This window comes from Microcebus murinus, chromosome 15, assembly GCF_040939455.1.
Source record: "Microcebus murinus isolate Inina chromosome 15, M.murinus_Inina_mat1.0, whole genome shotgun sequence".
Taxonomy (NCBI): Eukaryota; Metazoa; Chordata; class Mammalia; order Primates; family Cheirogaleidae; genus Microcebus; species Microcebus murinus.
The window spans coordinates 33987768-34048715 of NC_134118.1; the positions used below are offsets into that span (position 1 = coordinate 33987768).

The 60948-nt window shown below is 36.7% G+C and overlaps 2 protein-coding genes across 2 annotated transcripts; one reads left to right on the forward strand and one right to left on the reverse strand.

Moving 5' to 3' along the window:
* The first annotated feature begins 13773 nt into the window (after positions 1 to 13773).
* On the forward strand, positions 13774 to 40175 carry CTSO (cathepsin O). The gene is made up of 8 exons (XM_012783619.3): positions 13774 to 14190; positions 27899 to 28007; positions 28598 to 28737; positions 31438 to 31605; positions 33330 to 33451; positions 37098 to 37261; positions 37842 to 37934; positions 40083 to 40175. The coding sequence occupies exons 1-8, from the start codon at positions 13783 to 13785 to the stop codon at positions 40115 to 40117; spliced, it is 1239 nt and encodes a 412-aa protein (XP_012639073.1). The 5' UTR covers positions 13774 to 13782; the 3' UTR covers positions 40118 to 40175.
* Positions 40176 to 44316: 4141 nt separating this feature from the next.
* On the reverse strand, positions 44317 to 59962 carry TDO2 (tryptophan 2,3-dioxygenase). The gene is made up of 12 exons (XM_012783621.3): positions 59855 to 59962; positions 59525 to 59630; positions 58491 to 58581; positions 56542 to 56612; positions 55325 to 55452; positions 53821 to 54007; positions 52568 to 52675; positions 49799 to 49910; positions 48548 to 48605; positions 47285 to 47364; positions 46512 to 46602; positions 44317 to 44905 (listed from the first exon to the last, which is right to left on the reverse strand). Exons 1-12 carry the CDS (start codon positions 59887 to 59889, stop codon positions 44752 to 44754), a joined length of 1221 nt encoding a protein of 406 aa, XP_012639075.1. The 5' UTR covers positions 59890 to 59962; the 3' UTR covers positions 44317 to 44751.
* Positions 59963 to 60948: the final 986 nt, after the last annotated feature.

Sequence of the window (60948 nt, forward strand, 5' to 3'; positions counted from 1 at the left end):
AAACTAGTGCCATTATCCTCCCCACCCCTCTAGTTGATATTGCAGTAGAAACTCTGTAGCATATAACTTTGAAAAGCCTCATAAACCAATACTTCAGAGTTGCAGCTGGAGTAGATTTAGAAAGTATTTATGTCCCAAAGTATCTTTGAAAATATGCTTATGTTTATTTAACTGGTTTATTTTTAATGTTCCTAAAATTTTCCAGGTTTGATTAGCAGGTATGCTACTTAAAAAAAAAAAAAAATGAAGCCATCCATTCCTGATGTGTTAAATGATCATATATGGCAAGCCAATCACATAAAAATGTCTTAGAAACTCTGGATTCTCTGCATTTTCAGAGCAGTAAAATAATTTGTTCTAATTAATTTGGATTTTTAAATGAATATTAATGAGAGCTTTCCTTGTATATGTGATACATATTTATTGCTTGTTTTAAATAGCCATGTTTACTTCTTCTGAAAAAAAAAGATTATTAGTGAAAACAAAGATGGGATTCATTCAAACAAAGAGTGTTTGGCCAGGTCTGTAATAGCAAAGTGAAGTGGAGAAAAGACGCAATTAGCAACAACTGCTGAATACCTACTTCCCACAGACCTTTCTAGCATGTCTCGTGGACAAATTTAAAGAGAGAAACAGTCAGGCTCTGCCTTCACAATGCTGAAGATTAAATAGTAAAATCTAAAGAAAAGCATCAATGCACATGAATGAAATGCTAGCAGTTCAAAAACACAGACAATTGCAGCAGACATAGCTTTTATTTATAGCAGCCATGCTTTTAGAGATGAGAATATTGCTCCAATTCTCAGTTGGAAGAGAGAGAATATAATAAAGAAGACTTGGCTGTACAATAATACAGGACCAGAGAAATAACAACAGGCTTCCCACATTAGAAAAATCAATAGTTTCCTGCATAACTTTGTACATCGGACACGTGGTTTAATCAGACTGGTAATTCAGAGCTCTTTTAAAGAGCTCACTGGGAAAACCCAATTCTGTGATCAAAATGTGCAGGAACTGGTCTCCTGGTACAAACAAACTTACTGATTTGCTCTTCCTAAAACAGAATCTTGCCCCCGGATTGCTTTCTGGCACCAAAAACAAACAAACAAACAAACGAGCTATAGTGGCTCAAAGGCCAGAGTTGCCCCTACTCAACCTGGCTTGCTTTTACACATTGCCATGAGTAAATCATTAGAGCCATCAAGTAGAACTCTAGCAGCTTGTTGAAAATAGTGAAAATATCATTTTTGTCAATTATATTAGAAATCATTTTCAAATTGCTGTAAGCATTTTTTCTATTGATCATTTTATCTTTTCCTCAATAAATTTACTATGTTGTTCATGGTACTTTATCAGCAGCTGAATTAGGAAGGTTTGCACTGGAGTCAGATTTTTCCATGGGTTCCATCAGAAAATTTCCATGGATTACAAAAGCAATCATTTTTTTCACACCCATGTTGGCGGGCGAGCTGCCTGCCATTTGGTGGATCTCAGCTGTGCCCGCCTGGGCTTCCCTGCTCTAGACTTCGGATGGGTGTGAGTGAGTCTTCATTGCACGATCTGGGGTGAGGAAGAAATAATCCCCAAAGCCTTGTTCCTCTCATGGCAAACGGCAGCTGTTCCAGGAGTAACTTGACATGTTCCTCAAGGCATCGGTTTGGATCGGGCGCATAATGATTTCTGCTCAATGTTTCATTAGCCAAAGGAGGTAACACTTGGCCAAGCCCAAAGTCAGCAGGGTGAGAAAATGTACTACACAAATAGGAAAGCTGTGGAGAGGAGAGAAGGCAGGGGAGAGAAGGAAGAATTATGGACTCATAATACAATCGCCCCCAGCAGTGTAAGTAAAGAGATGGATAATAAAACCTAGCATCTGGTGATAACTTGCAAACACCATGCTAAGAAAAGTATGATTGCAAAAGAGGTCAGCATGTCGCACTTTCAACTGCTTGGTAAGAATGACTCAAGCTTTTCCCCAACTGGGGTGGGGGCAGCTCCACCGCTGCCAGACACTTCCTTCAGTCACCAAAGTGGATGCCTCCCTGACTCGTCACAGAGCTCACCCTCTTCACCTGTGTTTGTTTTAGTATTTTTGGCAACGATTTACCAAACAGAAGCTTTTCTTCTGGGTTTAGCTCTGACTCTCACTCACATGTTCACTCTTATCAAATCCTTTATTTTTGCTCACTCTACCTGGCTTAGGTAGTTCCAATAGCCAAGCTCTTACCATCAACTTTTAGCACTTTGAACCTGACAACTGCCACTTCTATGTTTTCTGCCTTTAGATTATTCAGCTTCTTATGGATTATAACATGTATTCTCAAAATAGGATGGTCGTAAATCAATGGAAATATGTTATGAATTTAGACTATTTAATCAATATACTTAAAGGAAAAAATATGATTAAATTTTATTGTGCTATCCAACTGATATTAAATATTTGAGACAACATCACAAAATTATCTTTTTAAGTTAAATACATCCATATTTTTTGTTCGAAACTGATCCCAATATCATACAAACATAAACCCTCCAATTTGAAAGTTTAGAAATTCCATGCAAATTTAGCCAATAAATTTAAATAATAGCAATTTCTGATTTAAAAAACGTATAAACACTGGAAGTTTTACTTTATTATTTAGTCTTGAACCTTATTTTCATATTAACAACTGACATAGAAGTCTTATTCTCATGAACTGCATTTTCATATAATTTGCTCAATGAATCAGAGTCATTTCAGGGAACAATTATTGATCATCTACTATGTATTAGGCATTGGGCACTCTACAAACTGTAAAAGCCAACAGTATGTCATCTGCCAGGGATATAGACAAGAAGGAGCAAACAAAATATAAAAGAATATATACTTTTGGATAGTTTAATGTTTTATGAAGAAAATAAACAGAGAAATGGGATAGCAGATGACTCCCAGGATGTTGCGCTAGTTGGAATGGGGAGGTCAGGGAAGACATCCACGTTGAAAGCGAAAGGAAGAAAAAGGAGCCAGCAATGTGGAGGGCTAGAAGAAGAGATTCCTGGGCTTACTGGGCAATAAGAAACATATGAAAGAGCACGTGGTGTTCATGGGACACAGGAAAGAAAAGTCAGGACGCTGGTGCCCAGCAGCTTCGGGAGGGCTGCAGTCCCTGGGGGCTCAGTGAGGTGGTGTGTGCAGGCCAGCAAAGAAAAGCAGCAAGGACTGGGTTTCTAGAGGGCCCTGTCTCACTCACTAGCTATGCAGACGTGGCCAAACACTCTCTGCAATCCATTTTTATAACCTGGAAAATGTGGGAATCCCTATTGTCAATGTACTATTACAGATTTTAATAAATTAAATTTAAAAACAATCTCATGATCTAATATACTAAAAAGCAACACTTATACTGAGCCGCTTTGTTTTATGTTAATCATACTTGGAATCTGTTTTGTCCTTTGTCCTAAAACTATACTATGCATAGCTCTGTGGCTGGACAAAGTGGTATCCTAGCAACAAAATGAGAAGCACTTCCTTTGCAGTAGCTTATAACCTTAGCTCGTGCTCACATGGTTGGAAGGCAACATGCAGGCATTCCCATAGAAACAAGAATTCTTTACAAGATAACAGAGAATTTCGGTATCCACTCATTCAACATGTATTTGTTAAAAACCTACTAATTAACAAACACTGTGAAGCTCACCGAGTGCTTGAGGCTGGTGCCCAGCGTGAGATAGAGGTCCCATACTTAATACATTTAATACATTTACTTAATAGATTTAATGTATAATTCTAACTCAACTTATTGTGCAAATGGCACTCTGGTTTCAACTGAAAATATATTGAAAACAGTATAAATGTCTGTATCAGAGCACTTCAGAGAAACAGAACCAATATGTATGCAGAGAGAGAGAGAAAGAGAGTAAAAGGAACTGGCTCATGAGATCATGGATGCCGGCAGTCTCGGGATCTTCAGAGAGCTGAAGGTTTCGTTCCAGTCACAGTCTGAAGGCCTGAGAACCAGAAAAGCCAATGGTGTAGTTGTAGTCTGAAGGCCAGCAGCCTGGAGACCCAGGAAAAACTGACGTGTCAACTCAAATGTGAAGGCAGGAAAAGCAGCCAGTGCCCCAGTGTGACTGCAGTCAGGCAGGAAGAATTCCCTCTCCCTCAGGAAGGCCTTTTGTTGTACCCCAGCCTTCCACACACATGATGGAAGGCAGTCACTAATTCTCCACTCACTCTACCAATTCAATGTCTCATCCAAAAACACCCGTGCAGAAACACCTAGAATAACGTTGGGCCAACTCTCTGGACCTGGGCACATTGGCACATAAACTCATCTTCACAGTGTCCCATTTTCAAGGCCAATGGAGTAATGCAGATGAGTAATAATGATGGCAGTAGAGCAGGGAGGAACTGCACAGATTTAAAACACATTAAAGACAGAGGGAAATAGAGGAGTGGGGCTGAATAGTAAGCATATTTTATTTACCTGGATTATCTGATGAATGTTTATTTGAAGTGTGGAAAAGGGATATGTATGAGTATAAAGAAGACTGCAATTGTGAAGTTAAAGCAGCCCACCTGCGAGTAATCCCACAGAGGTGCTGAGACTGGCGGGTACGTATCTGTTTGTGTGATGCTGGCTGTTTATGTGCACATGTTTGTTTGTGGAACTGGAGTGAGGGGTGCTGAAGAAAAAAGTAGGTTAAAAAAAAAAAAACTGGGAAATTTCTAGACAAAACTAATATACACACTTCCCTGGCTCGCTGCTGCTGCTTGGAGACAGTGCTGCGGTTTCAAGGCAATTCACAAACACGTGGTTGTGAGCAAAATATTAATGACAACCTTGAGAAGTTGTACAGCTCACTCCTCTGCCTTCAAGTACACACTTAAGTCTTTCCAGAAATAAGATTCTTTTTATTTGTCTATTTCTTCAGAAAAGGAAAATTCCTGTGGCTAATTCATTATCAGAAATATTCAATTTCCTCCTAATTATTGTCACACAAAATATTAGTGCTTAATAAAAGATCTCTTAAAATAACTAGATGCTCTGATAATGCAATTATTATTGCTAATATTAATGCTGTTGAATGGTTCTTTGCTTCACCTTCAAAAAACATCAACTGTGAGACTGGACTTGCTAATTTGTCTCCTTGGACAGCAGTTCTTTCACTTGTAAAGTTAAAGAGGATAATTATGGAGACTTCTAGTTTTAATTTTGTGTCCATGATTTTTATGGCTTTATAATACTAGATTCCCACCCCCAACCCGGGCGACGGCCCTTGTCTTAAAAGGTACCATGTTGTCCTCATGTGGTCGTACTTGGAATAACACACAAAGGATTACTCAAAACTGTAACTACATTTGTTGTTTTGTTTTAACCAATGGTAAGTGAAATCCTATATTTGAAGTTAAAATTCCTAAATGGCCAATAGCCAAATCAGTTTTAATCACCTACTCATAAAAAGTGTCCAGGTTTTAGTCACTCATAGTGATGCAAATTTTTCATGTAGCAATAATAATACAAATATTAATATCAGTAAATATTAATGAGCACTATCTATATGCTAGGCACTATAAATATTGGCCTATAATTATTGCATTTAATTTTACTTGGTTTTTCTAAGAGAGGTTTTTTTAATCTATCATTTTTCAGATAAGGAAATTAAAATATAGTTGGGGAATGTGGGAAGGTGCCAGTACATCACAATAAATAAACGGTAAGGCCAGCATCAAATTCAAGTTGTCCGACTCCATAAGCCAAACTCTTTCGCCACTGTATTCTCGCTTAAGCATTTTATATTTATAAAAGCTCACTCTCTAACATTCCTTTGTTCGTAGGAGATATTCATAATGAAATGTACATAAAATGCTTGAAGATGTGGTAATATACATGAAAACTATATTGACTCAATGCCTGTTATGAAAATACATGGCCAGAGAATGTTAACTTGTTTTTAAGTTATGTATAAATAATGCTCTTTGCTTATTAATTAATATTCACTGTCAATCATGGTGTGAATCAATAAAGAGACAACATATCTTACAGCAAGAAATGAGTTACAGTTTTCTCAGCAATTCAAACTTTATCACTGGTAAATGTGAATAGGCCTATTTAAAATGTTGTAATTATGGGAAATTTTTTCAGGTTTATAGCTCCATGGGATAACTGCATGAGGCAGATGAGCAGTGGCTGTGTTTTAAGTTGCATAAAAGAAAGAGAAAAGGAATCAAGTTTAGTTTTAAGGCTGATGCACTCAGAAAGGCAGGATAAGACATTGATTGGAAGAAGGATAGTAAGAATGGGGACACCGTGTCAACCCCTGGTTCTCCAAGTGCCAACTGTGTGACTTTATGTGCTCTTCATCTAATTAGGAAATTTCTCATCTGCAAAGTAAAGAGATAGACTATAGGATTTGCATATGCTCTGCTAGCTTCACCCTTCCATTTTTCAGTGATTCTAAAAGTCAAGTCTTAGGTTGGGAGCCACTTGCTTTCCTTGGTCCACTTTGTTTACCAATACCATAGTCATTCGCTGGCTGTGTGGGTTAAGTTTCAGAAAGCCCCCATGGTAGGAGGATTTGTGTTTAGTTAGGCTTTGTTTAACTTACTTTGCTATTTCTCAGCCACCTCTGTAATGGTCTTATCTCTGCCCATTCTAGCTTAATGCCAGAGCACGTGTCATTAGATCCTCTTAAAGCACCATGCAGATACAGGAGCCAGCGATTCGATTCCACTTAACATTCTCTCTCCCCAGATTTCATGGCAGAAATCATGCTTCCTACTCTGCCGTCCACATTACCTCTCTTTTCTAACTCCAAAACCTTGTTTCTGCAAATATCTCTAACTGTAGAAATAGAATCTTAAACAATAATTCTAGGAGTTTGCTGGATCAATGAGAATATCTAAAAGGGAAATTATGGCTGTGGAGAAATTACTGAATTTATAAATTCTAAACAAGTTAAAGTCACTAGAAAATTACCTTATTTCCCCAGGATTAATGATAGCTAGCTTTTACAGCATATGATTCCTAATGCAGTGTTTGCATTTGTAAAGAAGAGCATTAAGAGGCAAAAAGGACACAAAAGGGATAACAAATCTTCAAATATGAAATTATTTTTGTCCAAGGCCTCAACAATGAGGAGAGTAAAGTCTAATAATGTTGGTTCTGAATCTCAGCCCGAAAGAAAACTTTACAGCCAAACAATTGTAGCTACCACTATGAACCAACTCCTGTGATCCTAGCACTTCTAATCCTCATAACAGCACCAGAACTAAAAATTATTATTTCCAATGTACATATAATGAAATTAAAGTTCATGAAACATAAATAACCTTCCTAAGGTCACAAAGCCAGTAAACAAACGAGTAGAAAAACCGATGTTTATCTAAACACAGTTCATTTAAACCACGTTGTCCTTCCAAGCAATGAAACAAATGTTTTTCTGCAGCCAACTGCCTCTGTGGTTTGGCTACAAGTGCCTCTCTTTTTCATACGCTGCCTGAGCTCCAGAGCTTTCCATAATCGTTAAGTGTAAGTAAGGCAGGATTACAATCAGGATGAGTTACCCTCATTTATAAAAACTGCACCTAAAGACTGGTTTTTCTGTTTTTGTCTTCTTCCCTGTGAGTCTTCCATCCTCTTACATCTCTCCTTTGGGATGATGAGATTTTTGCATAGGCAATAGAAGTCAAAAGGTGTGTAATTCATGCAGGCTCCATCTAACTTGAGGAGAATGGAGAGCCATTAAGCAGAATGTAGCATTAGTATTAATGGCATGCATTAGCGTTAACGACACATTAAAGATACCAGAATTATTTTCTGAGACCATGAAAATGACAAATGTTTGCTATTTAACATTATTACATGAGTGAGAAAGGGAGTTTTAGGCTCCTATAAAATATTAAGGTAATGGAAAAAGTGTTGTTTTTGCCTACTGATCCCAGATTTTTAGGAAGTACTTAAGACTGTGGAGTAGTCTAAGTCTATCAGGAGAGAATTGATGCTATTTTGCTGCTAGTAGTTAATAATGGTTCTAAGATAAATCCATTAGCGCTGTCTCCACAGAGTATGTAACGCATCAGAGCTAAAGCATTCGTCTGTTCACATTTATTCAAATGTCAGCAGAATAGAAATGGATTGAGGTTTCCATAGAAACCACTCGTGATTTTAGATGTTTCCCAGGGCATTTGGTTACATTAACTGTTGGGAGAAAGAAGTATATATATATCATGACTTTCATTAATGCTATTTTCCTTCCCTGTTATTAATAGAAGTTGATTGGTGGAGTTACCACATCCGCCTTTGTTTTCTGGAATTTTTGGCAGTCCCTCTTTCAGCCTTTCCCCTCCAGCTGAGAAAATGGAATGAGCCACTTCTAAACCTGACAAATCTTGCCCATTCGTGGTAGCTGTTCAGATAGCATTTCTTCTCTTTTGACCAGAAAGGAAGTTTGAACATTTCTTACCTAGAAATTTATGTAAGTCATTGCTTATTCAGGATTTATATTATCTCTATGAAATGCCACCAATATAAGAAGTTAAGGACAATTGCAAAGACTCTATGAACCCAATTAACAATAACAAAAGGATTTCATGGCATTAGTAAAATTTTCAGGTTGTAGGCCAGGCACAGTGGCTCACACCTATAATCCTAGCACTCTGGGAGGCTGAGGCAGGAGGATTGCTCAAGGTCAGGAGTTCGACACCAGCCTGAGCAAGAGCGACACCCCCATCTCTATTAAAAATACAAAAAAATTAATTGGCCAACTAAAAATATATAGAAAAAATTAGCTGGGCATGGTGGCACATGCCTGTAGTCCCAGCTACTCAGGAGGCTGAGGCAGAAGGATCGCTTGAACCCAGGAGTTTGAGGTTGCTGTGACTGAGGCTCACGCCAGGGCACTCTAGCCTGGGCAACAGAGTGAGACTTGAGGTCAAGAGTTTAAGATCATACTGAGCAACAGCAAGACCTTGTCTCCACAAAAAAAAAATAGAAAAATTAGCCAAACATAGTGGCATGTGCCAGTAGTCCCAGCTACTCAGGAGGCTGAGGCAGAATAATTACTTGAGTCCAGGAGTTTGAGGTTGCAGTGAGCTATGATGATGCCACTGTACTCTACCCAGGGCAACATGAGCAAGACTGTCTCAAAAAAAAAAAAAAAAAAAAAATTCAGGTATAGATCCCAAGATTAATGACAATCAAATATTACAATAGCACACTTACAATCAGACACTAGCTAATTAACTGCATGGAGGAATAATGTCTTTTCCCATACTATAAAAAGAAAAATTAAAGAGAAAAAACAAACAATTCCACTCAGAGAGAATACAATGACTCAGGTGCATGACTAAATGCCATGCTTTTCTGTAAGTTAAATGAGAACATGAAAAGCTTCTAGTGTTCTTCAAAAGGTATGATCAATAAAGAAAAGTCAACATAAAATAAAAATAGTAATAACAAACAACAAAAGATAGGCCTTGGAGTACCTGAGGGCAGCCTGGTGTAGCTGAAAAAACAGGCATGAACTCTGAAGTCTGACAGCTCAATTGACATCTCCCCATGGCCACTTAGGATCTGGGATAAATCCCTTAATCATTATACACATCAGTTTTCTCATGTATAAGGTGAGAACAATAATTCCTACCTTGTGATGTTGTTATAAAGATTAGAGATACAGACACGGTTCCTTCTTATCAGTGTACTCTATATCTGAAAACCTACAGTCATGAGGTTGAGCAGGAATGCAAAATTCTTCATATCATGGAACCTCTCACTAAAGAACTAGTCTCTTATAAAATTAGTATCCATTCAAACATTTTCCCAAGAAAACGGACCCTAGCATAATCCATTTTCCCATTTTCCCAAGATGGACCCTAGCATAATCCTCAGATTATGTTTCAAAATACTTGACAATCTTTAGCTGATTATATGAAGTTTAGAATATTTCATGTAATTATAGTGCTCATTGATAACCAAGTAATAATATTATTACATATGTTGAGAAGGTACAGGATTTTGTGAAGTAAATAAAAGTGATAATGAGAATTATAGAGACAGCATAGCATAGACTAGTGCCAGACTACACAGATTCGAATAGGAGATCTACCAGTTACCAGATGCATAACGTTGAGCAAGTATCTTTCCTGTGCCTCAGTTTCCCCATTTATACAATAAAAATGATAATTCTGTCTGCTGCAAGGATTTGTTACAAGAATTAAAGTTAACATTTTGTAAAATGCTTAGCACAATGCTTGATCAATCATAATAAACACATGAATGTGTATTAAGTAAAAATAGAAACAAACAAAATAACTCCACAGTGAAGCCATTTAAAAATGAAGTAACATGATTAAAAACTGAAGAAAACCTAGAAGGTCCTTGACAAGATAAAAAAAAAAAAACCAGTCATGATTTGAATATCAAAAAGGTTAGGAGACATTTGTAAAAATAGCTCTGGAATATTTCACACACACAAAAATGACCAGGGTTGTTATTGGGCTGCAAACATCCAGTGTGAGGTTGTGGTAGCTGGCCCCCAAGATGGCCCTGCGTGAGTCCCACCTTGGTGTAATTCCCGCCTCCCAGGCTGGGTCTGCAACTAATTGCAGAAGACATGGTATGTTTCAAGGTTCAGTTACAAAAGACACTACTGTGTCCATCTTAGCCATTCCCTGGCCCACTCCCTCAATCTCAGGAGTTAGCTGTCATAAGTGGTGCTTTGGAGAAGTCCAGCCCTCTGCTGAGGTTCTGAGCCTTTGTCCCAAAGCCTGAGAAGAACTGAAGGCTCTTGCCAACAGCCACGTGAACTTGAGATCAAATCCTCCAACCCCAGTTAGCCCTCAGATGACTGCAGCCACGTCCACAGCTTGTCTGCAGCCTCATCAGAGACTCTGAGCCAGAACCACCCAGCTGAGCTGTCCTCAGACACATGCCCCACAGAAAACGGTGTGAGATAATAAAAATTAGATTATTTTTGAGATGCTCAGTTTGAGGGTTATCTTTTATGCAGTGATATATATCTAACATAGAGTTGAAGGAAACTACATGTGTTATTTAGCATATTTGATGAAAAAAATTGCATTCTCACATATAGATGCAATTCATAGTGTTTATTCTAAGAATTAGAAGATCCTTGTCACCTTCACTTTTCAAGTCAATTTTTAAAAACTTCTTTTTTTTTACTGTTTAATAGATAATTCTGATCTCTCTTTTAACTGACCTAAAAACCTTTACAACCTATGTGTTCCTTACTTAGCGCATATTCTACTCTTCCCCCTTTTCTTCCTCACTCCGTCCACACTCACTTCCTTTATGTTTCTGGAACATGCCACACACATTTCCACCTCAAAGCCTTTGCATTGAATATTCCTTCTCTCTTAGCTTCTCTTCCCCCAGATATCTGAATATCCACATGGTCACTTTCTCCTCCAAGTCTTCCCTCAAACGTCTCCTCATTGGCAAGGCCTGTCCCCACCAGCCTACTCTTAATTGCAGCACCGGCCCTCACACGAGTCTCCTTATCCTGTTTTATTGTCCTTTAACACTTGTACAGGTTCAGCATCTCTAACCTGAACATCCAAAAGGCTCCCAAATCTGAAACTTCCTGAGCTCACAGTGGAATCACATCACAAGTGGAATATTTCACAACTGACCTCATGTGACCAGTCGCAGTCAAAACTTTGTTTCATGTACATTAAAAATATGGAATAAAGTCACCTCAGACTATGGGTACAACTTGTATATGAAAGATAAAGGCATTCTATATTTAGACTCGGATTTCATCTGTGAGTTATCTCATTATGTATATGCAAATATTCTAAAATTAAAAAAAAATCAAAATCCAAACACTTCCTGTTTCAAGCATTTTGGATGAAGAATACTCAACCTGTAGTGATTTTATTGCACATCTCTCCTCACTAAACTACCAGCTCCGTGAGAGTAGGGATTTTCATCTCCTTAGTTACGTACACATCAATGTATCCTTATTGCTAGAACAATGCTGACATTGAGTAGGTGCTCAATAAATATTTGTTGATGTGAGCTTATGAAGTGAGTTTAGTTCAAATGGCTTTTTCCCAATACCAATTATCCTGGGGTAAAGATGATTTCTTACATTTAAATTTTTTTACTAACCGGGCCGTTGATAAACAGGACCTATGGTCTGAAAGCAAACCTCAGTTACAAAGGAAATGTATATGCTTGAGTGAGTTACAAGAAATAGTTAGATGCAAAAGAACTGCTGAGGTTAACATGAACAATGATCTGTGAACTTATTATCTAAATTTTTATCACCCTACTTTCCAAGAGCAATATATTTTGTTATGGATGCACAAAAAAAAACTCCTGTGTCTTTCCTCAATACCTAGAAGACAATTCTTACGTTAATATTATTATTTTTACTACCCATTTTGCATCAGAGCATATTATAACTCACTGTAGTTAGGTAAAAACTAATGACATAAATCAGATGTTGGTTCTAAAAATCTAAGAGGGCTGTGACATGAATTTCAAAGACATCTGGAATCCTCGTTTAGAATAGATTAAAATAGAAAGGCCCATTAGAGCCAGCTTCATGGATGTACGATCTGTATAGGAGCCAGTGCTTAGAAGGCTCCATTGCTTGTGTTAATGCTCTACTGCTGCCATCTTAAATTCTTAATGATTTATGAAGAAGGACCCTTCATTTCCACTTTACACTGGGCCCTGCAAATTATGTACCCGGCTCTGAGGCCAAGAGAAGACAATAGTCCTCAGCTTCTACTCACTGTCCAAGGATATAAGCAGAAGATGGAATGCCCAGAAAGGCAGACAGAATTTCCTCCAAGGTAGATACCCCAACCCTTTTTCCATTTTCGCCTTGCGTGGAGACAAGCGAAGAAACAGCAGCAGTGGGCTACTGTTCACTACTCCAAGTGTGGCCTGGCTCACCGGAAGTGGCAGGGCCAGCTGGAAGCTGGACAGAAAAGCAGAGTCAGGACCCTCTCTACAACTCTTGGATCTGATTTTGCATCCCCCACGCACATTCAATTCTGAGAAACAAGAGCTGTGCTGTTCCCAGAGTCATCCGTGACGCCTGTGACAACGGACATTGGAAGTTGCCCTTTCTCCTTAAAGGAGAGTTTTTTCCTACGGCACACTAGAAAAATCTTTAACCTGAGATGTTGCCAGACTGAGATGTTAACTGATGTGAGCATTACTTTTGTTCCTTCTGCAGTCCATTCTCGAGGACTGAGTTAATAAGAAGTGAAATGGTTTGAAAAAACAAAAATAAAAGCAAGGTGAAAAAATGTGCAAAGCATGGGTTATTATGAACTAAGCTAAACAGGTGGAAAGCCATGTAATAATAATAAAATGGAAAAAAAAAAAAACCAGCTACCTTAGAAATAAAATAAATTGCTAACATTGAGCACTGAAAACGTGCCAGACTTCTTATACACCATTTTACATGAATTATTTAAATTTCATCACAAACGTAAGAAGTAAGTGCTATCTCTATCTTCCTTTGCAAATGGAGAAACAGGCCTCAAGAGTTTGGAAATGGCCATAAACAAATCAAGAAAGTGTGCATTAATTTCACAACCATACAATTTCGTTACACGCTTATACACATCTGCAGAGCGAATGCTTCCGTGTGAATTGGCACCCTGTCTCAGAACTAGGGCTTGGACGGTAGGGAGCAAGGCAGAAAGAAAAAAAAAACGAGATGAAGGACTGAATCTTTCCATTCGAGATAAAAGGCAGAGAAAAATAAAGGACTTAAGTCTGAAGGCCGAGACCGTCGTTTGCACGTTCACACTGCTGCATGAAGAGTGGCTCTCAGCCTCCTCTGGCGTGGCCGGGAGCTGAGTCCCGACAGCACGAGGTCCAGTGCCCGACGGTTCCAAAAGGAGGAGGGGAAACACACAGCACAAAACCCTTAAACCCTCAGCAGCTGCCCGTCCGCCGCCTTCGCAGGGACAGAGCGAGGCGACCCAGGGCAAGGCCAGTGTGCCCGGGACGACACGGCCCACGGGGCTCCTTCCGCCCCTCCAAGCCGGGGCGGGGGAGGAGCCGAGGAATCGAAAGAGAAAACGGCGGGGCCGGCGCGAGGATGGAGCTGCGGTGGCTGCTGTGGCTGCTGTGCTGCGGCGGCGGCGGTGGCGCGGGACCCGGCGCCGCCTTCACCCCGAGCCGGCCGCGGAGCCGCGAACGAGAGGCGGCCGCCTTCCGGGTACCGAGCGCGCCGCCCTGGGCCTGTGCCCTCCTCCCTGCGTCCGGTCCCGGGTCTCGGCTGGGGAGGCGGGTGGCGCGGGCGCTCCGAGCGGCCCCTGGCCCGCCGCTCTGCGCGGCGCTGCGCCCGGGGTTCCCGAGCTGCGCGCACCGGGAGGACGCAGCGCACTGTGTCCTCCACGCGTGCCGCAGGCCGCCCTGCCCAGCGCCCCTGCTGACCAGAAGGTTTGACTTCCCAGAGAGTTGTCGCTGTGCATGTATATGGTGCGTCCAAAGCAGACGTGTCCAGAGTATTCTTTTTTTTAAAAAAATTTCAGACTCTTACAGGGCCGCAAACGTTTCGCTTACGTGAGTTGCTCTTGTACCCTCTGAGTCAAAGGTGTAAGGGTGCCCATCGCCCAGACAGCAGGCACGGCACCCGTGAGGTGTAAATTTACCCTTCCCCTCCTCCCGCCTCCCACCTGCTTGCTTGGGAAGTAGTCTGGATGCGAAGGAGCACCCCGTTTTTGCAGTCCCCTTGGCCCTTCCTATTGGTTTCCAAAGCTGTTCTAGTTCACGTTGATAATAACCAGAAACAGGGTGCCGCCTGCCGGCCGGGGAAACCTACCATGTTTTTCTTCCCTAGGGGGCGCCAGTAACCTCCTTCCGTGATCAGAACTTTATACCAAGAGCCTGCACTTAGCAAGCTCAGAGGCTCCTAATAGTGAATGATTTTTCTGAAATGGGCCTCCTTAAATTAACGCACCCAGTTAAAAGTTCTTTCTGACTTGGTGGAGACTGATTTAGAGAAAAGGGAAGCATTTAATTTCCTTTTCAGATTATTCGGGAAAGTCTTCACCACAATGCTTAGATTTTACTCTAGCATTAAAATTCTGAAAAAGACCAGTTAGCTGAATATGCATAGATTTTTTCCTGACACCACAGAAACTACAAGGGATACGGATTTAGAGTGTGCCTCACTATGTTCTATATATCTGATACTCTTTAAGAAATTTTTAAAAAGTCATAAAAGATGTTATTAGCATGGTTTAATTTATTATAAAAAATTCATTTATTCTGATTAAAGAGTAAGTCTGAATTTTAGTAGTATTGTTCATTGGAAGTGTATTTTTCTTCCTATTATGTTGAAATTCTCATGGGATTCTTTATTTGTACATCCTTTTCTGATTCTGTAAGCTTTTACTTTTTTTCCCAAACCAAGATGTGTATTTTTTAAATCTCCACTTTGTTCCAGTTGAGTTCAATTCTCACTTTGAAAACCAGAGACACTGGTCTACTCACTTGAGAACAAAGTTTCTGGTCACTGTTCTACCCCTGTCCTGAACTTGGTTGCATTTCCTGGTGAACCATACCCCTTAGGGGAAAATACTTTCACCTCTACTAGTAACTAATTCATTGGCCAAATAAACAAATGCGCTGCCGTGCTCCTCTTTAAGGATTGGAAGCTCAGGGAGATAAGAGTTAGAAATATATTTTTAACATATATTAGCTATAGAATTTATAAATGTATATGTATATATATATATAAAATTTCTATAGTGACTCATAATTAGTCCTGTGAAGAGGCCAGACCCAGGAGATGAATATCTAGAAAATACAAATCTTCTCAGGAGACATAGAAGGATCCCAGTTGGAAGACGAGAAGTTGTAAGTGGAGGAGGATAGAATTATGAAGAATGTTAGTACGTTTAAAAAACATTGGGCTAAGAAAGACTGAAAATGTTTGCAGAAGAATTGCTGCTAGTAGGAGTTTGCTTCATGAAGTGGATGCGCAGAAAGGAGAGCAGTTAGGCTTCGAAGTTGCTGGAAACTGTGAGTGACTCAGTGCGTGGCTCCAGATAGTTCTTTGGAGCTGGGGTAGAGAGCTGGGCAAAGGGCTCGATGAAAAAGGTCTTGCTGCCTTGACAACCAGGAGCATTGGGAAGAATTCTCCTGGCCTCCCAGGATGATTGCAATATGTGATGACTGAATCTTAGTCTAACTCTAGGAAACTTTATCTTTACAAAATTAAAGTAGCGCCCCTTGTCTGCAGTGTTGCTTTCCAGGGTTCAGTTACCCCTGGCAAAGTACAGTAAGATATCTTGAGAGAAAAAGAAACGGAGAGAGAGGCACCATTTTCACATAATTTTATTAAAGCATATTATTATAATTGCTCTATTTTATTATTAGTTATTCCTATTAATATCTTCCTGCACCTAATTTATAAATTATCATAGGTTTGTATGTATAGGAAAAGACATGTATATATAGAGTTTGGTACTAACCACAGTTTCAGGCATCCACTGGGGAATCTTGGAAGGGACCCCCACACTCCCTGCAGATAAGGGGGGACTACTATATGTCAAATTATGATTGGTTGTGTTGAGACTCTCCACCGTTTACCTATCAGGTAAATTATGTATGGAATCTAAAAAATTCCTTTGCTCTATGATGAAGTAAAGTTAAAAAAAATAAAGTTTTAAAACTAAAATAGAGTAACAAAGCACTCTATGTCGTGCTAGAGAAGACAAGAAAAGTTGATAAATACTTTGGACCAAGAGCTAGAGTCTTTTGATCCTGGTATCCTATTAAGGGATAGCAAATAGGTGTCATCATGTTTGCAAACTGATTAATCAATAATGGCTGCCAGAAACATGGTGTTGAAAGTATTGAGTTGCAGCTGGAGGCCCAGTTGTAGAAAGTGCCTGATTGATGATTAATGGCTTTCATGGCCACAGGTTTAGAGAATTGTGAAGGTTTTTGCAATCCAAGCCTGTGAATTTCTGTAAATTCTCCCAGAATATTCCTTAAATGAAAGTCAGGTGGCACTTATGACACTTTCCCACAAACTATCATTACATTATTGCTCGGCGAAGACCAGATTCCTCCATAGTTTATTATAGGATGCTTTGCAGGATACCTGACAAGGGAAGGTAGGGGTAGCAGCCCTCCCTCTCTGCCCTTTCAGTCCTTTGGAAACTTCCAGTACTCAGGAAGCTCCTAGCTGTTGGATTTAGCCTGCTCTCTTTTGTGCCAAAACCTAAGCGTGCACTCATATTTACTGTTCATCATTATTTTACAACAGAGCATTTAGTATTCTTATCCTTGTGGGGACCACAGACCCAATATTGGATTTAATAAAAGTTGGATGTACTCACTTCAGAATAATGTTGCTACACCAACACATGTGATTTTTACATAAGATTTTAGAAATTTCACCTTAAGAGCATTTGCCATCATGAGACAGGCTACATTTTTATAAATTATTTGTACATTTAGGAATATTCTCTCATGTACAAGTAGATGATGATAGCATCTTTACAATGAGTGATCCTAACTAATGAGCCACAGATATGTCATTAGGTATTGCCATAATCATCTCCCAGGTATCTGGATTATGTCCTCCAAATGAACTTTAGCCAAGAATGCTCTAAAACTTATTTCCTACCTAACACAAAGATAAAGAGGTGAATTTGATGTTAGATAATATTGTTCAGCAGATCTTTTCTGATGGTTCTTGCTCAAAGCATACATTGACTAAATGGAAATACATCGTAAACTTTAAATCTTAGACCAGAATTTATTCATTGTCCATCTTCCCATCTACTTATCTAATACTTTATTTAATATTTACTATGTATAAGGAACTGATCTAGGTTTTCTGAGTGATACAGTGAAGAATAAGACATGCACTGTGCTCTAAAATGTTATAGTCTAATAATGGATATTGTTATGTCTAAACATTTTATAATAATCCATTTTCTGGGAAGCAAAAAGAAGAATGTAAAGACTCATACACTAGAAAAATAGATTCCCACAACAAATTCACAAAAGAATACCTATTTAGCCGGACGCGGTGGCTCACGCCTGTAATCCTAGCTCTCTGGGAGGCCGAGGCGGGGGGATTGCTCAAGGTCAGGAGTTCAAAACCAGCCTGAGCAAGAGCGAGACCCCGTCTCTACTATAAATAGAAAGAAATTAATTGGCCAACTGATATGTATATAAAAAATTAGCCGGGCATGGTGGCGCATGCCTGTAGTCCCAGCTACTCGGGAGGCTGAGGCAGAAGGATCGCTCGAGCCCAGGAGTGTGAGGTTGCTGTGAGCTAGGCTGACGCCACGGCACTCACTCTAGCCTGGACAACAAAGCGAGACTCTGTCTCAAAAAAAAAAAAAAAAAAAAAGAATACCTATTTAATTCAATCTTTTTGTGTACGTATGCACACAAACACTAAACATTTATTATTTTACTTTGCATAATAAGTATATATATGCACTATTTTTGTGCATACTTCAGTACACATATATAAAATACTTTGTCTAAGAAACTTTTTGAAAGTAGTAATTTATAAAAGTATATGCTATGAAAAGTTTTTGTTATTCTAATGCAAGACTTCTTACCAGTGGTGCTCTTGACATTTCAGAATGGATAATTGTTCCTTGGGGGCCATCCTGTGTATTGCAGGGTGATCGTCAATGTGCTGGGCCTCCACACACCAGATGCCAGTAGCACCCCCCAACTATGATGATCCCCAGTATGGCAAATAAAGGACAAAATTATCCTCAGTTGGGGACCGCTGATCTAAGGATTACAACTCCCAAGTGTTCAGAGAAATTCTCAGCATTGCTCCAATATTGTATACAAATACTTTACCTCTTTTTGCTCATTCCTGGATTTACTGCAACTTCCAGAAAATAGAGCACTCCCAAGGAGAACATTTTAAATCCGTATGTAAACTTTATGATTTATCCTAAACCAAACTTCAGAACCTGCAACTGAGGGCTGTTAAGAGAAAAACGTTAAGTAACAGAACTGAAAGACAAACAGTGAGTTTAAGGTGATGGAAAAAAAGTGATCTTACAAAATACTTTGTGCTTCTCTGGTAATGTAAATATAGCGCTTACCCCATGGATGCAAAGGATTCGTCATAAGGGAATGCATACATCATTGCATATCTCAATAAGTGCAAAATAAATCATCATTAATAGAAGAAAACCTAGATGCCAATGGGGAAAAGATACCAAATTCTCACTGCCTTCTCAGCTAATGAAATAGGAAGGGACTTGAAGTCCCTTAAAGTTTATATCCCTTATGCATGTTCCCCATGGGCTGAATAACTACACATCTCCAATAAATACTGATGTCAGGTTTTAGTCTGGAAATGTCGGTTCTTGGTGCACCATGGCGGAAGAATGACCAGACACACCAAAGCTAGGCAAGCATGAAAATGAGGTCTATTGAGGAGAGAAGGGTAGGTAGGATTGTAGGGCAAGAGCAACATATAGGTTTACAGAGCATGATACATTTGCCACAGATGATGACTAGACCCATTGTCACAGCAAAGGAAGAACAAAAGGAAGGGCACAAAAAAGGGCCTTGCTGTGGCCTGCGTCTTATGTTATAGTGCCAGGATTGGGACCTCCCTAGTGACTCAGACATCAGTCACCACAGGACCACTTTGGGCAGTTGGGAGTCACATGACCTGACTCTTAACTACGCATGCAGGTTGATCTAGGTCAATTTCCGGACTATGTGGTGCCTAGGCTGTTTGGCTTGTGGGCTGGAGAGTACTTTGCATTCTTTTGCAGCTGGCCTGCTAAGTTATGATTTGCCGATTTGTAGAGTATTCCCTCCTCTCCCAGGTATGGCAGTGGCTGGGGAGATTAAGGCGAGACAGGAACAAGATGGGGGCAACAGCACCCACTTTCATCCTAGGAGACCCAGAATCCCTCGCTATCTACCTAACACTAATAGTGTGACCTTGCAAATCATGTGTCTGGGCCTCAGTTTTTTCACCTGTGGAGAGGAGGTAACATTAGCAGTTACCTTATATAAGACTAAATTAATTCATATAAAGCACTTAGGACAAATACTGGCATTCAATTTAACAATGTTTTCAACCCTATATATTTAGTGTACTCAGAAGCTGAGAATTTTCTTTTTAGAGACCTGAAAGCCCTAACAATTTGCTCTTATAAGATTTGCTTACTTCTTTAGGAACATTTGAGTACATGGAAGAAGAAAATGCATTATTCAATCTATTCTTACTTAGAAGCTTTCTGTGAGAAAGATTTCACAGATTTTTGTCCGCCAGGAGGTAGATTAAGGACCAGCAAATAGCTGAGAATCCTGCAAACCCTCTTCCATGGGTTTCTCTTCTTAGATCTTTTTTTAAATGACCATTTTATTCTCAATTTACCCTAAACAGCAATTCTAATACTGTTGTTACCCATAATTGGAAAGTTAGAAGGGTAAAGATGCCTGAGAAAGAAGGAGGGGCTTTCTGATCCTATAAGAAAAATGTTGATTTCTGAAGAATTTTAAAACTCCAGACTAATCTCCTCATGAGACTGGTTCAGGCCTCTTATCATTAGAGTTATCTTTTATCATCCAGGGAGGATTGACTGAAACAATCCTCCCTGTTCCTTAATTTGAGCAAATGTTGCCTTCCTTTCTGTTTATGGGTTGGAAAGAACTGCAGAGCAGTCATGAATCCTTGCTAGGCTAGCAAAGCAGCAAATTAGAATATTGAAGAGACTGCTTAGGAAAATATTATGTTTAAATCATAGTCGGAATATGGGATCACCTCAAACACACATGCTTGCACACACACAAAGCCAACTTTAAGAGATGCTAGTTCTTGGAAGCATGGCCGTTGGAAGTCATAATAAAGACAACTTTGAGATAGAGTCTTATAAGGATGGGGTCATAAGGCATAATGTTGATTAGAGAGATTTAGCATGCATAATATCTATTAATGTCCAAGGGACATATTTTCTCTAGTTTTATAACCATAAAATAATTTCCTCAAGCTTTTTGGCCCTGGGTCTCCTTGCAGGCAGGAATGTAGTATCTCCCATCACAGCTCATTCACTTAAACACATTTAATTCAAAACAAAACAAAACAAAAAATAGATGAGGGCGGTTATTTTTCACCAAATCTATTCAAAGACTGTTCTGATTTTCTTCATGTAAGATTCATCTGATTTTCAATCTTCTGCATTTTCTAAAACTATTGAGGAGAAGTTTCTTGTATATGCCTCAAGACTCTGTATCTTTCCTCAAATGAATAAAACTAAGGTTCAGGTCTTTCATTTTAATATTTTATATGGCTTCAGAGACAGTTACTGTAAAGTCGCTCACTGTTATACGCTCTATTGCCTTATGTTAAGAACATACTCTAGGCCGGGCGCAGTGGCTCACGCCTGTAATCCTAGCACTTTGGGAGGCCGAGGCGGGCGGATTGCTCAAGGTCAGGAGTTCGAAACCAGCCTGAGCGAGACCCCGTCTCTACCAAAAATAGAAATAAATTAATTGACCAACTAAAAATATATATACAAAAAATTAGCCGGGCATGGTGGCGCATGCCTGTAGTCCCAGCTACTCGGGAGGCTGAGGCAGTAGGATCGCTGAGCCCCGGAGATTGAGGTTGCTGTGAGCCAGGCTGACGCCACGGCACTCACTCTAGCCTGGGCAACAAAGTGAGACTCTGTCTCAAAAAAAAAAAAAAAAAAAAAAAGAACATACTCTAGTTCATCCTCTACCCAGAGATTGTTGATATAATGAGCAGCAAGAGCCCAGTACAGACTCACAGTGTGTGATGCTTCTGTGACATCTGCTTTAACAGCCAGAATCCAGGTAGACCAGAAAAGTCACTTAAAAGAACAGACAATTCAAAAACTGAAATACAAGTCTCTTATAAATGTAAATGTTGTGAAAGCCCTCTTAGATGACCTTGATGTGTGTTCTTCTGGTATAGCAAATAGGAGAATAAATAGTCTTGTTATACTGATAAAATTATTTTATTATGAAAGCAATAAATTGCTTTCCATAGATAATTGGTCCTGATTTCTAATACCATGAGAGTCACTCATTCCAAGTGAGGCAGAAAGCATGGTCTTTGAATGATATTTTCTCCCGTAGTAGTACCAACCAGGCCCAACCCTGTTTAGCTGTCGAGATCAGACAAGATTAGGCACATTCAGAGTGGTATGGCCATAGACAGAATGCCATTTCCTGTAATCCAAATGTTCTATGTTGAAAAGAAAGAAATAACATGAAAGCATTTTAATTGACCATTTATTCTGCCAGCCACTGTAACATGTATTTTCCAATACATTATCTTATTTTATCCTTACATTCTGCCAAGTCAGCATTATCCCATTAGTCAATGAAGAAAATAAAGCTCAGAGAGGTGAAGTATATAGCCAAAGATTGCACAGCAATAAGACATTTCAATTTGTTGCAAAGTTAAGAAGACACTAGAAAACTCCATCCATTATGTGTGTGGGGGTGTTTATGTGTGTGTGTGTGGACGTGTAAAAGAATTATGCTTTGTTCAGAAGCCTCCAGGGAAGTATTTTTAATATTATTAGTGGTTTTGCAGAGTCAAAAGAAGGGGGTAGGTATTAGTGGGAGAAAAGAGGACAAAGCAGAGTACTCTGGGGTTTAAAGTACTTTGCTATTGGCAAGAAGTCAACAATTATAAATATTGAGTACCCTAACATGGGTTGTGGAGAACCATGAAATGACAGGAGTCATTGAACTGGAATGGCACAGAAAATTGACAAATGGGATTCTCTGAGAAGTCGGCCCCTGGTTGAAAAAGTGGAAGAAAGCAGCATTTCCACGAGCTCTGCAAATACTGGTGCTGCTGACACAAATCGAATAACAGTATAGAAAGTGGCAGCAAATGGTGTCTGTGGAGAGAGAGATTTGTCTTTTCAAGCACATGCGTAAGACCACAAAACAAGTAACAGTTACTGGAATCATCATTGAAAATTAGGGACATGAATATTTAAAATAAATCAAAACTATATATATTTCTCTCATTATTAAGTTAGTGTCATTAAAATTACTTCACAGCCAGAATGACTAAACTTTGGATGATGAAATGACATTCCTAAGGCAATGCAACAATTAAGAGAGGTACTTGGGAACTCACTGAGGAAGAAGTGATATATAAATTTGTTTGTTTCTAGGCATTTTGGCTTTAGTCTGACATTTGCTAACTCAAAATGGCAATTTTTTTTCTCATAGATTATAAAATGATGTAGTAAGATAAATTTGCATTAGCTGTCCAACTAAATGGAAAGTGTCTAAACTACCATCTCCCTTCCTAGCCACACATGTGTAACCCCCCCCACACACATATCCCCTTATAATATAATACTTGGAGTTACAGCATTGCCAACACTCATGAGTCTAAAATATATTCCTGGAATTAGACAATCTTGGCCAAACAATTTGTACAATTTTAAGTATCTTGAAAGGATGTACCAGTTTATGCTTCCTATATGTGTGTGTGTACATGTATGTATGTGAGGGGTATATTCCTGTTTCCCAGTGATTTCATGAAGAATGAATCTTACGTTTATAAGCAATGTACCCATTTCACAGAAAAACATAAAATGCTATTGTTATGTCACTTAGCATCACTTTAATACTGAAATTTAATAAATTGTGTATTAATAAATTATTTTTATATTTTCAATAATATAAGATAGGTTGCTTATACTGATTTTTTTTTTCTATCAGTATTTCATTTCCTTCTAATTAATCAGAAAATCCCTTGAATAATAATGTTGTTAACTTTAGTTGTAGGTAGTTTTCATAGGCTTTGTTTACTTTTCAATTTAATTTATGGTTTTTGTAATACACTGAAGGTCTTTTGTAGTCAGGTCTATCAATTTTGACATTATTTTTCCTTTGATATCAAATTATAAAATCCCTTTGCCCAATAGTCAGTTTCTTAAAAAAAAAGTCTGTTAAGATTTTTATTGGTATCTCATTAAGTCTATAATCAGTTGGGAAGATTGCTATCCTAACAATGTTGAGTCTTCCAAAGTATGAACATGGTATAATTCACCATTAATTTAGTTTCTCTTTGTAATATTTTGTAGATTTCAGTCCAAGTCTTAAACAACTTTAGTTAAATTTAGTGATTTTTAAAATATATGAAAATTCAATATTTCATATTCATTAAACATTAAAAAATTTTTAAGTCTCATTTTCTAATAGTTTGTTGCCAGTGTAAAAAATACAACTAGCTTTTTATATTGATCTTCTTTGTACCTTACAACCTTGCTGAAATTTATTTACTATTTCAAGTAGCATTTCTGTGGATTCCTTTGCATGTTCTACATGTTATCCTAGTTTCTTCAAATATATACAGTTTTACATCTTTCTTTAAAATGTGTTTTATTTAACTCTTACCTTATTGACCAAAATAGTATTTCAGCACACTTGGGAAATAAAGGCAGTGAGAGCAGCTGTTCCTTCTTTATTCCTGTTAGGAGGAAGAAAGTAATGAGCCCTTCACCACAATCATGTAGGTTTTTCCTAAATCCCCTCAATCAGGTTGAAGAGTTTATTTTATTCTCAGTCTTTGCTGAGAATTTTTATCAGCAAGTGGGTTGAATTTTATCAAATACTTTTTATGCATCTGTTGAAAGTAGCCTATGGTTTTCCCACCTTTATTCCGTTAATATGATGTATTATGTGGATTGGTTTTCAAATATTAAATCAACCCAGCATTTCTGAATAAACATCACTTGGTCATGATGTATTGTCCTTTTATATATTGTTAGATTTGATTTTCTAATATTTTGTTAAGGATTTTACAACTATAGTATATTTATGAAGGATATTGGCATGTAGTTCTATTTTCTTGAGATGTCTTTTTCTGGTTTAGAATAAGAATAACACTGGTCTTATTTAAGTTGCAAAGTGCTCCCTTCTTCTTTGTTTTCTCCAAGGGTAAGATGCGTATCATTTCTTTCTTAACTGTACAGAGTTCACCAATAAAGCTACCTGGACCTGGAATTCTCTGTTGGGTCAATTCTCAATTACCAATTTAATATCTTTAGTTGGTAAAGGGCTGCTTAAGTTTTCTATTTCTCCTACTTTCAACTTTGGTAATCTGTGCCTTTCAAAGAGTTTGTCCACTTTATACAGGTAGTCAACTTATTGGCATACAGTTTTCAAAATATTATTTTTTTTCATGCCTGCAGCATCTGTAATCATGACCCTTCTTTCATTTGTGATGTTGATAATTTGTGTCTTCTCTTTTTCTTTCCCTCCCCTCCCCCTCCCCTCCCCTCCCCTCCTCTCCCCTCCTCTCCCCTCCCCTCTTCTTCTCTCCTCTCCTCTGTCTTTTCTTTTCCCTAATCACAGGAGCAATGCCTGGGAGAGAATGGGGAGAGGGCCAGGTAGAGCTATCTGAGTGCTGTGTAGCTCTGACCCTAGGAAAGGAGAGAGGGAAGGAAGGTTGGAGGAACTCTATACTGCCTCACAGTCCAAGGAAGGTTGGCAAGTTTGGCAAGGCCATTGGGGAGTCATTAATCAAAAATCAGCCGTCAGAGGAGTCCTGTGTCTCCCCTACATGCCCAGCCTTAGTCATTAGCTATGTGCAGCCTGTGGGAACTGTGGCTTCTCTCGGTGTAATCGTGGCAGTTCAAAGTCAGCCTGTGGCTCCCACGCACGTGCTCTCCTGTGCATTCTTAATGCCCGGCATTCTCAATCCCTTCCTCACTACTCCAGCTCACAAAGGTGGCCAACCAATGCTTATTGACTGAGTGAATCTGTGAATCCTCTTGATTACTTGGCAGTTAACACTTTCTGGCTTATGTTTGGCATTGCCATATATAAAATTGCCTTTTCTTTTAGTTCTGTTTTTATGTTTATATATCCAGATTATATTCAACACCCTGATTCTTCAAGACTTTCTTTTTTTTTTTTTTGGAGACAGATTCTCACTTTGTTGCTCAGGCTAGAGTGAGTGCCATGGCATCAGCCTAGCTCACAGCAACCTCAAACTCCTGGGCTCAAGCCATCCTGCTGCCTCAGCCTCCTGAGTAGCTGGGACTACAGGCATGTGCCACCATGCCCAGCTAATTTTTTCTAGATATTAGTTGGCCAATTAAGTTCTTTCTATTTATAGTAGAGACGGGGTCTCACTTTTGCTCAGGCTGGTTTTGAACTCCTGACCTAGAGCAATCCGCCCGCCTCGGCCTCCCAGAGTGCTAGGATTACAGGCGTGAGCCACCGCGCCCGGCCAAGACTTTCTTTAAATGCCCTCAAAAACTTTATTAATTTATTAATTAGCAGTCCTTCTAGGCATGCTCAAAAAGAACAAATGAGATTATGGAAACTCCAGCAATAATTTGCTGAAGGGTCAAAATATGTAACTATTTGATAACAAAGGAGGTCAAGTCAGATGCCTAAGTATAGCTTTCCAGTATGATGACTCCTTGGTACATCACGTAGTGGCACTTTTGGGGGGCAGTGTTCATTTAGTAACTATTACGCTTTGCTTGTTACGAGTCTGTTTCTTTTTGAGTTTAAAGATACAGCTGTGAGGCAGCCTGAGGTGTGGTGTGATGCCCGTTTGGCAAATTGGCTGTCATGGGTCCGAGCACCCATCCTGGCATCTCAGACTGGCGCGGATGCCCTGGGGCTCCACTCTGTACACCTGAGTCGTTAGGGGGTCCCAGAACTTTTGCTCCTGTTGATTCAGCCCTGATAGCAGACAAAGCCTCACATTGCCCTCAGTTTTCCCCTTTTCTTTCTTTTGAAGGACCAATTTTTCATGGCACTTGTCTTGATTGTTTTCATAGTGTTCAAATCTGTATTTTTGTATGTAGAGGGAAATAATTTTCTCAACACTAATCGCTAATATTGTATTAAATTGTCACGAAGGAATTCTTGTTTAATAAATGGACACGTAAAAATAAATAAATAAATAAACAGCTGGAAGCTGGTAAGGCCATGACATATGCAAAGTATCATGTATCCATTTATTTAACAACAAACAATCATTGGGGATCTATTGTGTGCCAGGCAGGTGTTCAGAGGGTAACACTGAGATGAAAAAGGCAGATAAGTCTGCCCTTATTTCGCTGATAGGTTTTTGAGACAGACGCAGAATAAATACATAAGTACATAAACAAATATGTGGAAGAGCTAGGCTTGGAAACTTACCAAATGATAGTCCCCTGAAGTTTTATTTATTTTACACAATTGGTTGGTATTAGGAAATTGAAGCATGTTCATACAAAAGACAACTCTTAAGATAAATGATTACAAAATTCAAAGTTGAAGAATCTATAAATAATGGTCCCATTTTCCCTCTTTATAGAAATACCGGGCTATCTCCCTGGAACGTTTCCAGAGTTGCAGCTCCTTCACAATGCCTTTTTACCCTACATAAGATAAAGAGACCCATAAAGCTGTAATGGAATTAGATTGATTTATTCATTTATTTACTCAGTCCTTTTTTCATGCTTCATTACTTAGTGATGGAAAACACAAAGATGATGAGGACACTTTCTATATTCGTAATTATTTAATCACATGAGTGAATGTCTACAGGTGACAATTTGCCATGAGTATCTAGTGATTTCTTGCAATTTATTTTATTTTTTGACTATGTCAACACTTTAACAACTACATATATATGATGCTCTCAATATGCTTGGTGAAGAGGGATTGTAAGTAGATAAGATATACTTTTCCAAGCCTCAAAAAAAAATTGTCTGAAATTAGACAGTAATTCTAATATAAAATATTTATAAATCTGCTATGGATATCTTATACAGCTTTACATCATAATCTGTAGGAAATCATGCTTTGGTATTATACCTGAAAAATATCTCCAATTTAGTTAAACACAGAGTACTTTGGAAAATTGACATGGTAGATATAAAATAGCTTTTTTTTTTTTCTTTTAGGAAAGTCTTAATAGACATCGATATTTGAATTCTTTGTTTCCTAGTGAAAACTCCACTGCCTTTTATGGAATAAATAAGTTTTCTTATTTGTTTCCTGAAGAGTTTAAAGGTATGGTCTGATGGTGATATTAGTTGATTTATCTCCTGATGTTAATAGCTTGTTTACTTAACCTTTAAAATATTGTTTAATTGCAAATCTAGTAAATAGAGTAATAGTTGACATTTATTAAATACCAAATAAGTGTCAAGCATGTACCATGTGCTTACCATATTAAAATTAAATTCATGATTCTCTGCTAATTATTGCTTAAGAAATAAATATTTATGCACATTTCCATGTGGCTATAAGGGACAATTGTCTTGTCACTTCTGCAGTGTTATTTCTGTTCAAGATACTTGTAGTTCTGTGGGTTATGATAGAGCAAATGATGTCAATTATACTCATTTTTATTACTGACCTAATTCTATCAAACAAGTCATCTTTTGTGTGAGCTCCAACCTTATTGTAGGAATGCTTCTCTTTTATAGCTTTCAGCTGAATACATTTCATGTTATATAAAATGACATACAAAAAAATCCTAAAATGACAGGTCTACTAGAACTACTATTTCTGTTTGAAAAGTTCCTCCAAAGATAATCCCAAGGGTCCCTCCCTATACTATAATATTGGTTGTCTTTTCATTTTATGTTTTTACTCAGCCATTTATTTAAGAAGCAAACCTTCCAGAGTTCCCAGATACTCAGCAGGTGTACAACTGTCCATCTCCAATGTATCTTTGCCATTAAGATTTGACTGGAGGGAAAAGCATGTTGTGACGCAAGTGAGAAACCAGCAGACGGTAAGTTTTAGATCTTTTTTCTTTTCTAATTATTTAGGCATTGGAAAGCACCTTTGAGGTCAAGTTTAATTAAACTTGTAATAGAGCTCATCATTTCTCTAGGAAAATGACACCTCAGTCATCCAAAAGTTACAATGAAAGGAGAGTCTCTGGGGGAGTGAGAGGCAGATGTCAAAGCCCTGACTTTTATTCCTAAAAGGAAGCCTTCCTTGCTGTGTTCTCTCACTAATTGCCATTGCCACCAGCGCACCAACTCAGGGCTGTATCCCAGATACCAAGCCTTCTGTAGAACAGCAGGTGGAAGGCTGGAGAAAGGAAACATGAGCACTAAAGATGTAAGTAGTTTTGAAGGAAAACAACACTGAGAAATTAAAATGAGAATGGACACATTTACCAGTAGTTAGTGCTGCCAGATCTGCTGGGTTCTCAGGCCTCGTCATGTGATCTCCACCAGAAAACCCTGCTCCCATCCTCCTAAGATCACACACCTTTTAATCCATGGTGCTTAAAATATAGTCAGTAGTCAGGTCAGCTACAATATGACATATACATTCTTAAAAAATACCCTCTATGCAAGTGTGCAATAAGATGACAGGGATTATGGGATGGAAATGAGGTGAGGTCACGACACTTAAGAACTTAGTCAATGACATATTTTCTAAAAAGATTGAAAACAGATAAACCTGGAAGCACAGTTTTTTACATGTTAAATGATTAAGAAATATGTAAGTACTGCAATAAATATAACAATTCACTTTGAAGAAGACCCAAAGTGTGCCTATCTATGGTCATGGGTGTTGGAAGGGCTGCAACTGTGAGTCATTCTGAAGTGGTGGAAGGAGGGCCCCCTGAAATCAGAAGGGAAGTGGAAACATCAGATGTGGGAGGATGACTTATAATGCACACAGTGAACTTGCCTAGCCGGTAGACATTTGAGGGGTGTGTGCATGCTTTGCGGTCACCCCCTAGCCATCAGCACCCCCACTGTTGGCCAGGAATGCCAGCCAACAGGGAAAGTCAGGCCCCTAAACACAGGAGGGTAATCTCCATTTGTCTGCAGTTTGTATGCAGTGGAAAACCTCAACAGGCCATTCGGCCTTCACTTGTATGGAGAGTGTTTTGGACCCAGCAGTTTCTTAGTGAATGCCTAGTTAGAATGATCCTTTTTATTTCTCAGATTCTTTATTTATCACTGTGCATTAAATTTTACCACCAAATGATTTGTTTTATTATTGGATTCATAACATGTGAAATAGACATAAATCCAACCTTTCCCAAAATTGTCTGCAGTGTACTAAAGAGGAACTTCTAATTAGCATCTTTAATTAAAGGAATATACTGGAGAGAGATTTTTGTTTAGCAGGAGCTGCCCTCGTGGCTTGAGTAAAGCTAGCTATGGGTGTAGTGTCGGCAGGCCTGTATTCACATTTGTCCAGGTTTGGAGACCCTGCCATGGAGTCACTTGGTGAATATTTTACTATGCCATAGGCGCTGAAGATAGAGACCTAAAAAGGAGCACGTAAAGCCATAAAGTTGCTCAAAACCTCACTCCACAGAGACATCCAATTGTTCTTCCTTTTTTTTTCCCCCTTTGGCCTAATTCTACCGCACCTGGTTTTCTGTCCAATTTCAAATCCTACTCTCTTCTCTGCCTTTTCTGTGAATCCTTCTTCCTTTTACATGATCCCTAATTCCATTCCCCTGTCTCCTCCCTTTCTTTCAGGACTGGCCCTTTTATTCTTTTGTTCTAGCTTATCAAATAAAACAAGTTAATAGATCCGCAATCGGTAAAACAAGTTAATATATCCATAATCAGCATGATTGGCAGGCGATGTTTGAGGAATGATTGATAAGAGTTTAAATCATTAGGACATTTCGTGTTCATCCACAATGTGCATACTTAATAGGTACATGCTGGCATCTTGATAGCCTGAAAAGTAATTCATTCAGCTCCTGATTTCATCGACTAATGAATACAACACAACACACATGGTCCCCCACATCCTCTCCTCAATGATTTCCACCCTGGTGGAGCTGGTACGTGACCACAGAAGTCATGTACCAGGGCACAGAGAGAAACACAGGGCACAGAGAGAAACAAGGGTGATTGAAGCATGGGGTGAGAGTCGGTACACACTCTCCAGTAGAAAAACCACTTACAAAGAGAAGTCACATGTTCAGTGAACTGACTGGTGTTTTAAAATATCATCAGGACCAGCGCTGTGGCTATGCCTTTAATCCAAGCACTTTGGGAGGCCGAGGTGGGAGGATCGCTTGAGCCCTGGAGTTTGAGGTTGCAGTGAGCTATGATGATATCACTGCACTCTAGCCAGGCTGAGAGAGTGTGACTCTGTCTCAAAAAAAAAAAAAGACAAAACATCGGTTAGTCCCAGTGTTTTCTCAGTCTCTAAAAGTTCACTTTGATCTTTCATTGTCTCATTTACAATAGTAATATTATTACTAATGTAACACTAATTAATAATTAAATGTTGATGCTCAAAAGAGACCTTCGGGTTTTTTTTCTTTTTCTTTTTCTTTTTTCAATTGGAAATCTAGAGAATAGGCATATATATATTTTGTAGGTTTCCAGATTCTGGAATCTTTACTTGATTAGATGACTTTTTATATTTAGAGTTATCAGTGAATTGATTTAAGCACTATTTGGTAATAAATACTACTGCCTTTTCCATTTGTAAACAGTGTGGAGGATGCTGGGCCTTCAGCGTGGTCGGTGCAGTGGAATCCGCGTGTGCAATTAAGGGGGAGCCTTTGGAAGACCTAAGCGTACAGCAAGTCATCGACTGTTCTTATAACAATTATGGCTGCAATGGAGGCTCTACTCTCAATGCTTTGAACTGGTTAAACGAGGTGACTAGTCACTCAGCCTTTTAAAGTCTCAATTTGCTTGTTTGCTGTGTGTTCAGAATTCAAATAATTTACTCTCATGTATTAAGTAATTCAAATTCAGAAATGTGGATGACCAAAGCTTAAAGTAATTAATTAGAAGACTTAAAAATGACCTAAAAATTGCTTCCAGGCAAATCAACCATCAAGAAACCAAAGAGTGAAATATCTTAGCTGAGATCTGTCTTCAGAAAAATATGTATGTTTACCTCTTAATGCTTCTTAATAGGTAAATGCTTTTTCCTGCAGACACATATCACATAATTTCCCAGAAAGATGAGAGTGTATGATTATTTATTTTCATAGAATATCTGAATGTTAAGGCTAACAGGGACATGAGAGGCCAAGTAATGCAGTAGCTTTTTATATAGGTGAAGAAATGAGACCTGAGAGGTGAGAGATCGTTGCCCAGTCAGTGTCTGAGCCAGAGCTGCACCTTCAGTCCCCTGCCTCCCCCAGCATGGCTCCACCTGGCTGACCACGGTGTCCCACAGTGCATTTGGGACTGTCTCTGACATTGTCCCAGATCCAGCATCAACTGCATGAAGCCTGCCAGTGAGGGCGCTATTTTGTTTTGTAGAAAGTCATCAAGCAGGAGTTCCCCAAACCCAAATGCCCTTCCGTCATCCATTCACTGTGTTTCCAATCCCTGTATTCCAGAAGCTTCTCTACACACATTGTGGGGAGCAGTGAATTGTGCCGCCCCTCCCTTTCATAAGCCCAGCATTCAGAATGGGAGGATTCTGTACAGACATCTACAAAGTACTTGACACATGCTAGATCCGTAGTCCTCAACATTTTAGGCACCAGGGACCAGGAAAGACAATTTTTCCACAGGCGGGACGAGGAGCCAGGTAGTTCAGGCGCGGTACATTTATTGCAGTCAAACCTCTCTGCTAATGATAATCTGTATTTGCAGCCACTCCCCAGTGCTAGTATCACCGCCTCAGCTCCATCTCAGATCATCAGGCATTGGATTCTCATAAGGAGCTGCAACCTAGATCCCTCACATGCGCAGTTTACAGTAGGGCTCATGCTTCTGTAAGAATCTATTGCTGCCCTGATCTCACAGGAAGGGGAGTTTATGCAGTGATATGAGTGATGGGGAGCGAGTTGTAGGGAGTGGCTGTAAATACAGATGAAGCTTCTGCTTGCTCAACCTCTGCTCACCTCCTGATGTGTGGCCTGGTGTCTAACAGACCATGGGCCAACTGGGGATCAGTCTGCAGCCTGTTGGTCGGTCCAGTGGTTGGAGACCACAGTGCTAGATGAATGGCATAGAGTGAAGTAATGGAGAGGATGCTCACTCTACCCGTTGCCTGTGTATAAACCACTGCACAGAGTCTCAAAGACTTGTTAACACTGAGCCAGGAGCCCTGGAAGGAAAGTGTGCTGCCCTGTTGTACCCTCAGGGGAAAGATGATGAGACTTTATTATCAGATCAATGGAGGTTTAAGGAAAATAAGATATAAGAACACAGAAGTAAAAGAGAAAGAAAGATATTGGTGCTAATTATAGGATGCCCAGAGCAAGCACCTAAAGATTTGATTTACACTATTAAAAACCAGAGGATATACCAGAGGATAAAGGTGTAGTGAAACTGTACCTGTTTTGACACATTGCAGTAAGTTCTGTTTGAGTTTTAAAACAACTGACAGTGAACATTTTGGGTCATTGTTTTCTTTTAGATGCAGGTAAAACTGGTGAGAGATTCAGAATACCCTTTTAAAGCACAGAATGGCCTGTGCCATTACTTTTCTGGTTCACATTTTGGATTTTCAATCAAAGGTTATTATGCATATGACTTCAGGTAAGTGTCTTTCTTATTCTATTGTGTTTCTCTCTACATATTTTTAATTTGTGATCTAGTAACTGTCCAGAGTTAATAACTTGATTTAAGGCATCACTGCATACTCTTAATTGTTTTAAAACTTAAATTTACTAATTGGTGATCACAATGGAGTGTTATTAATGTTGTTTCTTAATCTGCTTATTTTTCTATGAGTCATTACTTTGGAAACAACAAATTTCAATCCAGTCTGCAGAATAATTAATACCCCCTTCCCCTTACCAAATGTGGGTGTTATGATACCACTTTCATATTTCCAATTGAAATATGACTCAACAATTGACTAAATTGACTCAACATTGACTCAATGTTGAGTCAATCCAAAATTGGTTGTTATAGACTTTCCAGCTAATACCGAGCAGGCTACATACCAAGAAGCATTTTTCCAAACACCTATGCTCCTTACATTTTTCAAGACATCAGCCATAAGAAAAACATAAACCAAAAATTTCAGGTTAGAAACAAGAGAATATATGACTGCAGATAAATTATGTAGCACACACTGTAAGCACAGGGATAGATAAAAATAGGATGAGGAAAAGGATTGTGTTGAACTTGAAGGACAGGGTAACTTTGGCTAGGTTCAGGAGGAAACAGTTAAAAGTGCTTGAAAAACACATGAAAAACACAAAGCCAGCTAGAGAATCCTTATGATCCTTTGATACAGTGAAAAATAGATGTTCAGGGACGAAAAAAAAAAAAAAAAAAACGAAGAAAACTCAACTCCTGGCTTCATTTAAAAATATATATACAGTGGGAATTTTGCACAGTCTTTTGAAACAGAAAACAGAGGGACTAAAACTAAATTAGGATAAAGTAACAATGCCCTGTGACTTACTGATACTAAATATAAAAGGATCCCTTGATCCAGATGGTATCTACCCATGGGATCTGCAGGAAATCAAGGGTGAAATTGTATCCTTGAACAAAATGTAACCCCTTTCAATGAGCCTGGCAGAGGACTGGCATATTGACAACACAGCTTCCGCCTGCAACAAGGGCCCTCGGGGTGACCCTAGGAACTGTACCCCAGAGAGCCTTAATTCCACAGCTGGCAGGCTACATGGGATTTATAATAAAATGTGCAGGGTCACTGAGTACATTGGGTAACATCTCCTTTGGGGGTGTGGGTAATGTGCTTTCTAAAATGAGAAAGTGTGCTTCTATAAGCATCCATTCCTTGAGAGTATGATGGAAGCATGTACACAAGAAGAAACTGGATTTTCAAAATCTCATTAAAAGGGATTCAGGGAATCCCTTGTCATGGATAGGAAATTGAAAGAAAAATTAGGAAGAAGCAAAAGAATAATAGGCATTAGTTTGAATTAGGAGAGGGGAGAGGAAGCTGATTGTATTATACTACAAGGAGATATTTCTTTGATTCATTCATTCAGATAGGTTCTGGGGATTTGGCAGGGAACAAAACAGACAAAACTCATGGACTATATTTTAGTGATTGAGACAGACAATAAACAAAAACAAATAAAAATATGTATGGCATGTTAGATATAATAATTTTTAAAGAGAATAAAACAGTGTGAGGAAGAAGAAAGATCAGGGGCAGGGGGGAGGGAGTATACAGTTTCAGAAAGAGTTGCCAGACAGGGCCTTGCTAAGAAGGTGACATTGGTGTGAAGACCTGAAGAAGTGTGAAGATTTAACTAGGAAGTTATCTGGGAGACGCCTCCAAGCAGAGGAAACTATAAATGCAAAGGTCCTGAGACAGAAACAATTGGAACATTTGTCTGCTGGTTATGTCCATGGATTGCCATCCTATTTCTTATTTTCCAATATCTTTGCTATCTTTTCTTCAGCTCCAGCTCAAAGCAAGGATTATTACTAAATTGTTTCTTTGAGCCTACAATGTTAATTACTCTTTACATTCTAAAAAATATTTCTTCATCTCGATCTTTCTGCTTCTCTTTCATTCCTCTAACTGAATCTTAGATGTGATGTATTTACAGTAATCCTTTTGTTATCTTAAATGGATGGACACAGTTGTGTTCCATTTAATACAGAGATTATCATATATATCATATTTAAATTACAAGATATTCAAAGACTTTAACACAATAAACTATAGTTTATATACACTAAATCCTATGCTTAACAAAATTAATTATTAGATGATTTAGAAATTAGGGAAGGAAAATGTTTATTGTAAATTTAGGGTATAATTTACATGCTAGACATGCTGTATAATTTATATCCTGCAAAATTACTTTTGATAATTTTATCTTCATATGGATTCTGCATGGTAGATGGCATGACTGCAGTGTCCAGCTGGAATTTGAACCCAGGTGTGGGAAAATTCAAACCTTTCAAGATGCCTTTTAAAAATTCTATAATTTTGCCTGTCTCAGGGTAATCTTAATGAATCCCGATCATTATCATAGCAGCAGAAATTAGAAATGTCTGCTTATTGATCTCCAAAATATAGATTTTCACATCACATTTTCACATTGATGGGTAACATGAATAAGCGTATAAAATAAGTTTATAGTTTCTATTTCTATAAATTCCATTGTTACGCATTCAATTTTTTGCTTATATGTGAACAAAGTAGTCCCTTGCTAGAATCTAGTCTCCAGCTGGGCATCATGAGGGATTATTTACTCTTTCCAGCCACTAATCCACCCATGACTTGCTGTAGCAATAAACCACCAAGTGCTATCTTAATGGCCCAAACTATCGGTAACTTGGTTTCAGTGTCTTTCACCCACACAGCTGACCTTTGAAAAATGTAAATAATGGTTTGATCATATACTTTTAGGATCGATGAAGGACAAATGTTGTGTAACATAAGACCTTATTGGTAGATGTCCATGTGTGAAAACAGCAATTGTGTATTTTGCAGTTTTCACAATCTAGCACCTACTTCTCCTTCCATCTTCTTCTTTTTGTACATTTTTTCAACATTTCTTCTATTGTATAATTATATTAGCTACTTTTGGGTAACACTTCCTTATAATTTCTATATTTGACATTCACTAGCATAAGTTGGTTAGTCTCTTGATTCACACCGTGTGGCGGAGATGACAAGAGATATCTAAATATTCAGTCTTCTCCCTTTTCTTATTAAAAGAATCTCTATATTGTAACTGGGTACTTTTCTAGCCAGCTACAAAATTCATTCCCCATCTTCCTTTAAGCCCGACTTAGCCATATGACTGAGCTCTGGTCAATGAGATCCATGTAGATATGTACGGAAGTATTATGTGTTATTTCCAGGAATTCTCCTCAACAGAGATGTACCCCTTCTTCTCCTTTCTACTGCCTGCTATCTGAAATATGTGTTAAATGGCTGGAGCCCCAGCAGCCTTCTTGGACCATGAACAGACCTTGAGAATGGAAACTTCGCAAAGCAGAACAATGATACAGAAAACTCCTGGGTTCCTGATATCCCAGAGCCCATAGCAGTCGTAGATTGCCAAACTCTCAGATTTCATTTAGTCTCTATTATTTTTGTCTTTTGTAATTACAACCACCAAACTTACTTATAACCATACACAGATTAAATAGATCATTTTTAAATTTTTACCTTAAAAACTAAGCTTTTTAACGAAATATTTTTTCTTTCTTTCTTTTTTTTTTTTTTTTTTGGTAGTGAGCAAGAAGATGAAATGGCGAAAGCACTTCTTACTTTTGGCCCTTTGGTAGTCATAGTAGATGCAGTAAGCTGGCAAGATTACCTGGGAGGCATAATACAGCATCATTGCTCTAGTGGAGAAGCAAATCATGCAGTTCTCATAACTGGGTTTGATAAAACAGGTAAGTACTGATAAGATCTAGTTGATTGCTTTCCAACTTGAACTCTGGAAGCCAAATGATTCACCATCCTATAGAATATTGAAATTTGGTTTTGCTATGTCCAAGTCCCCATAAGACCTTCACAACTTCTCAATAATCTTACAGGTGGAAATACCCTCTCAGTTCCACCTATAGGTTTTTTGATGGATACCTTTTAAAAATGATGATAATTTGGGGTTTAAATAATGTACATTCTCCATTTGGAATATTTAGGATAATTATTGGGAAAAGAAAGGTACTTAGTATTTTATCACACATATCTAACAATTCTTTTTTTTTTTCTTTTCTCAACTCCTTGGAAATGTGTGTGTGTTTTCATTTTTTGTAGTCTCTGCGTTAAGTGAAATGAACTCAAACATATATTTTCTACTGATTGGAGTGTGATACTAAGCACAGCTCAGGTTTACTTAAGTTGGCATTACATAACATTTGTAATCTTTACCTCAAAGTTGATATCAAGAGCCCAACTTTAAATAAAGAAACTCATGCATCCATAACAAATATGAGTTTTCAGGGTTTATTACCACTTTATCTTTTGTAGGAAGTACTCCATATTGGATTGTGCGGAACTCATGGGGAAGTTCGTGGGGAGTAGATGGCTATGCTCATGTCAAAATGGGGAGTAATATTTGTGGTGAGTCATGGATTTGTGTTTAAAACTTCAGGCTAAATAGGAAGGAATAGTTTTTGAATATATTAAAAACACAAACCTATCTAGCTTATAGTATTCTTACAATGTACTCAAATCATTTTTGCAGTAATAATTTTTCTGTCCTTTAACCAAATGATAAAAATTAAAAGACTGTTTTTTAAAAAGGCACAAATTAACATACATTTTAAAAAAGAGACTGTAGCAAAAATGTATGTTACATATATATATATATATATATATATATATATATATAAAAACATAAGATAAAGTAATAACTTACCAAAGTTAACTACTTTAAAAATCAGGTAAACACTCAATTTAGGAGACTGTACTTTTCCAGAAATATCATTTTTTTTGCTTTTGCATTCCTGGAGAAATACTCAGTAGTCTCTAGATAGTCTGAAGGCAGGAAATGACTTTTTATTACAAATTTATATTTTGTAACTGTATGAATTTGTCTTTGTGTATTGTAAGACCTGCTCAATGATTATCAAGAATAAGTTTTTCTTTGTTTCAAAATATATGAAAACCTGAGCTTCAGTATTGTTTCTGACATAATATGCCTCTAGTCACCTACAAAATTCTAGCAAAACACCCACTGAAACTGAGAGGCTTAGGCAAATAACCAAACATGACATTCATTTTCATTGAATAATACTTTTTTTAATTGACCATAAACAAAACTAAAATAACTAGTGTCTTAGCTGTATTCTAAAACCTATATTCAAACCTATATTCTAAAACTTTTGGTCTAGAAAATCAGCATATTTTCTGAATCAAGCTAAACCCAAAATACATTGCATAAAGAGTGGTCATTTAATTTCTCATTACAATTAGTTCTGGCACATATACAGTTTTTTAAAAAAATTATGGAAGCTTCCATATTGAAAGACTTATAAAAGAGGGTTATGGAAAAAGTTTAGTTCGTGTTTTAATTCAATCTAGTGACTTTTCTCCAATCATTCCATAAAGTAGAATCCATGAGAGTTAATTAATGACCTATTCTGTCACCTCAGTGGAACAATTTTCATAAATTATTTATTGGAAAGAATCAACATCCCAGAAATCTTTTGACCAGAGCACTAGTAACACAGTCAGACCTCCACTTTTCAGCATCGTTGGGGGCTTGTACGTCTTTGGAACCTGCAGATAAATTACTGCTGCCTTTCTTTGAACATTGGCTACTGAACATTCTTTTTCTCTAACGGTGGCAACAGTGGTGCCTAGATTTGGGCTGAGTGGTGGCTGTCTTCAAAACTCTTGACAAGAGAGGTACATGAACATAATTCAGATATCAGTTTATAGTTGCCTCAATTATGATTATTCATCCCCTACCACAATCATTCCCTGACCCTCAGGAAAAACTAGGGGTGAATTGAAATAATTTTTTCTCTCTACCTATTAATACTTTCCCAGTTTGAGTCTCTAAGGACCTCATTGGTTATTAATTACACAAGGATACAAATTCTTCCTCAAAGTGAGTATTCCCTGTAAAATATTAATACATACCTGACGATGGTCATATTACTCCTATAAACAATAGTATAAGGCAGATAGTTTTCCATAGCACCAAGAGATTTCCAAGATGTGGTTAATTACAATGAAATCTAGTCTTCAGATAGGCTATTTATTGCTTTTACCATGACGTTCAGATCTGTGTTCTTGTATGTTAAGATAGCATTGTGATTTATTGAAATTATACTCAAGGTCAAATCTTAGAGTTTGAATTATGAAATTGTATTTAAAATAATAAGTTACTTTGCCTGTAAGAAATATATCTTAGTGCAATATAGATTTCAGTTGCATTCACCTATTTAATGAGTAGTTTTCTCGTTGTGAGTTTCTTTTAAATTTTTTTAATTTCTTGAAACAAAAATATTAGGCATATTCCTAATATTAGGTATATTAGGAATATGCCTAATATTTGCATATTAGGAATATGCCTAATATTTCTCTAATGTCTGTTTTTGAGGATGCTGTGTTTACACTGACATGTAGTGATAACTATTACATTATTTTCTTAGTAGATACTCTTTCTGAACCCAAATGAAAAATAAGTTTTAATTTGTTATTTAAAAGGCATCTAAAAAGGAAATAGACTGGTACTAAAAATTTCTTTTTCTTTCTTAGGTATTGCAGATTTGGTTTCTGCTATATATGTGTGACCTGTTAGGTAGATGAAGAAACAAATACAAAAATAAAGGTTTTCATAATACAACGTAACATAGTACTTCAAGTCTTATTCAACTTCAGGCTGCAACAACTACCTACAAAAGATTCTAGGACCCAGGAGTATTTAAACTAAGTTGAAGAATGTTTCCTTCTTATGGAGAAATGGACAACCAAAGTCTGTAAGAAGAACTCCAACATCGCAGCCTGCAAGGAAATCTGTGGACCTTCCACCCTGGGAGGAAGGTCAGATTAGGAGATATTTTAGGTCCTTCCAGCTAGAAGACTCTATTGTTTGGGTTTTTTTTTTTTTTCTTATTGTTTGTTTGTTTATTTCTCCTTAATGAGATTCTTCAGATGGGATCAAGGAGGTGATAAGAATTTATTTTCTTTTCTGGGATATAATCGCTAGCCTTAGATTACCCCTCTATACAGGAATGGCCAACCTAAAATTATGTGTACCTTACACAATTATATTAGCAGCCCTCTGGAATGGAGTATAGGATTTGAAACACCAAATGCTTTACCTCAACAAATAGTGCTTATCTTGAACAGCAAAGGGACATGTAGAAGGAAACAAAGGCATTGTTGTTCTAGTTTGTGTTGTTACTGTATTGACTTTCTATAGGATATAAATGCTTTCTATAGGATATAAATACTGTTTTTCAAAGGCTAAAGGATTTTTAACATCTCAAAATAATTAATATCTCTCAGCTGTTCTGAATTTTGATGACTTTATAATAAAACAACCTATGTTTGACTTTGGTTCAAAAAGAACCTGTTCTGAAGAGAAGCAGTTAAACTGATAGAAACTGAATGACCAATATGACAACTATGTGTTCAGAAATCTTTACTAGCATTCACAAGAGGCAAGTTGTTCGGAAATTTTCATTGCTGATAGGAATCCAATAGATCTTATTTCTTACTTTTCCCCCTATATTAGAGAATAAAGTGTTTTGCCACATTTTCTCATCCTCTTTCTCTTTCTCTTAATCGAGTTTTCTTAGTGATTTGGCTTCCCTGACCAAAGAATTAATTCTCATTTGTACTTTCTAGTTCTATTTTTTAACCACTTCCTGGGCTCCCTTCATCTCTATGCCTTTATCAACCTCTGACTCTCACCTTCTTCATCCCATGATTTGTTAACACCATTTTTTTTCAAAGTCCTATCTCTTAACGTGGAGTGATCAGCCCAAACGTGAGCTCCCCAGACTCTTTGTCCCAGTTTTCTGCTTGGTTTTCTGCGTCTTCAGTCCTAACCACTTCTTTGTGCACCCTTTTTGGCTTTCACTTGGCTCAGTCACGATGCCTGTGACCTCTTGCGTCATTAACTGTGTGAGTGATTTCAGGTGCTGTGCTGTGATTGCAGTTCTGATTAACTTGCATCCACAGCAGGGATCAATAATCCTGTGCACAGAGAGGGGAGCTATGTTCTGCTGATACCCTGCAACCAGGAACAAAGCCACTTCTTATATAAGCAGTGGCCGGACCCTAGTACCAAAGAACTGGTCTTCTGATTGAGTATAAGTACAACCGTCTTAAATGAGTTAATACAAGGACATCATTTCAAGTACTACCTATATAAATATTACTTCTCTAAAATTTGTCATTATTTTCTAATGTAGAAGATCTGAACAATAATAAAACTTCATAAGCAGCGGAAACCACTAAAGAAAATTCAAGGACATCTCATTTTTTCTCTGATGTTTGCCCTTTATCCTTCCTTTTGATTAGAAAAACAAAATCAAAGACAAAATATTGTATTTATTTTTGTACACCAGCCAGAACCAATCTCAAAAGAATGTGTGTTGACTCAGGTTTCGAGATATTCCAGGAAGACATATATTGACATTTTTGTTCTAGTTTGTGTTGTTACTGTACTGACTTTCTATAGGATATAAATGCTTTTGTAATACCCTTTTTCAAAGGCTAAAGGATTTTTAACATCTCAAAATGATTAATACCTCTCTGCTGTTCTGAATTTTGATGACTTTATAATAAAACAACCTGTGTTTGACTTTGGTTCAAAAAGAACCTGTTCTCAAGTGAGTGGCCTACATTTTGTCAACACAGTATTAATGTGCTTTGCAGTCACGCAGACTTTTTTCAGCTCCAAATCTATATATCCAGTTTTTGGTTTTCTCCACAGACACTTTAATCTCAATGTCTCTAAAACTCCATTCATCATTCTCCCCGCCCCCACCCAAAAAAGCCTCCTTCACCTCCTAGAGCCTCTATTTTGATTAACAACATCAACATTATATAATCACCCAATCAATAAAATCAGGAGAAATCCTGGATATTTAATCAGGTCAGCTACACCTTGGTGAGCCATCACCCTGTCATGTATCTCCTATTTCTCTGTCCTTTCTTAGCTGCAAGTTCCTTAGTATCTCTTATTTCGACTAGTCAGCCATGTTGTACTCACTACACTCCATGTCCCTTTATCCGGGGGTTCTCAAATTATAGTCCCCAGACAGAAGCCAGGTGATTCTCATGCATGTTATCACAATCCACCTACTCTATTTCTCCTGGATTTACATGTCTCAAAGACACCATTGTGTCATTCTTCTGTTTCAAAACATCCAGGGGCTCCCCAAAACCTGTAAGATAATATGCAAGCTCTTTGAAGTGAGTTTTTATGAAGTAGCCCCTCTCCACCTTCTCAACCACAATTGCAGCCGTGCTGTGTGGACATATGCTCTGCTCCAGCCATGACAAACCACTTGAAGTCAGCGCAGTGCAATCTTCACATAATAATTATTATGAGTTATAATGAAAGTCATCAACATGCTCCTGGATGTGGTTTTGCAGGGATCTCGAAGTGAATGCTAAATTAGCCAACCTTAAAGTGATTTTCCGACCCATTTAAGAATTACAGTTTAACTTGGAGCATCAGCTCGGTAGGTAAATGTGAATGGAGCAAGGGTGGGAACTGGCATTATAAATTGTTTTGATATTTACATTAAGAATTACTGATGTATCCTTTGAAAAAAAACTCTCGCAGCTATATAGCTTAGTCACTCCAAGAAATATAGATATAAAGAACTAAATCCAATCATATAGTCTATTAAAAGAATGATAAACCTTTGACAAGTAGCATTTGCTCCAGTATTCCAAGGTATTTTGGTGACAGAACATCTGTTAATATTAACATTTTTTCATGAGAAAAAGTACAGATTATAAAGTACATTCTTCTATCTTCATATAGATAGGAAACTGGGCTTCAGCCAATGTTTGTACCAGAGTAGATAGTAAATGGCAGAGCCAGAATTTGCTCTCAAGCTTGCTGATTTCAAAGCTAATATCTTTAGCCACCATGAAATTTGCCTCTGTATCTTTTCAGCATAAGCATCATTGGATACTGTGTGTACACACACAAACACACACACACACAGATAGGTCATGTAGGCGAGAACAATTATATGTAATTTAGAGACAAGCTAGATGATATGATCCTTATAAGAAAATCTTGTAATTGAAACCAAAAAATAGTTCGATTTTATCAAGAATTTGCTGCTTGCTAGTTGCAATTACTCAGGGTCAAGGTTAATGTTTATTTTAGTTTCCTTTGATAACATTGTGTACTTCCTCCCATAAGAGAAATTTAAGTTTTGACAACATCTTGGCTATGCTAGAAAAAGAAGACTAAAATTATGTTTGAACTAAACTCTTAGTCTAGTACTTTTTATTACAAATGAATTTGATGGCTGTTTAATCTGTTTACCTCCCCTTTCTTCTGGAAAGAGCATTCTTCTTTGGGGGAGCTATTACTTGTTCCTACCTCAATTCTGCGAGATATTAGAGTTCACTCTGCTTCCCAGCCCACGGGCATGGGAGCTGGGGAAAAGAGAACCTTTGCCCTTTTGTGAGTTCACAGATGCTGGAAGCTGGGACCCAGCCTAAGGAAAAAGCTGTTCTACGACATGGAAGAATAAAGCCAATACCTAGAGAGAAGAGATGAGACATAAAGGATCTTCAAAGTGTTCCAAGAATACAGTTTTCCAGGAACAGGATCCAGTCCCTGTGGCATCAGAGATCCCAGGCTCCTCTCCTTTAAGGCTTTTGGACAATGCTGCTTTGAATTCTGTGAGGTAGTAATCCTTCAGAAAATCCCCTCTAAGCAAGCTTCAGACAGATTTTTGTGTTTGATCATCAAGAATCCTAACAAACACAAGCAATGTTTGAAAAACAATACAGGGCAAAAGATTAATTTTTATTATTTGAAAAATTTTGTTTGAATAAGTCTTTGCACAGAATGATACATTTTATTGCATAACATATTTGAAATAGCTGAAGTTTACAAACTTATAAAATATGAAACAATGAGATAATGATTATATTAAGTGGTTACATTAAGGTAAGTAGCAGAGGAAATTGAATTTTTAATAGGAAAACACCTTATGTACAATGTTACAATTTAACTGAATTATGTTTCATCTCGATGCTTAATCTTATATCATCACAAATATGAGGTAATCAAATTGTTTCCAGCATTGAATCAGAACACCATGGTGCTGAACTATGTATATACATGTATTAGGTTAAGACTGTGTATTCATGAAAGCACATAGAAAATAACAAATACAGACGGAGAAATCATGATTCTTCATAGATTTTGTAGATGATTTTAATCTGAGTCATCACTGCTGAAGTACGAGCTGTCAATGTATTCAGCCGTGTAGGTGAATTTATGAATGATTGGGTTCATCTTCGGGATCCAGTGTCGAGGAACCATATACGTGGAAAGGTTAAATAAATCTACAAATACCTTGTACCTATCACTGGAAAAATACATACATGAAAATGTTTTAGATTTGTTGACATGAAATATTTAAAATTTTCTATCCAAAAATTTTATTTCTCAGATATTTTTTCATAAATAATTATATATAAATATTATTAATTGCATATAGTATGTGTTTTATATATATAATATTAATTATTATGCACTGTTAGTTTAAGATTGCCTAGTTTTTATTCTATATCCAGAGTTCATGCCCATAAAATAGTATTGTATGTTTTGTTGATCCAGACCAAGTGGTACAGATTAAGGCCTAGAGTCTTAATCCTATTGCTATCCTAATCCTTAATCCTTCCTATTGTCATATTCCTTCATAAAGACAAGAGTATATTCTCATTTCCTGCTTCTGAAGGATAGCATGCAAAGTAATAAATTTAAAGCCAAGAGAGTTCTTAGTTGGTCATTGAAAAATATTTTCCAACTGCAAAGTAGCTGCCCAATAACTGCCATGAAGGGATTAATAAATTGAAATGCTATTTTAGATTCATAATAAATGTCTACAAGAGTGATTTTAATATTAAAATTGCTTTTATGTTCGATAGTCAACTTTGTTTCCTTTTGTAGTTATATAGAGAAAGATGTCAAATAAATCTGAGTTCAAATCCTGGTTCTGTCACCTCCAACCTGGGGACCCTGGACTAGTTGTTTAAATGTCAGTTTCTAACTCTAAAATAAAAGTTTTAATCCCTTTCTCTGGTCAGGCCTTTGTGGAGATTAATGAAATAATGACCCACTATAAATACTGTTTGTATTAATTATTCCCACCAACCACTGATGGGTGTGCTTATTTTGTGCAGTCATTGACTATTTCATGATTATAGACTTGATCCCCAGGGAAAGTGAAAAATGATAAAAATATGATCCTGTTCATTTTAGAAAATGGCCAATCTGGTAGGAATGAAAGCAATGTACTGTCAAGAATTTGGTGGCTAAATGTCAATATTCGATTTATCCCTGAGCTGATTCTTTTTCCAAAGAACCATGAAAGTTTCCCAGTTTCCAGATATATCTATCCACCTATCTATACTATTATGAATATCAAATAGAATAAGAATGTAAATGCCTTAGAAATATCTCTAGCATGTTCTAAGTCCTCAATAAATGCTAACATTTTTCTTTATAAACACTATGAAAAGGGCACTCTCTAGAATAGATGGAAGTAGTTTTCTGATCTAAAATAGACTCACATGAGGAAACAAGAAACTATTTTAGCTGTGTCTGGCCAAGAAAACGTAAGTGAAATCAACGATCAAAGTTTTAGTCTAGTCAACATTTGAGCCAGAATGAGAAGACTTTTCTGCCTGGATGTAAACGCTGTTGAATCCTGTGTCCTCACAAGTCATACTGCCATTGGTACTGTGACCCTTCTCATCACAGGATCAAAATGATGAAGTTCCACAATCAAGAAGTTTATACAATTACATCCAAAGGCTCCAAATGGAATATCATAATATAACTACAAATGTGTGATCCACAGTTCAGACAGGGGCAAGTATAATGGGTTTTCCTAGATCATGCACGTATATGTGGGAAAACAAAAAGTTGGTCACTGCCACCAAGAAGAAAGGAGAATTTCCCCCACCTACCTCACGGTTGAGCGCAGGTACTGATAGCCCGAGGAACCACCAGTGCCAGCCTTGCTGCCCAGCATTCTGTGCACCATGCACACGTGGTTATCTAGACAAACACACAAATTTACTCCATGGATATTTTTCTGCCATTAGTTCCACAATGTTCTAAAAACAAGGGGTTGGTAATGATTATTGCTTCTGAGAAAAGGCTCACACCTTATCACTTAGCCATATGGTAGGCTCATGTGTGAGAGTCAGATGAAGCCCTGAGGTTGCCTAGCACTCCACTTGGTGCAGCTGCATGCATTTTATTCCATCCATCATTGCATTTAGACTATGAACATGACAGCGGCAAGCTAGGGCCACAATATGACTTTCATGAGCCCTTGCCACTTTTGCCTTTATGGGTTCCATCTTCCATTAAAAAATAACTATTAAAATTATCTTTTAAAAGTGCATTGGCATAAAAAGTTGAATATATTGCCATTATATATTAACATATTTCCTTTGACCTAACGTGTATTTTTCCTTCAGATTATAAAGTAAATTAAAACATCTTCATGAGCCTTCAAGAATATTGTGGGGCCTAGCCATGGTGCCTGCTTTGCATAGTGGAATAACTGGTTCTGGGAGAGAGTGGTTGCCAAGCTGATTTGTGGGAAAGAACCCACGCAAGCATGCACAGAGGAGGAAGGAAAAGACAGAGGAGGAAGGAGGGCTCAGATAAGAAAAAGGGTAAAGAAACAGGATGGGGGAGAAGGAGTGTGAGGTGCAAAGGAAGGACTTACATCTCCATTTGGTCATGAGTGTGTCTATGTCCATAAGAGAAGTCAGCAGCTGGAAAGGGACCTGGAATCTAGGCTCTTCCCTAAAGGAAAAAAATAATCATAAGAAGAAATCTATTCAGGTAAATCTAGTGTGTTAGAAAGAGCATGCATTTTATAAACAGTTGGCCCTAAAAACAAAATCTCGACTTTGCCTCGTAGGAGCTATGCAGCATTGGATTATTTTCTATCTGGCTCAGTTTCTTCATCTGATAGATGGGGATAAAACTACTCAGTTTGCAATATTTGTTTTAAGTCTAGAAAACTCCATATAATAAACATGAAGTAGCCAACCAGAGTCACTCCTAACATTGATTTTATTAAAAGTGAGACATATATACTATCTCAGAAGACATCCCAGCTAACAATAGTCAAAAACTTCTAGGAAAAGATATTAAAAGACAAAAAGAAAAATTGCTATTTATTTCCTGTTGTGTATATGTTTTCCTTTTTTCAGCTAATTCTTCAACGTTCTCATTACATTTTCTACTTAGGACACATAAGTTGACTGGCATACATTTACTTGAGCTTAGGAAACAAGTCAGAAGACTTTTTTTATGTTGCCATTCTGAAGAAAGATTTGAGGGGATTTTAAAAATTAAATAAGTACATGAAAGAAGGATACCCTGTAAACATAAGTATTTGAAGCCATTTTACTAGTGGGATTCCCCTTATTCTGACACTTTTAATTGATGAACCATAAGGGAAGATGGGACCTTCATACACACAGAGTAGGAATGAGTAGACATTTAAAGAATACCTTAAACATATTATACAGTGAACTCAATTTTACTTGAAATTGCCAATTAAGTACAATAGTTTATAAAGTATTTTCATTTTATCCATTCTGCTTACAGGAGTAACCCTACAACATTGTTTAATGACAGAAAACATTTCATGACTGAGTTTCTGCGATAGTTTAAACTTTGGCCCTTTAGAACACTTGATATCACATAATACTTCATTTAATTTAATAAAAAAGGATATTGGATTAATTTGGTGGGGGTGGGGAGTGTTGAACCCCAATCAAGGATAAAGTTATACTCTTGCCATTTAAAAGTTAACAAATGAAATTTAAAAAAAAATGAAAAAAGAAGAGTTCATGAAACTTCACTATTATTTATTTTCTGTTTTCTCTAAAATTTAAATTACTACATTAAACTATGATTGCAATTTATAAGCTGTATACTTGACATAACCACCTCTCTCCTTCTAATTTCCTTTTACCTGTAAAAATATATCATCAGTGCTCCCTGAAGTGCTCTGTATGACAGTCGTCTTTCACCTACAAAATACATAGCACGTTTTAATTTAATAGGTAATTTAGTGTAGTCTTATATTAATTTAACATCATCACCTTAAACATTTAAATGGTTTATATGTGTTCAGAATATAATGTAAGTATTAGTTTCAATTTTTTATCTCTTAGCTTGAATTTGGAAACCTATTATTTTACCATTGGATTTTAAAAAGCAAACCCCAAATGTATGTACTTTAAATTCTCAAAACCTTTAAATGTCATGTTGGGAAAATCCGGTATTTCTAAGAAATACTTAACTTCTATAATAAAACATACATTTCAAGTAAAATAATATAATGACTTACTTTTTGAAAAGTTAAACAAGATTCATTCCAAGTGTCATTTGAAAGTAGTTTTCTCTAATTCACTTAGAATTAGTTTACTCGGCTTTAAGGAAGCACGATTATATAAGCTCACATGTGTGTGATCTAATGAAAGACTTTCTCTTAGCTGCAGCAAAATGAGATTTTGATATTCTTTACTGAGTTCTTTTTTTTTGGAAACTGAGCTTAACAACCTTTAAGCTTATAGAATTTAATATGAATTTCAAATACTGCTATGCCTTGTACTTGCATTATAAAAATTAATTTTTGTGTTTATTCTGCCTATTTCTAAAAAGGCTTTGAGACACTTTTTAATAAAAGTTCTAAGTCAAATTGAACACAGAAGTTTAGTAATGAAGATATTAAATTTACTGGTCAATTAGTTTCAAGAAATAATAGGTCAATATCAATTGTGCCAGAAGCCCAAATGTGTGCTTTTCCTAGTCTGCTTGGGAAACAGTTTCTTTGCCAAGCCACCGTTGAGCTCAGTAGTTATTTATTCCTTTTCTTACCTCTACCAGAGTATTCACAGTTACGGTGATTTGTCTTCATTTCTGTCCCTATTAGGCTGTGAGCTACTTGAAAAACTATATTCATTTAATCTTGGTATCTCTCATACCTGGCACATACTATCTATGAAAGCTTTTTTTCTAATATATTTGAGAAAATCTAGGCACAGAAACCTGTTAAGATAAGGTTATCATAGATACTATTTACCCAATTCTTGTTTGCATGAGTAAAATATCAATTTTCATTCTATTTCCTCCCAAGTACGGTTTGGTAGTCTTATAAAATTATATTTTAATCATATACTGATACATTCCAGGGAAAGGATCCTTATAAGAAAAGTATTACCTTTACTAAGGAGATGTTCATGGCGTTTCTCATCAAATAAGGACAGTAGCACCTCTTTGTGTTTCTGAAATTCAGCCATTTGTTCCTCTTTCTCTTCTGACTCTTCCTTAGCCTTTAGGAAAAATACTACATTAATATTCCCAAGAGAAAAAAATAGATTGCTACTTCAGAAAACTTTGCATATGAGAGGCTAGACTCACAGGTGCAGACTGAGGTACTTGGAATATTTACTGTATCATCTAATATTATAATTTGGAAATTTTGTCTTAAGAGAAGAAATCTTCCACACAATCACTGGTTCTATCCTTTCAGTTAAGTTTAAGTGATTCATTAATCTCAAATATTCTTTTCGTAAATATCACAATATAGGGACCCAAATGGACAAAATTGGAGGTAACTACAAGAGGTTAATAATACCTAATTTTAAGCAGTAATTATTTAACATAGGAAGTACAGTAATTCCATTTAAGAAGAGTTAAGAATTCCTAGTCAGAAGAACTATTAACTCTATTGAAATCTATATTCAGTATTTCATTCTGTAAATACAATTTTTTAGATATTTTTCACTCTTATATTTTATTCATTAGCTATCAACTGATTGGTTTGAGGAAATTCTTATTTTTCTGCCTACCACATATGTTCTAATTACAACTCAATTAATTCAGCTGGAGCAAATTAGTTAACCCAATTATTTTTAATTCATCAGAACAACCACAGTGTGGAGTAAAAACTGTACACATATTATTTCTAATTAATTCAATAAATGTCATGATAAGGTTATAGATATTAAATTGTGAGCAAAATAAGACATTGAACAAACAATCACTCAAGCATTAAATTGCAACCAAGGAGAGAGCTATACAAGAGCAGTGTTGGTGACATAATAACTTATAGTAATAAGGAGGTTAGGAAAGACCTTTCTAAAGAATTTTTTCTTGAGCTATGATCTGAAAAATGGGAAGGAGTTACCTGGAGAATAACATTCTAAATCCAGAGAGAAACACATTGAAAGACACCTTGGTAATAAATTCAAAAAACTGAACTCAGCTCATGAAAGAAACTTACTATAGTTGGACCATTTGAGATCATGAAAGGCCTCATAGACCATGTTACGGTTTTTATCTCAATTCTAAAAGCAATGGGGTGACATCAAAAGGCTTTAAGGAAAAGAGAGATGTGATCAGATGTGCATTTTGAAAAAATTATTCAGATTGCAGTGTGGAGAATAAATTAGAGAGATGGATAGGACGGTTCAGAGACTATTTAGTCGAGGTGAAAAACAAGGTCAGCGTGTATTTGAATGGTGGTGGCAGATTAAAGGGAGATATTTGAGAGCTATTTAGAAGGTAAATTTGGTAGGATGTAATGATAGCTTGAAGGAAGTGGTTGAGGCAGAGGAAGCTTCTAAGAATCACTGATAGCTGTCTAATTTGACTTGATAAACTAGATTGTTTATAGGAGAAAAACTTCTTTAACTCAGAGAAGACAATGTTTAGTATAAGAGTGGATAGAAAGAGAAATTTTCTAAGTTTGGTTTTGCTGGTGTGTTTCTGAGAGGACCAGGAGGAAATATCAATCAAATAAGTTGCTAAATGTATGATCTAAAATCTAAGGAGATACCTAAAATAGAGATAAATGTTTGAGAATTATTGGTGACTAAGTAGATATTGAAGCAGTTAGTATAAATGGCATCATCTAATGAAAGAGAATAGAGATACAATAGAAAGGATCTAAGCCAAGGCATTGTGAAACCCCACTATTTACTGGTCTAAGAGAAAAATAAGAGCAAGTAAAGGAGATAGAGCAATAAGGGCCAGAGAATTAGATGCAGATGTAATGGTGGGCTCCGATTCCTAGGGAAAAGAATGCTCAAGAAAGAGTAAGTAGTAGTCCTTAGCATTCAATGCTGCTGGGAGGTCAAGTATAATTAAGATTTAAAAAATGGCCATTGGATTGATGCACATGGAGGCCATTTGTGAATGATGGTACAAAAAACAGGTTGGAGTAAGTTGAAGATTAGAAGGGAGATAAAGAAGTAATTATTCTAACTACTGTTCTAAATGCTTTACAAATATTCTCTTAGTTTCATGTTCATAAAAATCCTGTGACATAAAATACTGTTTCTATTTTACCAATGATGAAAGTGCATCAAAGAGAGTCTAAGTAACTTGTCCATCATCACACAGGTGGAATTGAAACCCAAGCAGTGTGACTATGAAGTTCATGCTTTACACACTACCTGATATGGTCTCTTGAGATACAGAATTTAAACAACTCCTTAAAGAAATTTTGTCATGAACCAAGATGAGACCTATCACTTGAGAGAAATGAGCAATCTGCAATATTTTTTTTAAGTGAGAGAAAATTGACATTGTCTGAGAGCCAATAGAAAGGACCCAGCAAACATACAAGAGCAAAAGGAAAGTTATCTGGCTAAATATATTTGGTTAATTCATCCTTTGTGTGCCTAGTTCTGTCTAGAATTGGTTATTATATGCAATTTTCAATAGAAAGGAAAATGTCTATTAATCTTAGCTATTCATCATAGATAAAAGTCTTATTTACAATTAATATCTTATTTTAGTATAATTTTCATTGTACCTACAGAAAATTAAATCAGTCATATAACACATTCCAAGAAAATACAATTGTGAAAGAAAAAGATATAGTAAAAATGAAAGGTTAAGAAAAGAGCACTAAATTCTTAAAATAAAATTTCCAAAATTTCTTCTGTAAGTACATTTATATTAACTCATGGCGTCTACATACCTGAATCCTTATGAATTCCTCTTCCAGGCCTTTGATGATATTATTTTCAAACTTTCCCCAGAAGTTAAATCCATGTGGCTCTAAACCTGGTGTTCTTTCCAGCCATGCCTTAAGTAAATATTATTTTTTAAAGTGAGTACATGGTAAACTTTTAAATATGTTAAATATATTGTAACTAACATGTATACACTTGAAACAAGAACTTTTTTCTCTTAAATTTCTTAATTTATGAAATAGTAATCAATATACTTCATCTTATTAATATTTATGGAAATCATCATTAATAATACTCTATTTCTTAAGAAAAACTTGATTACAGTAATTCCAATTGTTTTGGAGAAATCTATGAAAATATCTAAACATTGTTTTAATGATATCTTCTGGTTTATTCTCAAAATACTTTATGTCTTAGGAGGTGAAGAAATTATGACATGTATAAAATACAATCTCTTGTAAATTCATGAGCACTAAATACTTAGCAACTTTGAAATTAACTAATCCATACAATTATTTTAAGATTTTACAAGACTTTCTAATCTAGAAATAAAACTGATTCATATACCCCTGTGAGTTCTCATTTAACCTATATTTAGTTTTGAAATTAGCTTTGTGAGGATTTCTCTCCCCATTTTTATAAACCATTATATGGCATTATATATAATAAATGAACCTAAATCCACATTTGAAATACCCAGGGGATTAATGAACAGAGTATAATGAAGCAAAATAAAAGTTTAATTTGCAAAGGAAAAGGCTTTGTGAAGGAAATCAAGACAATGCAATCTTTAATAATTTACTCATGAAGAAACAAATGAATAATTCCTGACGGCTACTTATAGACCTTTAGGGAATTTGGATATGAAAGAACAAAATTCTGAGGAGTATTTCATAGTAATTTAGTTTAATTAAGAAAAATAATAAGTGGAAATTTTCAATTACAGAATATTTTAAAGTGTTAAAGCTCATTAAATAACAAACCACATTCAGTCTAAAATTAGCTAATTAAACATTGCTTAATAAGGATGTTTAAAAGGATATTTAATGAGGTTATTAAATATTAACATACAATTGATTATATAAAGATTGCTGAAGTCAAGAGAGTTCTTGATATTTTAACTATTTTAATAAGTTCAATTTACAAATTTAAGTGTTTTTATGAATTCTTTCTGTGCTTACTTCCAATGAATGTAACCCAACTTTGGCAGGTGTTTTAAAATTGAGTTAGACTTTAGAAGTTGTATGTGAGCACATACCTCCACTAGCTGCAGAAGTGTATTTTCCTGCTCAGACTTAAGTAGCAGTTCATTTTCTTCTCCTTTGAAATTATCACGATAATGTCTTCTGTTGTAAGGGACTCTCAAACTCTGAAGAACACCTATTTTGTTTTCTAATAGTCGGAACTGCAGACTCTGGAAGCCTGACCCTGCAGATAAGTACTCTCTAGAATAAAGAAGAGAAGGCAGAGAAGAGAAAGGAAGGGATGGGCTGACATTGTAAATGACTGCAATGGTCTCCTCTACTGTAAGGGGTTGTCAGTTTCACTCTCCCAGATGTTGGGAACAGATACACACTACTGCCTGGACATAGACCTATGATTTGAAGCTCACTGAAATCAGGAAAATGAGCTATTTAAACAACATTGTTGCTCTCAATCAATTTGAATTTGGAAAGTTCATATAGTTGTGAAATGCCATATATATTTTAATATATTAATATAAATATATTTTATATATTATACAAATTTGCCATAATACATGTTGAACTAATAGCACATATGTATACGTGCATGTTTATGTATATGTATGTATATATTATATATGTGTTATTGCATGTGTGTATGTGTACTGAATTTTTTCCTTAAGATAAAAACAGATGGACATTGGGCAATGTTTTTTATTCCACAGTCCTGAAAGATTCTTTATAAATATTATTTAATTCCCCCATAACTTACATTCTTGGATATTATTAATCTCACTACCTAGTATTATTATGAGCAACTGTGAAATAATACAAGTAAAACAAATAGGATGTTGTCTGTCACAAAATAGGCAAACAAAAAAATGTTACATATATCATCCTGGTAAATGTCCTTCATCTAATTGGTGCTAAGACTTTAACTTTTTTAATTCACCACAAAGGAATTCTACCACTTTTCCTTTGATTATCAAAACATGTTTAAGCCATTGCCTGTTATATCATATGAATACACTCATAGAAGGTTCTTAGGAAAATTTCTTCTCAAATTTTAGTAATAAAAATATATATACACACACATATATATGTATACACACAATATTTCCAGACAAAGCCAAATATATATATATATAATATTTATAATGTATATAGAAATTTAAAGCTAAAATTTATGGCTCAGTTTATACTGACACTTTTGCCTGGCATGCTTCTTTATATATCACCCTTGTTTCTTTTATTTTTAGTTTTTAAATTTTAAAAATTAATTACACGTGGTTTATTAGCTATTCTAGCTATTTTGCTAAGTTGTTTAAAATCCATTTTGGAGAAAAACAGGGCACAAATGATGAATTAAAATTAATTGATCAGATTATAAAACAATGAGTGATGAAATGTTTTTAATATCTTCTCAAATACTTTGTGAATGAAGACCTACAAGTCCATATAGTGACAGTGATAGTAGGACAGGCTCCTCATGTCACACAACACACACATTCTCCTTTTACTCCACTAGAATGAGAAGGTAAACCCCACTACATTTTTTAAAATGTTGTAAGTGCACACCTGAAGTCATTGAAATCCAAGGCTGTCATCGTTTCTAGAACGGAAAACTGCTGCACCAATAGTTTAAGGATGACTGTCACTCGGTGCATCCGACTAACAACCTTAAGCATATTCCTTTCGTCCCTGACCTGTTGGTTAAGAAATAAAATACTGATTAATCAATTCTGATTTCTAGAAGTTACAAGATAGGCAAACAGCACTGCGTTTCCATTAGCTTTACCTGTATTTTAAAGAGGAATATTGGAACTAAAATTTGCCATACGTATATGTGAACTAATAGCAATTCTGAATTGTACGCAAGGAATGTCTGCAAAAACAGAATTACTTTTCTTTCTTTAAAAATAGAAAACTATGTAGAAGCAAGGTAGAAGTAAATTCTGGAACACAACCCCCACAGATTTCAAAACAAATTTCTCTTTTAGTTTTGTTTCAGAGAAGAAAGGTCAAGGTAACATGGGAACTTGTGGGTGAGGATTGAGCAACTCCTGGATAAATTTGCTCTTTACTGGGGGCCAAAGTTGCCACTGACATAACTGGGAAGTGTATTCACATATATACATAAGAGGAGTCTTGTGTGTGTGCATGTGATCTCTTTCCCAACTCCTCTTGGAGCAGGGGCTCAGAGATGGAGGACAGAAGGCGGATCCTCAGGGGACATGGGGATAGGAAGCAGGATGGTGGACAGAGAAGGGCAGGTGGAACTTCTGCCATCACCTGAAGCTCTGCTCTCCCCTTCTGTCATTCTTCCACCCTCTGTCCTTTTCCCCTTCCCTTTGTCCTCCTCATCTTCCTCTTTTTCTTCCTCCCTCTACTCTTTCTCTACTGCTTCCTTCTCTTCCTCTTACTTTCCTTATAGCTGATATTTATTAGAAATACAATTCTGGTACCTATTCATTAAAGGATCTCTATTAGTCAGGCTGGTAATCTAGTATAATTTATAACCCTTTTCTTTTGAGAGGAAAAAATGAATTCTCCATAAAGGCCTTGAAACTGAAATTTGAAAGGAAACTTTCAAAGGAACTCCAAAGCCATGTGGAGTTCTGGGTTAGTGGTCACAGTGCGAAAATATGACTGACTTGTCTACTCAGAAAATGTTTATTTGTTTTGTTATGAACTAATAAGTCCACTATTTGCTGTTAAATTTTTTCTCATTAGAAATATTTTCTATATTTTCCAAAAAATATATATGAAACCAATATTGTGATATAGCGACTTACATGGCCATTCTGAAAGATCTCTCGAACAGAATCCAGTTCCCAGAGGATTTGCTTAAACCAGAGTTCATAAGCTGTAATAAGAAAACCATTATTGATTGAAAAGTAGCCGGGCGTGGTGGCTCACGCCTGTAATCCTAGCACTTTGGGAGGCTGAGGCGGGCGGATTGCTCAAGGTCAGGAGTTCGAAACCAGCCTGAGCGAGACCCCGTCTCTACCAAAAATAGAAATAAATTAATTGACCAACTAAAAAAATATATATATACAAAAAATTAGCTGGGCATGGTGGCGCATGCCTGTAGTCCCAGCTACTCGGGAGGCTGAGGCAGTAGGATTGCTGAGCCCCGGAGATTGAGGTTGCTGTGAGCCAGGCTGACGCCACGGCACTCACTCTAGCCTGGGCAACAAAGTGAGACTCTGTCTCAAAAAAAAAAAAAAAAAAAAAGAAAAGAAAAAAAGAAAAGTAATGGGCACCTCTTTGTCCATCATTATGTGAAAGACATGATTAACATATTGAAAAAGAAATGAAAACATAACTCTAAAATCAATAAATTTAAATAGGTTCCTCCTTATGCTAGAAACAAATATTAGTGTTAAAGTTACAATAGCCTCCTTTAATTAAATGCTTCAATGTGCCAGGCACCCTATCTATGTGCTTTACATACATTATTTTTACATTGATTTCTCACAACACACATGCTGTTTAGCTCTTTTAGGATATAGCACATAACCTGATTCTAACTTTCTATATGAAAGTTGGAGGTATGTGGGGAAGCAGAAATGACACCTAACTTCAACTATAAACTGAGAAATTAACATGTGCTAACCTAAATGAAAGACTGTAGGGTTTAAAGATCTTGAAAAGTTAAAGTTACGTTACTTAAAATGCAGTGTTTTGATTGTTTGTTTTATTTGTGATAAACCTAGGAACTCATGGGCTCAGGACAAATGGGAAAGTGGCCAGAGATCTTGGTGGAATGATAGTGGCAATGTTTTGTATTCATCTCACAGCCAATTCCCAGGGACAACTTGATTCAGCATTGCTCAGGATACTTTCTTTCAGACTATCCATTTGAGTCCAAGGCTATTTGTTTATACCTGGTGGTATAAGCCACCAATGAAAATGTAAACATAAAAACAGGAGAAGTAACACATTAAGCCAATTGTTTTTCATCTTAAATTTCTTTCCTCAAAAGAGTTTATTATTTTAGCCAATCAGTGAGGCAAGCACCCTTTTGAGGAAAGAAAACAAAGAACGAGTAGGCAAGGGAAACATGTCTCAATGTGGGGTACTGATCAGCGTGAGTTATTTATTGGGTCCTACTCATGCAGAGGACAGTATATGGCACTGACAACCTTACAGTAAATATTAATATTTGGGGGTCACACGACTTCTTTAAGATACATATTCATGAAAACTTGCACCTAATTTCAGAGTTCAGAGACCTTCTAAATTTTTAAAGTCATGGACTCTTAAGCTAAAATCCACTGCCCAGAGGTTAGAAATCTGGAAAGGATAAGCATACATTTTAGACAAAAATTACATTTTTGTTTAGTACCATATTTTGTATAGGACTATGTATATCCACAATAAGTTTGAATGATGTTTTTCTTGAAAATAGTTTTTTTTTAATGTTTCAAGTTAAGAAATCATAACATCTTTAGTTTGCAAATTATTTGTGAAATTATGAGAGATGAAAAGTCGCCTGGAGTTAAGGACAAAGCTACAGTCCTGCTTGACCCAATTAGCTGTGAAGCAACATCAAGAAGACTGATGAGTCTCTAGAGAGGTCCTGTTAGAATTTATCCTGCAGCAAAACATTCTCAAGCCTTTCTAACAGAGGCGATTTCCTGACCTTTTACTATTTCATAGTTAAAATACTATCATTTCCCTCATTACTGATGAGAAATACCTGTGGCATATGTATTGCCCAACCCTTTGTGCAACTTACCTTGATGAGTTATGATAAAAAGATGTTCATCATGGATTTTATTTCCTTTTATTTCACTTTGAAGTTCTTGTGCATTCAAAACTTTTTCCAACTTTAAATGAAAAAGATACTGATTTTAAATTGCAGAACCTGGATTTTTTTAATCAACTTTAATAAGAAGTAGAATAAAATAATGGAACAGCTTTTCCCAAATCCTAACTTCTCAGAAACCAATCACTTTTCTTTTAAACAATGGATGAATCTCATCATAAGGAGTGAGTTGAATTTATGATTTTTATTCTTCTCAGGAAAATTCTATTTGGTAGGATTTTATCATAAGAAATGCTATTACACTCTTTGAGAAGTCATATCCTTTCCCATGAAATGAATATAACGAAATCTTGAAAACTTGCTGAGCTGACTGTGCATCTGCCATTCTTTTATTCCCCTAAATAACCAATTCTAAGAACATCTTAACATTCTTTATCAGTTCATCATTAGAAACCCATCTGTGATGGCATCAAGGTCTCTAATTATTTTGCTTCTTAAAAAAAAAGAAAAGAAAAATAGGTTGGAACTTAGCTTAATCTCCACATACCACATTTATTAATATCTTCTTTTACTTACTAATGATTTTAAGAAAATTTCCAGTGTGCCTTTAACATTCCACTTTATAATAAGAGATTTTAAAGATGCATTTGCAGTGATCTAGGCTGAGATTTTTTTATTGACCATGCCTTATTTATACAAGTTGTGCAATGCCTGCCAACTCTCTACAGTGGACCTTATCATTTATACTGTTCTGTCCAGATTCCGAATCTCTGCTTTTATTGTACCAATGCTAGAGAGCTGAATTTTCTCCCATGAGTCTCTGGAATTATTCTAACAAAAGTTGGAAAAGCATAAATATTTATGATTAGTGATAGTCTTTGATCCAGAAAACTATTGGTGACCGAGGGAAAAAAATTCATAAAATCAAAACCATGAAAGAGTCACTTAGCAGAATCTAGTGCCTAACACTGGAAGCTAAACCCTTTAAGGACAGTCCCACTTACATGCAGATAGTTCCCGTAGATAAGTCCTCCTTTGCTGGCTCTATTCACACCATCTTGTGATTTGTCTTCTTCACTACCTTCTACAGATAGCTTTTTAAAATTATATCTGCAGATTTAATAAATAAAAAGAAACAAATAGAGCTTTAGAAAACACAGTTAATTAATAATATGAGTGATTAAAATTCTTATTGCTAATTTTGTTTAGAGTAGATTATTAAACAAGGGAATAAAGGTGACAGTTTTCAATGCTCTTTAAATTCAGAAATTAAAAGGCTCATACCTGGTACTTCTAAGAGGCTGAACCCACTTAGAAAAGAGGTAAACACTTACCCGAAATTGTTTCCTAAGAATGGGCACCCACTCATGTTGAAAGGCACTCTCAGAGAAGCACAGAGGTTTGACTCTAGACAGATGATATCATTGACCTTCCCAGATGTTCGACAGCTGCCTTTTATGTATCCTGCTTACCCTGCTCCAGCCAATCAGCACTCTGGATGGACTTAGCTAGTTTCTCATTTCAACTGGTATAGAACTGAACCTCTATAAACTTTAGAGTAGGTTTATGTTGGGTATGGTTCATTTGCTAAAAGAGTGAGTATTCTGCCAAATTGAATCATACGACTTGCCAAGTTCTGTTTCTATATCCAAAGTAAATCAATAGAGGCCAAGTTTGAAATAATGACATTTAACTATTTAATTCCAAGAAAATATTTGGCATAGTGTTAGCACATGTAAGATGATGAGCTTACACAAACAACTATGTATTTTCTGAAATTTAGATATTTTTGCAACTCTTAGGGTAAAAATTAAATTTTGTTGTCTCTGGGGAATGAAATTCACTGTAGGACAGAGGCTGAGTACATGCTCAAAGCCCAATGCCATCCATTGTCAGAGTTCTTCTGGCCCATGTATGGTCTAATAATTACCAGCAGGTAAGCAACCAACACATTGTACTAGAATTTAAATGGACACTATTTGTTCCTTGTTAAGCAGTGGCTTATACATAACAGGGTAGTAGGAATCATTTGCATTGAGAACTATTGAGCTAGGATAGAAGTTCTATCAACCTTACTACACCACTGCCACTCACTAAGAACTATGCATAGATATAGCATCTACCACTTATTTAACCACCTAAATGGTGGATTTTTTTATTAATTTACTAAAGTAATTAAAAGTCAGAAACCTCATTTCTTGGCTCTACCAGTAATTGTGTGATATGGGAAAAACTGATTTAACTTCTGTACATATCAACTTCCTCACCAAAAGAAATGAAAGTGTTTAAATTGATTATAATTTTGAAGGTCTGGATCCACCCTAAAACTTTGATTTTATTACTGTATATAAATATAACAGTACTATATATAAATTACAACATTAATGAAGTTTTACAGAAGGATAGACAACATAAAAATGCCATGTTA

Bases quoted from the DNA above. Each gene is read 5' to 3' on its own strand.
- CTSO (XM_012783619.3), top strand. From the start codon at position 13,783: ATGAAGAGTGGCTCTCAGCCTCCTCTGGCGTGGCCGGGAGCTGAGTCC. The intron at 31,606-33,329 runs GTGACTAGTCAC...GTTTTCTTTTAG, and splicing joins CTTTGAACTGGTTAAACGAG to ATGCAGGTAAAACTGGTGAG. The intron at 37,262-37,841 runs GTAAGTACTGAT...TATCTTTTGTAG, and splicing joins AACTGGGTTTGATAAAACAG to GAAGTACTCCATATTGGATT.
- TDO2 (XM_012783621.3), bottom strand. From the start codon at position 59,889: ATGAGTGGGTGCCCATTCTTAGGAAACAATTTCGG. The intron at 55,453-56,541 runs GTAAGTCGCTAT...CTTAACCAACAG, and splicing joins AGATCTTTCAGAATGGCCAT to GTCAGGGACGAAAGGAATAT. The intron at 52,676-53,820 runs GTATGTGCTCAC...TATTTACTTAAG, and splicing joins CACTTCTGCAGCTAGTGGAG to GCATGGCTGGAAAGAACACC.